Source organism: Leptosomus discolor, chromosome 1 (genome assembly GCF_034619465.1).
Source record: "Leptosomus discolor isolate bLepDis1 chromosome 1, bLepDis1.hap2, whole genome shotgun sequence".
Lineage (NCBI taxonomy): Eukaryota > Metazoa > Chordata > Aves > Leptosomiformes > Leptosomidae > Leptosomus > Leptosomus discolor.
The window spans coordinates 102,184,140-102,255,834 of NC_141391.1; the positions used below are offsets into that span (position 1 = coordinate 102,184,140).

At 41.0% G+C, this 71,695-nt stretch overlaps 1 protein-coding gene across 3 annotated transcripts; it reads left to right on the forward strand.

The window, feature by feature from the left end:
* The first annotated feature begins 1,236 nt into the window (after positions 1-1,236).
* RCAN1 (regulator of calcineurin 1) lies at positions 1,237-40,231 on the forward strand. Of its 3 annotated transcripts, none has more exons than XM_086460365.1 (4): positions 1,237-1,473; positions 35,695-35,868; positions 36,867-37,026; positions 40,015-40,231. In XM_086460365.1, the coding sequence occupies exons 1-4, from the start codon at positions 1,237-1,239 to the stop codon at positions 40,176-40,178; spliced, it is 735 nt and encodes a 244-aa protein (XP_086316491.1). In that variant the 3' UTR covers positions 40,179-40,231. The 3 variants fall into 3 exon arrangements, with proteins under 3 accessions (XP_086316491.1, XP_009955628.1, XP_009955629.1); XM_009957326.2 differs by lacking the exon at positions 1,237-1,473 and adding an exon at positions 33,512-33,598; XM_009957327.2 differs by lacking the exon at positions 1,237-1,473 and adding an exon at positions 34,863-34,871.
* The last annotated feature ends 31,464 nt before the right edge of the window (positions 40,232-71,695 follow it).

The window sequence follows — 71,695 nt, forward strand, 5'->3', positions numbered from 1 at the left end:
TTGATCCTTCCCCTGGATGGTGATGTTAGACATACCTATGTAAGAAAAGTGTCCATCTCAGTTAGGTCGGACTAACCAGCTAGGCACATTAGGTAAACTTTATTCTTCTGTGCAAGAATGTCTGGCATAAGCAGCTCCTTGAGTGTAGCCAGGGAAGGTACAGTTGTCCTTCATGGCCTTATTGACACAGGTAAAAAAGAAAGATTGTAAGAAAACGTCTCCTTCACATCTACAGTAAGGAGGAAAGGACACAGACATGGCTTTCTGTATCATCCTTCACAATTTTTTTAGTCAAAACACTTTTAGTCTTGGCCTAGCAATAAGATATTTTTGAAAAAAGTGCAAACAAAGGGTGAAGACCAGCCACATCAATCACCAGCGAGAGAAGGTGCAACTGTGCAAAGAATGCTGACCTTTTTTTCTTTCTTCTAAGCTTCCTTTCTGTTGTCTGTTCAGTGAACAGCTTGCAAAACACCGTGGGTTGGTTGGCTTGTCCTTAAGGCAGATATGAGAATTAAGACGTACATGACAGCGACTTTTGGCCAATTTGTAAGTGTCTGAGTAAAGGGAATTTTTTTAATCCTTCTCCTTGTTGCATAACATTCCTTGTCCTTTAAATCAAGACGTGCTGTTCCGTGCTCCAGTCGTGCTGCAAAGCACAGCTGTGCACGGCCCCAGGCCTTGGCCCCTCACCTTGGCCCTGGGTTGCTCCGATGATCCCTGACCGGGCGGCCGCGCTCACAGGGCGTGTGCCCAACCCCAGCTGCTGGGTCACCTCGCTGCCTCCCCCACCCCACCCCACCCCGCCCCGCCCCGCCCTCACCGCCGCTCGCCGCTCCCGTCCGTGTGCCGCTGCCCGCCGGGCCGCCTCCCTGCAACCCACCAGCTCCCTCACACCCCGGCCCGCCACCCGCCGCCCTCACTCAAGATGGCGGAAGCACCGCCTAGCTCGGGCAGGCCACCTGTTGCTGCGGCAGCGGCGGCTTCCTATTGGCTCACACGGCGCCGTGCGCCCTGCGCGCGGGGCGGGCAGGAAAGCGCCGGCCGAACCGACGCGGGCGTTAGGGAAACCCAACGGGCGGGGGGGGTGGGCGGGGAGGGGAGGGGAGGACACGACGCTGTAAGTTTTGTGTGTGCGCGCGCCAAGGCGGGAGGAGGGCGGGGCAAAGCCGGCGCTCGGCGTTGCCTCAGCGGCCGCCGGGCCCCGCCCCGCGGGGGCTCCGCTCGCCCCCGGCCATGGAGAGCAGCGGCGGCGGCGGCGGCGGGAGGGGCCCGGTGGGGCAGGAGGAGTTGCCGCTCCAGCAGCCGCTGCCGCCCGAGGAAGCGGAGGAGGAGGAGGAGGCGCTGCTGCAGGCCGAGACGGACTGGAGCTTCGTTGACGGCGAGATGGAGGCGGTGGCGCTGCGGGACCTGCCCAGCGCCACCATCGCCTGCAACCTAGACCCGCGCGTCTTCCAGGACGGCCCGTGCCGGGTGAGCGCGGCGGGCGGGCCCGCCCCACGCCGGGGTGACCGCGGGCAGGGCCGCAGGCCGGCTCCCTCTGCCGGCAAGGAGCCGCCGCCGCTCGGCTCGGCCGGCTCCCGCCCGCCGGGGCCGCCGCCGCCTCGGGCGGCTCGCCTGGGGAGCGGCGGCAGGGGCGGGCGCCGTGTGGCGGCGGAGGGGGGCGGGGGAGGCAGGGGGCGGCCCGCCTCCGCCCGGGTCTCGGCGGACGGCTTGGTCTCCGTGGCCGCCGCCCCCTCCCTGAGGAGGTGGGGGGGGCGGGGGGCGAGGCTGTGGCTCCGCGTCCCCGCCCGCTCTCCTGACATGAAGCGAGTGTGGGGAGGCCCAGTGGCTCTGCCTGCCCCGGCTGGCCGGCCCCTCCGCGGCCGCGGTGCGTCAAGTCTTCTCTCGGGGTCCCCTGTCCCCCGGGGTCTGATCGGTCCGGTGGATCCACTGACGTGAACCCGTAGGTGAGGGCGGAGAGGTGCAGAGACCAGAAGGGAAAACGCACTGTCCCTCGCCCACTCTGCTCAGAGCGTTGCGGTTTAGCGAGGAACAGCAGTTTGTTGGTGCCCCCGGAGGCATTTGGTGGGACACGAGGCGGAGGGCGGCGTTTGGAGACCGGGGAGGGCGGCAGGCAGGCAGCTCTGGTAGGCAGGGGTCCGAGCGGAGGCAGAAACTGCCTCCCTACAAGCAAGGGAGTTGTTGGGTAGCATACACAGCTCTGCAGCGCTTGTCTGAGTGGAGGACCACTTTGTTAAAAGAAATAATCAAAATTACCCGCCGTTGTTCCAGGGCACGGATAGGTAACCGCAGCTGTCCTGCAGCTGTCAGAACAATACTATAAACTGTCTGAACTAAACTGCAGCTCTAGGTGTAATAAGTGGATATAAATATTTCAGAATTGCTTCTCATGTTATCTGTGGCCTTCTTGATGAAGAAGGAATTCAAGTCGATCTTAATTTTTCATCTTTCTTTTACTTGTCTCAACCCTGGCCAGAATTAAAGATTGAGTGTAGGTAATTTTTCTTATCGTTTTTATAGTTGGTTTTGATGTCGAGCCCTTGTTTTTTAGTGACTTGGTACTGAAGGAGATGTTTAGTATTTAAAAAGATTGAAATTAAATGAAACGGACTTGAAAAACTAGCCAATAATGGTACCGGTTTAAAACCCCATTAAAATAATTGGCTGTCTCTTTGTGAAAAACAGCTTAGAGTCGTTGTAGTAGTAGTCCAACAACTCTACCCTGCTAACAGTTATAACACGTTAAAAATGAGCTGGAAATAGGAGATGCAGCTACGCTGTATTCCAGTTACTTTCAAGGTTATGTAACTTAATGGCGAGATACTTTTGTATGCCTCAGGCAGCTGCAGGTGTGATGGGAATGGCACCTTTATTGGGATTTACCCTGTTAGTTTAATTCAAGTTCACTTCAAGTATACTTAGGGAAACATATATCATCAGTTCTATGTAGTATCATCAGTTCTATGTAGTATCATCAGTTGCATGTAGTAATAGTATTTTCTTAGGTGGGTTCTTGTGACCTCGAAGTGCATATTTTGAAACAGTGGTTAGATAGATGATGATGTAGATGCATAATCCCGTGCAAGAGGGAAGTATCTGATCACTTAAACCATTTTTCTTTCTGTTTTGATTCCAAAGAATCTCTGTCTCCAGATCCTTAATTTAGATTGGACAAAGTCTTATGTATCCTTAACATTACAATAAACAGTTGTTTTAACTAGTTATTTTTTTTCTTGCCGAGAGCTGCAGCAAAGGAACGTGGATTACTTAAAATAGTGACAAATTAATTTGAGGTGAATTATCTCAGCATAAACTGTATTGTCTTAACCATGGATGACAGCGTGTACAGTGACTGCAGCATAGCTGTTGTTTTAAAAATCTAAATTCCTAAGGCAAAGAATGCTAGAATTGTCTTGAACTTGAATTAATATGTGTATCCAAGAGGGAAGAAAAGTCTTTCTCAAAGTTTTATAATTAACGCAAAATAATAAAAAACCCCAACAAAACAACAGACCACTGAGGTGATCAGGACCTGATGCTTTATAAATGTGATAGGTGTACACAGACTTTTAACAGATTGAAAAAACAGCTTAGGTTTTTGCTAACTGAATCTCTGCCATTGAAATAGATAATTTAGCTTCAGTTAATACAGTTATAGAGATGGCTAGAACTAATTCTTTAAAGCTGGAAATGTACGGCAGCTGTGTAGGAAAACAGCAGATTCATGGACTGTATACATATTTAATGTGTTCTGCTGGCCAAAAGTCAGGCAGTTGCAAAGAGAGAAAAGGTGGGATGAGGCACTAAGACTGGATCTCGAACTGTTTGGGTGTGTGAAAGGTGGCTTCAGCGTACTGCTGCTGGATGGTATGAAAAGAACAAGGTTGTATTAAAAGTGGGGAAATGATTACAGAGTCTTCCATGCATGCATCTGGTTTTACCTTAGCATTTACTGGTTCTGGTATCCAAGAAAATGAAGGTGTTTCGGTCTAGAGTGACACCTCAGCATCTGAAAATGACTCTAAGACAATGATTTTTAAAGGCTACATTTTGTTAGGGAGTTAGTTTTAAGAAAATTCACTTTGCTTACTGTAGAGTGTATACAGCAAAATCAAACTTGCTCTTATCAGTGTAGCAAACAGTTGTGTGGAACTTTGTGATAATAAAGGAATGAGTAAAGGTATTGCAAAATATAACATCACCAGACATAGTCTTTTTATAAATATTCTATGAATTTTGGTGTGTGCAATGTGTTTTCTTCTATTTTGTCAACTTCCTGCTATCTCTAGTGTATGTAACACTCCTAAAATACCTTGTCTATGTAGTGTTTTTTTTTTTTTTTTCTCTCTTCAGTAGGCCCCTTAATAATCCTGGATTGCCCTATTTGAGGAGGGTTGATCCAATCAAAGGTGAGATAGGACAGCTAGGCGATGGCTGACAACGACTATTTCTATTTTGTCCTCCCCTTCCCAAACAGTGATTTGCACTTGAAATGCTGGTTGTATGTTCTTGCTCGTCCTCTTATTTTTTAAAATTTTTTTATTGAGGTGTTGATGTCACAGTTGAGAAATCTGAAGTTTGCGAGCAATCTCTTAAAAATAGACCATCCTGTCAAGTAAGGTAATAGTTCTAGTAAAAGACAGTTTGTTCTCTGCTTTATTCTCTTAAGAATCTGACTTGCTTAAATACCTTGTGGCTAGTTTTTCAATGTCAGTTCCAAAATCTTCCAGAGAACACTTAAATACTTACTGTCAAGTTTTTCTAAAGCACCTTTGGAGCAATACCTATAGATTCTGCGTCCTCTTTTGTTTTTGCTGAAGTACAAGAAATTATTTTAAGTGAAAACCCTTTATCTGATCTTCAAGTTGGCTAATTACCTTGGAAAAACGCTGTTCTGATTTCCCGAAATGTCTTCTACCCCAGCTTTCTGATAGTTTTAATATTGACTTTATGCTTGAGGAATTCTAATATTTTTAGAGAAAACCAGTATTTCTTAGTACAACATGCAGATGGGTTTGATCTATTGTAACTGTATTCCTGTGTACTCATTTAAAAAAAAAAAAAAAAAAAAAGGGAGAAAAAGGTGTCAGTAGCTAATTACCAGAGCCAGCAATTACACTTTTGCGTATTTCCATCCTCCTCAGCTGGTATTCAGTTTTTAAGAGCCTTTTTATGTCAGTAGAGGACACTCGGGTTTTTTTATAGAGCTTGTACTGTCAAATGGCAAGTCCAGCAGGTAATACGCTTGCTTGTGCCTTGTAATCCTGAAGGGATGTGGCATACTTCACTGATGACTTTAAAGTTCTGAGTACAGCCACAGGGGGGCTAAAGAACTTCATTTATGCCCTGGTAGTTTCTTGCTAAGTAGGTTACCTAGGTCTGTGCTAACTGTCGGGTTTCCATTTCAGCTTAATTATAGACAAGTATCACTCATTTAATTTGTGAAGAGTAGAAGAGGAACATAAAGAGTATCTAGAAAGAATTTAACTTTGGGCTACTGTGGGAAGAATTGTTTTTAGGGCTAAGGGATGAAAGATTTTTGATGCAGCTAATTTTCTTTAGAATGTAAAATATCTATAATGGCCTTAATCTGCTAAATCTTGTAAGTTACTGCAAACTGATGAATGTAGCAGGTTTCCCATAATTAATGAGAACTTACATTCTTAGGTAACTCTTGAAAACAGGCTGTTTTATCACGATAGTAGTTTTTCTGTGGAGCTTGCCAGAGAAAATTTACGGAAAGCTGGATTTTTAAAGAAACTTATCTTGATTGCTTTTAAGTGCACAAGAAGTAGGACCAGTCTCCTACAGTAGTCTGTGTCCTTGCATAACCTCCAGTGGCAAGAAAAAAATAGAACTGGCTGTGACAGTGTCTGTGATTATTTTTTTAAAAACAAAATAAAAATTATAATTGTGTTTGAAGATAAGGCCTAAATAAGGTCAGAAGTCTCTGCAGTACTATAACCAAGGAAAAAAGCAGTAATGGCAGGTGTGTTGGATCTTGTTAATGATTATCATAGCTTTAAAATTGTACTCTTCCTTTAGCTTTATATAGTTTCAGTACGGAAAAACTTGTTTGTGAACTGATCTGAAAATAAAGCCGTTGTTAAATGAGCCATGCTTTTAGAAATCTTTAATTGACTAACAGCCTACTGGAATAATCATGAGATGTTGAATGTATTTCGTGGGGTTTTTTAAATCCTTAGAGAATTACTTCTACTTTACAGGAACTGACAAATTCTCAGTAGTATTTACAAAACTTTCTTTACAAAATAGTACTTGGGTTTTTTGGTAATCTCTTCCTATCTCAGTCGCATGCCTCAGTAATCCTTTTACTTAAAGTTTGTTAATCCTCTTAAGTCACATTAAAAAAATATTTTAAAAGTAAATTTCAAAAAGGTGAGTGTTTTTACATTTTTATATTTTTGTGACCACAGCTCTGGTTTTGCCTAAATGTTTCCTAATGGGAATGTAAAAATTACTTAATGGCATCTGTACTTTTCTGCTTATATTTTGAAGGTTTTCATTCTTTCTCTGATAGTGTTTTTCTCAAATAATTTTTTTGCGACGATGTTTGTAGTTCTTTCCTATGCTATTGCTTTACAGAAAAGCCCAAGGTTAAGTCTGTTCAAAATCATATCCCAATAACTTGTTTTTACACTGAACAGTAAAATGATTGAGGATGATTTAAAAAAAAAAAAAATCTTCCATTATGAAAATTTTTGCAGTAAAACTTCTGGAAGTATTTAGCTCCTGTACTTTCAGATGATGCAGATTTATTCTGCAGCTATTAACAGGTTAAGGCAGACTTTTTGAGTGACTTGAGGTCTGGAAGCCATATAAATACAATGCTATGGCTGACGTAATAATCTTTGACATTGCAGTAGAGCGTAATACCATGGTAATGCAGTTTTATGGCTCCTGGGATGCATCCATTCTGCCAAGTGCACAAGCAGAACTTGTTCGTATCTCTACATCTGAGGACAAACAGGAACTCCTGAGGGTGGCTGGTATGCCTAACCTCCTCAGCTTCTGAGGGTCTTTGGAAAAAAACTTTTTTGTCTAAAAAGGTGGCATGCTTCATGAGTAATATGAAGAGTTCTAACTCTTTATACTGTATACTCATTCTGTATGGAAACCTTAGCAATAGTCATGAAGACGTGGGGTTTTTTTGTCCATTCTTTCTATCCTATGCTTTAATAAGAAAATGGAATTAAAATATGAATACTATTCTACACATTATCAACTATTAAAGTTATGTTCAATCTTAGTGTGTCTGTTTAGTTTAAGGATGGTGTCTTCGGTCTTCTCACTTGAGTAGCTTTTTTTGGCCTGCAAGCCCCGAGTAGGTTTTCTGGTTACTGCTTTTCAGTTCTCATGTGGGATGCTGAGAGGTGATTTGAATAAATTTCAAATAAATAATTCAATAAAATCCAAATCACAAAGGTGATTTGAGTAAGTTTTGAGCTGAATACTCTGTTTTCAGCTGGAGTAGAAGGATTTGAAGGGACTGTACAGTATACATTTTTTTGGTCAAGCAGTGATTGGCTGCTTCTTTTCATGTACTTGGAGACATTGAATAGTGATTTAGGTGGCTTCCTTTAACTGTTGTCCACATGTTAGTTCTACTTCTTTTGAAAGTACAGGTAATACCATGAAAGTAGTAGAAAGACTGATTCCACAAAGGCAGGAAGAATTATTTTAATTTCTGTAGCTCTTTGTTGTGCTCAAGGCATTTCGGAGTGCATCTTAACCAGTTGAAGCCTTGATAAAATAAGGTGCAAACAGAGAACTCTCGTGCAGCAGCTTTGAGTATATTGGTCTTGTTAAGAGGAGGTATTTGAGAGCAGGTGCAGGTGTGTATCCCACCTGCATCCTCTGTAGGTCTCCTAGGTCAGGTGGTAATGGCAAAATACTTATTTGTATGTCAAAAATCCACCACTAGTTAAGTCCTTGAAGTGTGCTGTTCATTCCACTCTTCGAGCAAATACCTTTATCAGTAGAAATAAAATGAAAGTATATAATATTTATATAATATGCTAAGGTAAGTCATACATATGGGGTGAAAATAAGAGTAAGCAACGATAAAATTTATCATTGTGTAGGAACAAATTCAGTAATGCTGTACAAGATGCTGTTGGGTAGCTTAAAAATACCTAAAAATAAAAACAAATATTGTGAAATTGTCATTAATAGAATAGGTGTTTGTGATAGTAGCAAAAAATATTTCCGTATGATCCAGTGCTCTAATCATTAGCTCAAATCATGAGAAAAGATCATAGGCAAGATTTGTGCTACAAGAGGATTAAGAGCTTTAATCTTCCTGGAGAATCAAATGGAAACTTGGAAGAACTTTGTCTGGTTTAGATCACTGTGCTCTGGTCACACCAGCAAGCCTAGTATACATCAGAACACTATGGAGTGCGTTTCTTTATATTCTTTGCTATCTGTATTTTTTTTAGGAATAAATTTAGCTTCGTTGTCCAGGAGTACTAGCACATACATACCCATGTAAAAAGAAAAATATGAAAATAACTACAGAATGTTAGACGTGATACTAACTTGAATCTTATCCCAAACACCTCTCAGTAACATAGGCACTAATACTATCCTGTGTGGAGTAGGTTTAAAATTATAAAAAGACAGTCTTCTCTGCAGCAGTTGTGCAGAAAGCTTAATTCTACAGCAGTTTGTTACTGAAAGTGCTTGTTCAGTTGGGCAAGTTTTAATAAGCAGTGTTTATAAGCTTATAAGTAATATTGGTCATTAATAAAGAACATATTTTTTTAGTGTCATAACTGAAAGTTAGAAGAACTGAAAATGGAAAATGAGGAAAATAATTTAAAAATGGTTACACAAAGTTCATATATGATACATTAAATAGAAATTACATTGTGGTTTGGGTTTTGTTCTTATATGTGTGTGAACATGCTGGAGATGTGGATGTGTGGTTTTGGTTTTGTTGGGTGTTTTTTCATGGTATTCTAACAAATATGCACTACCTAATTGGGATTGGTTTGGGTTTTTTCCTATTGCTCTAAGTATGGCCAGGTTCAAAGCATGATTATGTACTTCAGACTTTTCATGGAGATGCTTCTCAAGTTAGTGAGGAAAAATTAAGATTTTGTTGTTACTGTATTTTCTGATAAGTAATTCAAGAGCTGTTTTGACACCAACGTGGCAGGTAGAACTGAATGCGAAAGAAGAGTTGGTGAAGCTAGTTAATGTTTTTTATGTACTAATTTATAAAAAATGTGAGATAATTCAGAAGCCCTGCTTTTTTCAACTTGGTGAACAAAAAGTTCACAACCATGACATGGAGACTCTGAGTAGGTTTCTGAGGTTGGTTCCCCCCCGCCCAAGACTTGATACAATGGATTGTAAAAGTGTCTGAGGGATGGATCCAAGTGAGACTTTTGTCACTAACATAATAAGGACTTCACTTTGTCTGTGATGAGGGGCTTCTAGACACCTCTGGCCTAAAAGCAACTAGGAATGACTTTATAATTAGTTACAGTTTTTTCCGTTCAGATAGCCAGAACCTCCCCCTCCTCCCCAAGGCAGACTTTTTTAAGTCTGAAGAGATCATTCATGCAGTATGAATTACTATAACCTGGCACTTATGAAGGATTTTTAGGCTGCTTTTTTTTTTTTCTGGGGAAAAAAACCCCTCAAATCCATCAAATTCTACAAAAAAGGTTTGAAGTGTAAAGGATTGTTATTTCCATGAGAGAGGGGAGGTGTGGGAGTGAGCCGGTGTGGGAATGAGCCAGTGTGCGGAATGTTTATATTCTTATTTTTCCCATCGAACATGAGAATATGTCGGAAATGCATTAGTGAAGCTGAAATATTCACTGTCTTCAGTGAACCCAAAGTTGAGACTGAGGTCTAAAATACAATAATTTTTTGTGTGTGTAATGTGTAATTTAACTGTGGAAGTAATTGTCCTAGAATGTTTGGGAGTCCAGGAGCCTAATATTAAAAAAGGGGTGGGACTGATTCGTTAAGTCCTATCTGTCTCATCTGTCATTAGGGTATAACTTAATCCTCAGAGTTTGTGAAGTGCTATTGCCAGGTTTAGGTGGGAGAAGAGTAGTCTGTACATACCTGGCTTTATACCTTTTGTCTCTTTCTCCCAGCATTTGTTACTGCCAGAGATAACTAGAATGGCTTTCTTCCTTTCATTAACTATTTGAGCCATTATTTATTACTGGCCCCACTCATAAAATCAGAGCTATCAATGCTTATAGTGTGTGCAGTGGATTTAATTGATTAAAATGTAACCTCATTGTCCAAGATTAAACTTTCTTCTTCACTTTGCAGGTTTTCAGATAGTTCAGAAGCGAAGAGTTGGGTTTGAATTGTTTTTCCTTTTTGAGGTTTTCTTTTTTGGAGTTATTTTGATGTTGGCTAACTTCCTGGAAGGAAAACACACACTTAGCTATTGAGCTGAGACTACATTTCAGACTTAATAGTTGGATATTAGTTACTTGTTGTTCCCGAAGCACAAAAGGTGTTATGAAAATGCAACACACACCCCACAAGCCCCGTAAGCTGTGAGACAGTGTTATCTATTTGATGCAACAGTGGTTTTAGGAGTTGTAAACATGACCAAACTGCCCTATTACGGGAGTGAAGTAGGAGTAAGTTGAAAGTATTGCGATTCGTTTTTCCTGTCTGTATTCAGCCTGGCTGAAGGATGTTTCTGGCAGGATAAACTTGAGTCCTTTGGCAGACAGTTGCCGAGGAAAAGATTAAGGTGCTTCTGTCACTTCTCTCCTGGAAGCTACATTGTAGTTGCCCTGTTGAGAACCTGCAGAGAGCTTTCCTAAGGCAGATGTAGAAACTGCCATAAAAGCTTAGTGCCGTAATAGGTGTATGTCCGGTCTTTTAGCTGTGAATGTGCTGCATGTTGGCTTTGGAGATTATGGTCAGATGAAGTTTGTTTGGTAAATGGATTGATATATATGTGTGTTTGAATCATACTGCTTAAAAAAAAAAAATCTTGGTATCCTTAAAAAAAAGTCATATTTTGACTTTTAGATCCTGTATAGATGAGTAAACCAAAATCACTTTATTTTTTTTTCATTGGCGGAATACCATTCTGGAAGGTTCCATGAAGGTTTGGGTCTACTTTCAAAACAAGGGACTATCTGGATGAAAAGACCTCTTAAAAATCAGGATGCTTTCCAAATAAAAACTGGCAGAAAGGCATGCAAATTTTTGTAGAGGTACTGTTTCCTTTCTCTGTAGAGATAGGAAGCCAGGGTAGCTGAGCTGGTGAAATGCCAGAAGATGCAAGCTGTATTGTTACAATAAATTGATTTTTCTCCTCTTTCCGTAGGTGAGGGGTTTTTTTCCTCTTTTCTGTAGGTGAAGAAGCCATTCATAATCCATATAGTTAAATAAAGCACATCTGTGGGCTTCTAGTGAAAATATGAAAGAGAAGGTGTAACCCAACAAATGTAGATAATATATCTTATAAAACGTGTTAAGAACAACTCCCACCCCTGGTATTTCTTTACAGAATTGTGACAATTATTCAGGGCTGGTGGCTTTGCTAGGAAGCTGCAGTACTAATACATCCATTACTACAAAAATACTGCGGCTACTTTTAGTCCTGCTTTTTGTCTAAAAGTGGGAATATGTATGTTGCAGACTGGTTTGCCTAGTTCAGGGAAGGGGTGAAATTATATATGAGCAAAAGAAGAAAAAATGAGAACTAAAATGTATATTTTTTTCAGGTTGTGATGTTAAATAATAAGGGATATTTTCTTGTGTCAAGCAGAACATGCATACTTGTGAAGTATTGTGAAGCAACCTTGTATACATGGCTTGTGTAAGCGAGAGGGAACTGGTGGGAACTCCTGAGTGGTATTTGTCCAACTTCTGAGGCATGTGGATGCTTCTTTGCAGGATGGATTTTTTTTTTTTATCAGTTTCCTGTAGTTGACTACTTGGCACTTTGGCCATATCGCATCAAGCTGATAGCAAAGATCGGTTGGCTAATGGAAACAGTGATTAAGGGCTTGAATTTTCCTGAGGCTCCAGGGTGATAGTGAAACAGCTGCTGTTGCAGGCAGTGGAAAGTATGAATAACTCTTGCCTGGGGTTGTATAACCAAAAGAATAATCGGATCAGAGAGGAGGTTAAATCATTGTGACTTCTATTAAAAACGCCGTTAGCCCATGTATTCACGCCTCATTACAGCATATAATTTAAGGACACTAAGTAGAGCCCACCTATTAGGTGTGATTGAATAGATAAAGCCTTCACATCAAGAGTGAGATATTTTTCTCTTGAGAAAGGAGTGGAGGAGAAGGTTATTTGCCTGAGAGGTGTATAATAACTTTGAATGCATTTTAGAAGTCTTTTTCTTTGGTATATGCCAAACAAACTTTAAAAGCAATTTTAGTAACTTAGCCCATAGCAGATTAAGTGCGGTAATTCTTCACAGAAGATGATTTCAGGAAAGATTATTCCTTAATTGACTACTTGAGTTGCAGCTATGTGTTTTGTTTCTTCCTTAGTAAGCCAACAAAATACAACTCTGGCCTTACCGATATCACGCTGCAATGATGAAGTTTTCATCTCCCCTGCTGAAAAAAGTGAAACCCAAAAATTTCTATAGGAAGGGTGGGGGAAGCAGAAGATAGAATGGAAGTGTAAATTCACAAACAAAAAACATTGCCTTGAATATTCAGGAAGTTATAATGATTTCAGGACTTATTTTCTAATACCGATCTTTTTTTTTCCCCCCTTCAATCAAAACAGATGTGTTCTTGCCATATAAACAAAGACATTAAATGCATCCTGAAAGCTCTACTGTTAAGTACCTCAAAAGCTTTTAATGCCAGTGGTTTTTGTTACCAGTAGTGTTTCAACAGCAAAATTACCCTGAGGCATCTCTGATTAGGTCGGATGGTCATATGTCTGTTTTGCTGGCCTTTTTTTAATGCAAAGATATTGCCACTAGCAGTTGAAATGATTCAGCCCTTGTTGCTGTTGTGTGGCTGCTGCAACAGAAGGGTTGGTTACCTAGAAAGTGCACAAGCTTTGCAGGCAGTTAGGCCATTTGACTGTTAAAAAGCTGTAACTGATTATATTGTAGCAAGTTTGCAAGTTATATAATTTATCATGGTATGTCAGTAACTTAACATGCCTGAGAAAATTACAATATATTGAACATTGACCTTACCTAAACGCATGTGACTGAGGACAAAATCCGGACTCTTCTGTGGCTCCTTTTATTATCTTTGTTAGTATATTTTTAAAATGCTTTTGAAATTTCTAGGTGCACTTAGTGTGTTCCTAGAAGTACAATCACTAATTATATTGTTCTTCTGTTACCTACCAAGAACATTCTTAAAAAATATTTTTAAACTATCTTCCATTCTTCCTTCCCTGACTCCAGTGGAAAATTTCATTCTTCGAAGTCCACAAAAATATCAGCCTGCTTCAGAACAACTATTGTGGTTTTCTAAAGACTCCTGTGTTACAGTATAACTTTTTTTTAACTTGAGTTTTGTTTTTCCTTTAGTCACAGAGAATGTATTAGAAGAGTGGTCAGAAGATGAACACTGTAACTTTTACTTGCCTGTGATAGTATCTTTCATAATTGTGTTTGACAAATACTGTTGTCACACTATAAAGAACTAGTCATTAAAAAAGCCCCAAAACGCACGCCGTTTTCATACAGTTTAGTTCTTATGTTCCTTCTAACTTTGCACTCCCTCAAGTAGTAGTTTTGGCGTAATACAGTTGCATTTTTTTAATGATAGTAAATAGTTAATTGCAGAAGTATTTTTCATTAAATTTTGTCAGGATTATGGCCATATCTTCACTCAGTATGACAGTTCCTGTACCCCTCATAGCTGAAAAAGCACCATAACAATTTAGAAAAATGTTTTGGCATCAACTTCTGCTTTAGTTTTCAGAAATGACAGCTGAAGATCAAAAGAAAAAAAAAATCGTTAAAATACACACTCGTGCTGCAACTTTAAAAAAGAAAAGAAAGAAGTGAAGGTAATGCCCCAAGTTCCCACTTTGCTTTTAGCAAACAGAAGCAGCAGAACTGAAAGTGAGAAGAGGAGGTTACTCCTGTCATGTGAGGGGGGAAGTGTTGATGAGTTAGGCTACTGTGGAAGCATCCTGGCAACACCAGCCTTGCAATCTTGGAAGAGGCCTTTCTTTCCAAGCAGCTGCCTGGCACTCTAGTGCCCTTATCGCTAAGGCAGGGACTTGCAGGGCTTTTGAAAGCTCTGAAGTGGGCCTAGTAGATAACAAGGCTGTGGCTGAATAGCTGATGCGGGTTGTGGGTTGCTTCTAATATCACAGTTCACAGTTTCTAAGAAATGCACCTCAGAATTGTCATCAGATTTTGCAGCATTCCTGGCATTACGTTACGTGTATGCATGAGCTATCATTGCATTCTGGCGTGAATGAACTGGGTTTGTGTGAGACCATTGCCCTTTTGTCTTTTACGTTTGTCCTTCCCTTCTGAAAATGCCAAGCATACTCTTAAAGCTGATGACAATTCTGAGATCTGTGCATGTTCAATGGAAACAATGGAATTTGTCAGCTTCTTTCTTGGAAACCTCTGAAGAGCTGCCTTCTAGATACTGTAAATGACAGATTTTAATTTGCCAACTGAAAATAATAATACTTGCTATAGTAAACCTCTGAACCCATAGATGATGCAGCCCTGAAGGCGTGTTTGAAGCCTAAAAGATATACAAAATGTTTGCTAGTCAAAATTAATTAACTGGTATAAAACTGTGCAGCTGCTTAATTCTTACGCACTGCTGTGAGTCTGTTTTCCCCCTCCATAATGCACAGAAGTTCAAGTGTTGTGGAACACCACACTGATTTTGAAGCTTCTGTCTCTGAAAATGTTCTGAACTAGCTTTTTATTTAATAGTGGACTTTCATTAAATCAAGAATATTTTAGTGACTGCCTTGTGGTAGATTCCTGTAGAAGAAGCCGGTGCAGGAAGTAAGCAGAAATACTGAACCGTCAAGCGCCGTTGTAATCTGCAATACAGGGATGATGAAGAGGAGTCTTGTGTGACATAGCTGGGACCTGAATTGATGCTATTTAGAGAGCCCTTTGGTCTGGGAAACAGATGATTACAGTGGTGTCTATTTTTTGAGGGATGTTTTTTTCCCACAGTTAATCAGCTATTAAAGTTATTCATAGTAGATCCATTCTTTTAGATGCTGTGTTGAGTAATGAAACAGAAGGCATGTGATGCTTTAAAAAGTAAAGTCTAATACGACTTCTAAATAGCTAAATTTAAAAAATCCTAGATTATAGGAGAACCAGATGGAACGATAAGAATTAACTTCTAATCACTTAGTGGTTGGTCGTAAATTGGAAAGTAGAAGCTACTTCAATCTGTGCTGTCTTTGCTTCTGTGTCTCACTTTCCTAGACTAAACCTGGGTTAAACTCCTGCAGCTCAGTGTTTGGGACCTATAGTTTAACCATAAGTATTAGGAAGGCAGTTGCCTCATCATCTTATCCTTAAAAATTGCCCAAATATAAGCTCTAAATACGAGTTAAAGGATCCTATGAAAGCCAAGTAACAGGAGAACAAAAGCCAGCTGCAACACTTTAGTGCTTCAAAACTGCAGTGCGATCCAGCTGCTTACAAGTAAGGTACCGGCGGTTTGCACTGCTGTAGTCCAAAGCTGAGGTAGTGTCAGCAGAGGAGCCCAGGTCCCTTTGAGGCCCGTGCGCACCAGGGCAGCTCTCCGGCAGAAGAACCTGCTCCTTGTGGCACTGGAGAATTGGCACAGGGCTGGGAGCAGTTACGCTGAGCGGTGTGCGATGTTAGCTCAGAAGTTCAGCCACGTTCTTTCTGAACAGTTGGACATACCTAATAGGAGTAAAGGCTGGGAAGACTGAGAAGTTAGCTGTGTGACAGACCATGAGGTTTTGGGGGGAAATAGAAGTTGGTTCTGTAAGTCTAAAACCAGTACCATAAGCAAGGAAGTGTTGAAAAGTCTTAATGTGTTAACCCAGCCAGGTTACCTTAAATCTTGAAGTGAATAATCATTTTTTTTAATAGATTGGAGCGGGACACCAAAATTTACTACTGAACAGGCAGATCTGGTTGTATTTATTTTGTAGTATATTGGAGCCATATCTATATCAGACAGAAAAGGTCTGAAACAAATACAAATTTCAAATACAGAAACTGTAATTGGTACATCCTGCAGTTGTGTTTAATTACAGAGAAAACAGTGAGCCGTAGTGCTGTTTAAGAGAATTGTTACTAGTTTAGCAGTGTGGGGTGGTTTGGTTGAGGTCTTTTTCATCTCCCCTATAAGGAAGAACATACCCTGGAAAGTTCGTTTGGTTGTGTGAGGTTTTTTGTTTTGTTTTTTGTTTGTTTTATTGCAAGCTGATTTATCTTTAACGTAACTGGTATTTTCTGACCCTTGAAACAACTGACTCTTTCTGGTAGTTGACAGTGCAGCTTCTCTTGGAAATTCTCAAGACCGTGGTTTCTTAAGAGAACTGCTGGTAAAGTGTTTTTATTCTATTTTTTTTCTCCCCACTTTTTGCCAGCACACTTAATTTTTTCATGTATTTGCACATCATTGTTTTATTTCCTTTCCCCTCCTTTTCCACCGGTCACCCCACTCGCCCGCTTAAGTATCACTTTTTTGCTGACTGTTCTGGTTAGTACTTTGCATTGCATATTGTCTTATTTGAAGACTGTGTAATTTTTTTTGCATTTAAATCTGCAAAAGCCTTGTTGTAACATTTAGGTTGCATAATGCAGAACTGGAAATGCTTGTTGTAAGCTCTTTTTTGCTCTGCTTGACAGGTTTGAAATGTCAGCTAAAATTTCCTGACTTGGCTTTAGAAACAACCGAGGTAGTGCTTTCCTTAGAGGCTGTCAGAATCAAGTGACTTTGAGAAGTGACCAGTCTGTGGTGGTTAAAAATACAGTATTTATCAAACTCTGTTTCCTAAAAGAGTATCTGTTAATCGTGCACAAACTGGTTTTTATGAAGAACACCTGAGCATGTTAGTGTGTTTTCCTCGTAGGAAAACTTGTGAAATAAAACACTTTATCTCCAAGATTTTTACAGAATTAGTTCAATCAAAACCCAATTAATCTGGAAAAAATGATAAGCCTTAACTGTTCACATAGGAAAGATGTCTGTATTTCTACATTTACTTAAAGGCTAAGTATACCGTAGTAGTCTTTCCTTTGACTAGGATGTTATTGTTGCAGTAACTTAATGAAGTTCCTCAGAAATACCTTGGAGAGTGGCATTAATAGCAAACAGACTAAAAATAGCTCAGAGCAGCGCCCTGAAGGGAGCTGTCTGCCTTTCTTCCTTGGTTGGAGAAAAGGCTTCATAGTCGTGTTTTCCAGAACAGGGTTTGGGGGACTATGAGAACGAGTAAACAAGAAATTTGAAAGCACTAGAGGAACCTCAGAAATTACATCCATATTTAATATCGCACTGACTTGTCTTTATTATTTAACCTTCACCAGGAAAGAGGAACAATTTTATAACACTGAAAACCTATTTTGATAGTACTGTTTTACTTAGATGTGTGCTAACGTGTTTCTTAACATGATTAAAATGAATAAAAGCATAGAGCGTAAACACTTGAAGTAATTTCAAATGGGGGCTTAATGGAAGTCCAGCAGAAGCAAGGACTGTAAAGCTCTCATCATAATGAAGTCTGGAAGTCCTATTCAAGCTGTGAGAAATGTGAGCAGTGCATGTCAGACTGCCTGGGAGGGAAGGAATTGGGTAACCATTGCTCTTTTAAGTAGGAAAGAATGTCTGGTGAGAGAAATCAACCTGTTACCCTTTCAATTGCACAAAGGCAACAACTCAGATACAAATAATGTGAAACGATGTTACATGTAGTTTCACTATACCCAGAGCTTATCTGCATACTAAACAACAAATTAAGTACCCTTAAATTTCTTAGTGAAAATGGGAGGAGATGAGGGGCTTGGGAACTACTTTGATTTGTTTAAGTAGTACCTTCCTGACTTGGGCTTGATCAGACAGAGGGAACCAGAACTTTGATCAGGTACTGAAGTCAGCCTCACTGAGCTGACAGCACAAGGGGTTCTACAAACCAGTTGGGCAAGTAGTTTCAGGGAACTTGTAATTATTTCACAGTCCCTCTATGTAAACAAGCTCTTTGTAGTGTTGTGACTTCCAAGAAAAGAACAAACTCTTGATAGAAGATGCAAGTATTCAGAGGCTCTTTCTAAATTTCTTAAAAACAAAACAAACAAAAAAAACCCCACAAAAAAAAACCCAAACCCAAACCATGTTTCCTAGGGCATCTGATGGTGGAGTTCTAGTAAATGGGGATATATAGTAAATGGAGTGAAAAATATGCATATGTTTTAGTTTTTTAATAATATTTTTTGGGGAAAATAAGCATTGAAAAATAAGCATTTAGATTTCTTTTCAAATTTTTAAACAAAATCAAGTTAACCCCCCCATCCCCAACCTACCCTCTTTCCCAGGTTGTCAAGACTTCTGTCTCACGGGATTTGGCAGATAAGGTTTCCTCAGAGATGTTCCTCTTAAGAGGCTGAGTAAATTTCTTGCAATGTGGAATGTATTTTCACCTAAATCCTGAAGCAGGCAAGTGTTCATAATTAACACCTTTCTATAAGGAAGCAAGCAGAATTGTTTGGGAAACTCCAATTCTGTTCATGAGTGTGTCTATAGATTTGGGATACAAATGTATATACTTGACTGCTCCTTTTCTATTCCCACATACACACTGATAGAAGATAAGTATCCTGCTATTTAAACAAAGTAGCCCTTTCTGGGTTAATGAAAAGGGCATTAGATCTGCTGACAGCTCTGCTGCTTGAGGCTTCTTTTTTGCAGGAACTGAAACCAGTTTTTCACTGGAGCCTGACAGCCTCTGGCTTTCCAGGTTGACATACAGTCAAATTGTTGTAACCTGTCCCCGTGGTCTTACCTTCAGTGTTATTAAACAAGGAACTTTGTATTTATTGATAGTTTTGGGGTTTTTGTGGTATCATTTTGGCTGCAACATCTAAACAGTGATAAATCCCTTCTAAGAGGAGCTTACAGATAAGGACTTGATCCTGCTTTCATTTAGGAAAGTGGCAATGTTATGGCATTAACTTTAACTGGAAATGGAATCAAGACATAGAATAGTGATGTCAGGATCAGGACAAGCAAAAGAGGATACAATGTACCATTAAAGGATATACTGAGTCTAGTTATATGTTGGAGTAGAACTATGTGTAAGCCTGGAGTAACTCCTTTAGGAAAACAAGTGTGTGCGTGTTTGCAATGATGGCAGTTATTCCGGGTACAGGTGTGCTTGAATTAACAAAATCATATTTGATAAAATGAAGTCACAAAAACATGCTGTTTGCCTTTAAAAAGAGAGTCTCGAAAGATTCACAATTAGAAACTAGACAACGAGAATATACTACTTTACATACTGTGCAGACTTTGTGAAATGTTTTCCAGGAAAGTTGAGTACAGCCATGAATCACTTATGGAAAATCCAGTGGAATGAATTAGTCAAAGAAATATTTGAGTGACCACCCTTTGCCTTCTGCTATCAGGAAATAGTGCACCTTTCCATGATTTTCTACAAATCATGTGGCATAAATAAGAAAAGCTATAGCTAAGAATAGCAAGCAGTTATGGTTGCTGGTCTTTGACTTTCTGATAGCTTTCTAAAAATGCTTATTTTGAAATAAATATGAAATTTAATATCAGAAAAAGGTGTGGGTACATTGTGGGAAATCTTCAAGTTTTTAAGATGCCCAGGGAATTTCTCTACTTTCTTCCCTGAACTTGCCTCTTCTACCTGTGTTTTCCTACTGGCATAGTTTAAAAGGGGGAGCCGTTTTTGCTCTCTCTCTTCTGTTACTTGTCTTCTCTCCTTTGACTGTCAGGCTTTTGCTTTCAGGGTAACAACTAAGTAAAGTCAAAGACTGACATCCTTTCATAGATATGAAGCTGTGAGTGTTGAATGACTGTCAAGTCCCACTTTTTGCTTCCTTTTCCTTGGCGAGAGCTGGTTCTGCCAAAGACAATTGCATCCAAGTTCTTTTAGGGTGTTGTGTAGGAAGTTGGTTTCTGTTTTGTTTTTTTGTTTGTTCGGTGAGTTTGAGTTTTTTGCTTTGTTTGGTTTGGGTTTTTAATGGGCAACAGCTTGTGCCATGGATATATTCTTCATTAGACCAGTTACGTCTAGTGGAATCAGTTGAATATTTTGTTATTTAGTAAGTGAAAGCTGCTGCATTCATTTTTCTTGTTCAGCTGTACTGGAGTGTGTCTTGCTAACTTACAGGCAATTTCTGAGAGAGGGCAATGTAAAGGAACGGCATTTAGGCAACTTTAACTTTGAATTTATATGAAAAGTGGGTGGGTGCCTCATTTTCAGTTAAATACATCTGAAGACATTTAATGACAAGAAGGGGCTTTTAAAAGTTAATTCTTAGCCATATAAGATACCATTGAGCTGAACACTGTCCTCCCTGCTCTGTATACAGAACCAGGCTTAGACCTATCACTGCACTTCTCCGTCCATTTGGATTCTTTTTTCCCCTCAATTTTTGTCTGCTTTACCATGCCCCAGATAGCAACTCATAATTCTTTCTGTCATTTCTGGCCTTTGCACCCTCGTTCTTAAAACCAAAATCATGCATACTATGCCAAATACACTTTGCAGATTCACATTGCTTGCTCAGTATGCATTTCAGCACTTATGTGCAAGTTAAGAGGTAGTCCTTCTAAATTATCCTTAACCTTTGCTCATTCTTAACTTTCATTTTGAGCTCTGAAACTCCTGGAGAACCAAGACTTTTTTTTTTTTTTCTTTTTTTTTTCTGAAGGTAACTTCAGTGATTTTTATTTTTAGAATTTCATTATAGCGTTTTTTTTTTTGATTAAGTGAGCCCCTAAAGCCTGCAAATTCCTTTGTACACTAAGCATATTTGCATTTGTGTCCTTGGCCATCACCTTCTACAAAGTTCTGAATTCTCCCTTCTTTACATCCTGCAGCATATGGTGATACTTGTTCTAGCTTGTCTGGAGGCCCACATAAGCTGCCTGTCTGGCTTCTGCCAAGCAGAATAGCTGACAACAGAGTTCTGCCTGCTTCTTCCTTGGTCTTGCTACTCTGCCCAGTCCCTGATATTTTCGTACAACTCTTTATCACAAATGCCGTCCTTTAACCCTTTATCCTGGAATCATACTTGACTGAAACTCGCTAAGAGGCTCCAAACAGTCCTATTTTTTGCCTGCTGTCTGATGACTTTGAGAAAACTCTCCCTATTTAAGGGACATTTTTCTTCTGTGGATTTATACTTGGATGAAGGAGCTCTTTCAAAGTAAAACACAGTAAACAATGCTCTTTTTTCTGGATCATTCTTTAAAGGATTAAGTAATGTCCTGAGGAGATTATCCCTGAATGATGTCTGAATATAGGGTTATAGGCTCTTAGTAATCCTCTGAGTGAACAGAGTGCTCCTCAGAAATTCCTAGCCTTTTAAGATGCTATTTACTAATGACTGTTTTCTGCATTCCAGGTGAGAACAAACTTTATGGGCTTTTTAACATACTTCCTAGGTATACGGCAGTCATAAATATTCTTTGCTTTGTTCTTGTGTTTTCCAAAAAGACACCAGGTACTCTGGACTGAATGGTTTGTAGCTCCCAAGTGCAGGATGGCTTTGAGGTATAGATGAGTGGGAAGAACTCTAGTGCTGATTGGACTTTCAGGTTGGCATTAGGTGAATTGTTGATAACTGAGTATCATGGCTGCTCAGTTCAGGTTAACAACTGTGTTTCAAAATGTCATCTCTTGAACAAAGTAGAGAGGGGTTTTTTGAGATTTTTTTTCTGTAGAGGGCTCTGTTCTTTCCTCAGCAGGTTTATTCATGATCAGTTTAAGATGCTGGTTTGCACAGGTGTCACAGTATCTGAATAGCCCTGTGTTTGAATAATCTGTCCATAAGGACTAACAGAATGCTATGCAGGTTTTATTTACTTGTTCTGGTTTTGCCTCTTACTAAAAACATTTTTCTCAATGAAACAAATTTAATTAAACAGAGCTTGTTTGTCTCTTCTAAAATGCTGTCAGCATGTAAAATCCTAAGATACCTTTTTTTTTTAGTCCATTGTTCTATTTAGTCACTACAATTTTACAAACTTTTGGATGCTAGTTTTTAGCACTTAAAAGTAATTTTTCCAGGTGGAATGGTGTTCTTAATATGAATAGGAAAATAGTTGCCAGTAAATATACTGTATGAAAATGTTTTCTTCTAGAATGCTTGAATGAGGGCAAAATTATAATCCATTTACTATGGATCATTTGAGCAAATCCCTTGCAGGAGTGGAAACGTTGAAAAAAGACTTTACATTTTGGAATATACTTGCCATATTAAAAAGTTTTCTAAACGAGACTAGTTGGTTATTCAAATATTCTGTAGTGGAATTTCCAAATTACCACTTTTATGTTACCAGTCAGTGAACAGGAATTTAGTGTTTAATGCTTGGAAATGGAAGTGTAAGTCATGGATTTTTCCGAGGAAGGAATAAGCACACTGTAGGTATTTATTTTTCAGATGGTTGGCTGGAAAACTGTCACACACTGAATCTGTAAATAGCCCTTCTGTGACAGAGCACAGCTCTTTATATTCTGTTTGAACATATGTAGGCTAGATAATGCAAGCATGACAACATACATTTTAAGCTCCTATTAAAAAAAGAAAATCTTGTAAGAGCCTATTCAGTAAAAACAGCTACTTTCCTTCTTGGCAGTGCTTTTGGAATCTGTGTTTAAAAAAAAAATCATCAGTGGGTTATTTGAATCTTTTTTTTTTTTAATCCCTCAGTGGAGTAATTGTGGAGTGGATAGATTCTGCGTGCAGAGAAATGGCTGAATTCAGCACTTGGCTTCGTAGAAACCTCTCTGACGTCCAAGGGTGATGCATACTTCTGTGATCAAAACTCCGGCATTGTGGCTTTCTGCTGAAAGGACATACAGCTTCAGGGTGCAGTCTGTCATTTCAGACTTCAAATAAATGTTTGTAATTGCATTAAGAACTAATTTGAGTAGGATTTCTTCTTTATTCTCGTTTTGAAATAATAGCAGTAAATGCAGGTAACCGTCTGGAAGATTTTTTTCTTCTGTCCTGTGAAAAGCTGTTGAATTAAGATCAAGAAAATTAGCAAGTTAACTGGCATTCATTGGAGCAAGCCTGGGTTGCAATTCACATCTCTTTAATAGGTGAAATTTTTAAGTCAAGGGAGGAGAAATAAGGCTGGAACTTTGAAGAATTATTGATTGAATGTTAAACAAAACTGTCTCACAGGTTTTGGAGATCCCTTGAGGAAAGAGTGACTGTTCCAAACCATTCTCCACATTTCTTTTATTCAAAAGAAAACGCTCTAATGTTGCTGTAAAGTAATTGGCAAGCCAGTGTGCTACTTCAGCAAATGTCATCAGAGAGTAATAATAGGTCTTGAAGGTTTTGAATCAGCTGTACTCCATCTGTGAGGGGGAGTAGTCCACAGAATGACACCTGTGTATTGTCTTTGGGTGTAAGACTACACCCAAATTCTCAAAAGTCTACCAGAGTAATGTTGAGCTTCTGGGAGGAGGGACCACCAAGACCACTGGTTTGAATAAAGGTAGCACCTTACTGTTATGTTGGGGGAGTAAATTAAGTGTTTATTGCAGTGATGGCCCAAACTGCCTTTTTTACTTAGCTTTGAGGAGCATGAATCCATTCTGGAGAAACTCCAGATTGCAGAATTTCAAGACCAATAGGAAAATACAGGTGGAACTGAGGAGTGAATACTGCTGTATCCTTCCCTGTTTACTACTGTTTTGTTTAACTAGCCAAGGTGAACTGATTTGATTTCCCAAATGCAACTGTGGAAGATTCATTGCAGCTCAAAAGCTGTGGTTCTGTTGAGTACAGTCAGACAGGAATGACTGGGGTTTGGTTTCCACCATCAGCTGTCACTTGTTTTGAAATTCTCACTTAATGTATTGTAGACAGAATCGTGGAATCACAGAGTGTTGGGGGTTGGAAAGGACCTCTGGAGATCTAGTCCAACCCCCTGCGAGAGCAGGACCTCCTAGAGTAGATCACACAGGCATCCAGGCAGGTTTTGAATGTCTCCAGGGAAGGAGACTTCTCAGCCTCCCTGGGCAGCCTGTTCCAGTGCTTTGTCACCCTCAGAGTAAAGAAGTTTATCTTCCTGTTCAGGTGGAACATGTCATATTGCAATGTTCTCTCTGGAATTGAGAAGTAGAGGTGATGGTGCAAGTCATACCAAAAGACAGGTTGGTGGTGTGCTCCTAGCAGCCTCCAAAATCATGAGTAGAAATGACAGCTGGTTTCAGAGTTTTCTTGCATTAAAGAACTTTGGAGCTCCTTATCTAACCAGTTGTTCCAAAATACCCATCAGAGATCTTTGGTCATAAGTCTGGAAACCACTAAAATACAATCTGACTGTTTCAGAAGAGATTTGAAAACAAATCCTTTGTTGCTCAAAGAAAAAGTAATTTGGCTTCTTAAATTGGTTTATCTGAAGCTTTAATATGCAATGATTCATGCTTTATAATGGTAACTCTTGATTTAGATGATTTAGGGAATAAAGATAAGCTGACACACATTCGTTCCTTCTGCTTTTTCTCCTCTGTACTGACCTTTTATCATTATCTCCTTCATTATCTAGAATGTACAAAGTAAGATAAAAATATCTTGACTTTTTTTTGTGGTTTTTTTTTTTTCTGAAAGTTTCGATGGATATGGAACCATAGTGAACAAAAAATGCCACCTGCCTTTTAATCCTGCTGTGATGATCAGCGTGTGTTTTATAAAGCCAGTGAGCTGGATGAATTTTTTTTCCTCCAGCAATATTTGAAAGACTAGGATGTTGACATCAAGCTTTTACTCTAACATATTATAAAATATGTATATTTAGAAGACATAGTCTTTAGTATTTGAATCTGGATCATAACCCTGTACAATCATCTCAATTTAAAAACTATTTTGTAAAATATGTTGTGTCTTTGTCACTGTACTTATATGTGTATATATTTAAACAGATCACAGTTTATTGGCTTGGGTTTTTTAAATCATAAACCAAATTTAGGTTCAATGCATTAGCATTTTCATTTATGCTGTGGATGCTAGCTCCAGGGTGGAAGGCAATGATTTTCAAAGTGTGTGCTTGCTACTAGAACATCTGGATATTGGGGAGCTTTGACCACTCTGGCTTCAATTTGATGGGGTTTGAATAAAATGGTCTCAGGTGTGCGACTGGATTGTGACACACTGCTGAATCACTTACTGGGGTCTTTTTCCCTCTTACCAAGAGAGATATTTGGGGAACTTGGTTTCTGTGTCTTTCACTCTACGTCTTTCTTGTAAGCTGTCGTGAAGCAATTGCCTTCATGCAAGAACTTCCATTCCTCATCACTTGTTTTGGCTGATGAAGATAGTTCTACTGATGTCACTGTCAACATTTAAGTATATCTAGGTTAACACTAATGTCTCATTCCTCTGAGATTTGGTCCCTGTTCAGTCTTCAAACATGGTATCTTATAGATGCCAGTGTACAAGCCCAGCACCAGCATTTTCTCAGTGCCCCATGTCTCACCCTAATGCATGGACAATGTGCAGAGGCAGCATCGGAGTGCAGCACTCCAGCTGTGTAAGGGTCAGAATATGTATGACGTGCTTAAAGAATGCATGAATCCAACTCTAAGCATGTGCCCTATCCCCTGGACCTCTCCCTCTGCCGAATCTAACTTATAAATAACTTTACAGCTGTTCCCTCTTTACAAAACAGTGTTCTTCATCTTCAGAAGGTGCCCCCTCACTCAAGAAATAATTATCTGAAGGGCCGTTTTTGTTTTAGTAGCTGATGGGTATAGCATGTCCCTTCTTTCTTAAAGTGTTTCATCTTGCAAGTCCACCCATCTGTTAATTACTGTCTAGATTTTTTCCCCATGCTGGTATTCAAATAAATAACCTTGAAGAGGTCAGACTGATGATGTTTTTTTCCTAGTTAGAGTGGTAGGAAGAATACCTCATGCTTCCTTTATTTCATAGTTATGCAGTGCTTATGAGATACTACTTTGTTTCGGGGCGGGGGTGCAGGAACAATTCTTTTAAAAAAATACCTTCCTTCTACTCTGCTGTAAATAGTTTACAGACACTTTTTTTTTCTATTGTATGCAAAAATGACCTATTAACATATTTTGGTTTAAAAGCCCTTGTTCTATTTTAGTTTGTAATAAACATAGATGATCTTTGAAGAATTTTACTCTTTCCCCTTTTTTTAATCTGTGCTCTAAGGAAAGGATTTATATAGATATCTATATTTATAGAAGCCTTCAACATGTTTAAGTTAGAAGAGTTGTTTAAGGATTTCCTGCCCTTCCCTTTCTATAGTTAGCCTTTTCTAGTGTGGCATGTGCACCGCTTCCGTGATGATTTACAGACTGTACTATTGTCTCTGTCACCTTTCCTTTCCCCTTTCTGCCTTAAATAGAAATAAATAATCAACACTGCAGCTGCATCTGGCCATGGGAATGAGCTTGTTTACATTTGTCTTGGTTAAAGATTATCATCTTGGTCTTTGGCTTTTTATTTTGTTGATTTATTTTTTTTCTTGCAGCCTCCACCCCCAACATGTAATGGATTGAACTGTAATATTGCTGGAGTCTTTTTCAGGTGTTTTCATACACTTTTAGGAAGCATCTTATCTTCTTGAAGGTTTTTTGATTATTTGAAATCAAATTCTCTCTGTGATGAGGATGGGTGGAACATTTATGATTGACCTTGCAAGAGCTTTCTCCTTCCCTTTTTCAGTCGTCCTACCCAATTACTGCAAAAAGACTGGGTGTTTTGTGATATGCTTTCTACTATATGTGTATTAGCTGTAGATAATTTTGTAACTAAAGTGAATCAGTTAATGAATTTAAAGAGACATAAGTACAGGAGAAATAGAGTTTTGAAAAACCTGGTTTGATTGGCATTTATCCTTCTATAATGTTAGGTGCATATAAAGGTATTTGAGTCTTGCATCTTAAGCCTATGTACCGTCTTAGTAAAGGTGAAGAATCTTCATAGCTTTTCTGCTTACTTTTACATGTTTTGCCTGACACTTTAGAAAGCGGTCACTCATCCCTCTGCTCTGTTTTCTGTTTGGAAGAGGAAAAGTTTTCCTGGAAGAGCTAAAAGTCTAAAATGGAGGTGCACCCCAGATACGTGTTCTTTAATTTTTATTGTCGGCTGAGTCTGGCTATGGTTATCTGTAACAAGTATCCGTGCTAACACACCAAGTATGCTAGTGATAATTGTGGTGAACTAGTGCTCTGATAAATGTTGCTGACAAGTATTCAGGCTTTATTTCTGAGAAGTTGCTTTTTAGATATGAAAATACTGTCCAATAGTTCAGAGGTTTACAACCATTGAATACTTTTTTCAAATGGCACTCCTCTATAGTACTTGATATAACATGATATAGTACAGACAGGCTTTTCTTTTGTGTACCCTATTGTGTGGAATCAAGTGCTTACATTTTGTTAAAACTGCACAAATTTTTGTCTCTATTTTTATGACTGGAAATTCAGTGACTAAAATACTTGTAAGCATATGAAATAGTGAATGGTCATGTGTTTGCTGTTCCACATCATAAACAAAGTTAATGAGAGGAGCTGATGATGACAGTCTTAACTCTGTGCTTCATGCCCCTTTTTCCATTTTGTCATTGTGTGGGCGTTACCTTGACTTAACACACTGCACGTAGCTCTGTGTAATTTGGAAAACCAGTTTGTGTACTCGTATTGCTGTGCTGTGTGATTTTTTTTTTTTTTTTTTAGTGTAAATAAATTTGCAGATTTGATTTGTGCAGTTTATTCTGTGATACCGAAGACACTGGTTTTTGTTTGTTGAAAAGGCGTTTTGTTGCAGATTATTTCTCTGCTGATGTATTAACTCAGTGTATATACTTATTTCACTTGTAATATCTTTCTGATGATCTGATGAATGCGTAGAATATGAAATCAACAAGTACACAACTTTGAAAACCCTAAGGTTTTTCATAACAACAAAGCAGAAGAAACTGTATGTTTACAGTCTTGTGTTTCTGATCTGGATTTGCCTGTCCTGGGAGAAATCTGTACGGCTGAGTTACGGGCTGTGTTACTGCCTGACTGCATGAGTAGGTGTATAGCCATTCCAGTGCTCTGGATTAGACATCAAGGTCACCAGCCTCCCAATGCTTAGGCTATTCTAAGGATTTTGAGGAGAAAAGTATACTTAAGTATGATTGGTCTGCCAGTTAATTTTACTTTATAACAAATCCTGTCAGACTTGCAAAAAGAAATCATGTCCAGGTTTCTTTTGTCATCTTTGTTTTGGGGGGAATTTTTGTGGGGTGTGGTGTGTGTTGATCTATTTTTGGCTAGTAAAATGAGACTAAGAACTGTGCAGACATTTTAAGGCAATTGACTTCTCACTGCCCTCACTCCTGGCTCTTTGGTTGAGCCAGCAGGCATTGGTGTGACTTCTCTTGCTCATCAAGTAAGTTTCAAAACAAAGCAAACCCCACAACACAAACCTCCCTATAAAAACAACCTACTTCTTGAATCCCAAGGGCAGGGAAACAAAGGTTTTCCAATGGTGGAGACTGTTACTATTTCCTGATGGCAGTGTTAGTTTGCCAAGTGCTGTTAAAGGCAGTAGAGAAAAATACACTGTCAAGGACATGTGCTCATTAGCCCTTCATATGTTAAACTTCCTTACTTTTTCAGTGGGCCTGAGTGCTGGGGATTTTTTGTTTTTACCTGAAAGCATGCTGAAGACACACTCTAGATGAGTGCCAAGTCCTAGAAAGGTACATTTATTAGCTTTTTCCATTCTCTGCTTCAGCATGCCTGTCCCATGCAGACATAGCAGCCCTGCTCCTGTGGTGACAGAACACTGCAGGTTAGAAGGTTCCCTGAATGCTAGTGCACACAGCAGAGCTTACTGACCCTAGACATGCATGGATAGCTCTGGAAGCTGTTTCTCTTTTACTATTTGCCCTTCCCTCTCCCAACCGCTAGGAAAATGAAACCAGTAAGTATGATTATTCATTCTAGATAACTTCAAGATGTTTATCGCTGTTGTAAGTAAGGGCTAAGGCAAGATAATTAACATGAAGACAGGAATAGAAACTATATGTTGATAGCAAAAGATCAGCAAGTACACATAGTGGGAGTACAGGGACTACATAAAGAGCACCCTCCAAGGGCAAGTGTATAAGTTCACCAAGTATGAGAGAAAAGAATGGACTGTATTATTCTGACTTACAGCTTGTAGGTGATCATTTTGTGAGCTTACAGTATTACCAACACATTTATTTTCCTTTTAATTTTCTTCCTCAGCTTGTTAGCTTTGCTATTAATGTGGTTATCAGCAATGAACAGTGATTTTTGTGACTTGCCTTTTTTTTTTCCTACTTCTGGGGTCTAATTTTCTCTTCTGTACCTTACCTGTTTTACTACATATGGAGATTAAATTATAAAACTATTGATGCCACTCAATCATATTGTGTTCCCACTATTCCATATGCTCATTTGACTCTTTCTTTTTCCTTTCACCTCCAAAAGTAATCAAAAAGTGGTCTCTTAAATTTCTCTGCCTAGGGTGTGCTACTAGTGGAGGTTGTCAGGTGCTATTAATGTTAAGGAGTACTTTAGGTCTTCATTGAGCATCTTGTCTGCAGTTTTTAAACTCAACTTAAAACTTGGGCCCTAGAATCTGTACCTTTCAAGGGAAAGGTGAAAGCTGAGAAAGCAGGGCTGATTGTGTTATCATGTCATACTGTTCTTACCCATTTGGTTTTCCCTGATTCTTATTGCCCAAAGTACCGCAGCATCCTGTTGGACTGACGAAGTTTGTGTTCTTTAGTATCAGACATTATTTGGTATCTGGATGACAGCATATATCTTTAAGCAGGTGATCTTCTTGCCCTTGTTCTCTTTCTGGAGGTCACTAGGGAGTCTCAAAGAGAAGACAGAAAGCAGCAAACTCTGAAGGCAAGGGAGAGGAAAAATGGCACTCTGATAGTATCAGAACATCAAATCCAGAAGTTGTGATAGTCTTGCTGTGTTCTTGTTCCAGACAGTTCCTTAGCGTGTGGTTAACAAATGTTACAGGACCCGAACACCACAGAACAAACATTGCAACACTGTCAGGATTTTGTAATGATGGTTTTGTAACTTTGACTCTTGGTTTCTACAGCAGAGCTCAGGGATCTCAACATAATGGTGCTGCCTTAAATAACACTTCATTAAATGAAGCAGGGGTAGTGAGAATTTTTTTTTTCTTTGAGGAAGTATTTCTGTTTGTTTTTAATAATTCAAGGTAGTTTATTTGATCCACTAATTGACACACTGTAGACTGCATAGCAGTAAGGATATTAGACCACTTCAAAGTGATCCCCCCCCCCCGAATACTAGTTCTCAGTTTATTCTGTGTTGTGATGGCATGTTAGTATGCAACCATCTTTCTTTTTTTTTTTTTTTCCCCAAGTTGTTTCTTTAAGAGTGACTAGTGACACAACCTTACCAAAAAATTATGATGATAGTGGTAAAATGGAACAGACTAGGACTGGTTTCCTTTCTTTGTCTTTTTAAACAGGCAAAGGAAAAACCTAGTGTGTATCCATAGAAGACTCAACATTTGTTTTAAATCTGGAGAACACAGTGTAAAAACAGTTGTTTTGTGAGGTGTTAAATGTTCTTAAAAGTCGTTGGTTTGTTTACAGCTAACACACTAATACAGCAGGCTATAGTCCTGTTTTAGATGGCAAAGTTATATTTGAAAGATGGCTGTAGTAAGACTTGTAAAGTCATTTTCCTTGGGTCTCAGTAATGTGTAGGTGGCCTTGAGGATAGCAGTCAGAGGTATTTTTATTGTCTTAACTTTTCATGGGATCTGGTCATAAAAATGTAAGCCTAGAGTTAAAAAGGGATGCCTGTCCTACTTAAAGCTGTGGAGTCCAAAATAGGGCTTTTCAAGACTTTTACAGTCACTGGACTGCTAGGAAGCTTTGACATGCTTAGCTGTATAAAGGTCTGCAGCTAGGTTGCCAAAGGCCTCATTCTGTTGAGCAGCTCAAACTGCCTCCTGTGTAGGCCCTATGAGGCTCTACAAAGTAAATATTCTTTCCACCTGTCACCCACAGAGATGCTGCAGACACCTCGGTAGCCTCAGAGTATGCCGAAGGACTCTGACTCAGTAGCTAGTTAAAGGGAGGACCTTCTTTACTTTCTTATCAGTAGCTATAGCATTCACCTAAGATGTGGAAAGCCTGTTTTCCTTTTATGCTCAGGTGATTCATGACCATATTTTCCAGGTGAGCATCCTGACTGCTGGTCTATGGAGTCATGCTTGGTGCTTCCACTTCCGAAGTCTTTGAGACACTTGACGACCTAATTCCAGGGCAAGGGTAGGATTCAAGACATACTCGGCGTGATTTTCTGTGTGAGCTCAGGTGGTTCGCTGCTTGGCGTGATGGCTGTTTATGAATCCTCTTCTTAAGTATCTGTGTTTCTGGGTACAGGTCATGAGCTTGGGAACTGAGACGTGTTCTCACTGTATGTGTGCCCAGCCCAGATCTCAGCAGTGTTGAGTGGCTGGATAGCCACTGCATCCCATCTTCCTGGGAGCTCTGGGAGAGGAAAGGAGCTGCTGTTTCTTCCTGTCTTTCTGTCCTTCAGGCACCCAGTATGTTAGGTGCTCCTGGAGCACTGGAGGCTTGTTATTTTTTTTCTATTACTTTCTTTTGGAGTTAAGTTTAATCTCACTGACAGTGTCTACATCAATTGTTCAGTTGTACTTCAGAGCACCTTCTCTTTTCCTGAGCTGAGCTTATTTTTAGGTGAGGGCTTCTAAGGAAAGGTACTAGGGGGTTGGTCTGAGTAGTCTTTCATGCTAAGGTAACTTTACAATAGCAGAGTTTGACTACTGAATGGGGATTTTAGCCTGTGGCGCAAAAAGCATCCTTAACTTTAAGCAAGAAGGTAGATTCCATGGAAGTAGTGAAGACTATTCATTTGAATAGTTATATGTGATGAAATATTTATGAAATGAGGTTTTAAACTTACGACTGTCTATTGTTTGCAAGTATTTCGAAAACTTGGTGCTTCTGTCGTAGCCGCATGTTATAGTAAAGTGAGCTAAATGCACTTACGATTTTGACTTCATTGTAAATTTTGATCTGAAGCTGCATAGGAGAGTTTCAAACAGCTTATAAAACTTAAGTTTAAACTTAATGAATTACTTTAAATGTTAATGATTTTTTTTTAAAATGATTCTGGATTTAAAAAAACAAACAAAACCCTGCATAAAGGCAAACCTAAAAAACCTCACCCCAAAACCCAATAAAACCCAAAAAAATCCCACCATCCAAAGCCCCATGTCCTGTGCTACTTTTTTTGGAAATGTTCTGAACCTGGGATACAAATAAACCAGAAAGTGTCAGAACGTAGGTTTTGTATCTCATCACTGCTGTTGGTAGTTCAGGTTGTCTCTTAAAACCCTGCCAGCGGATTCTGATGAAGCTCCTGTTAAAATAAAATAAACAAAACAAAACAAACCCACCCCTCAAAAAAACCCAAACAAAAACACCCTCAAAAAAATTCTCACAACACCCAAAAAACCCCCTAAACCAACAAAAAAATCCCCCAACCTTCCCAGAACAAAAGTCCTCAACAGTTCATAGGGCTCTGAAAGACTTTTTAGATGAAGTGAGAATGGTGATTAGTCCATGTAGTTGCTTTGAAGAAGGCTTCAAAATGAATTCTCACTGTAATGGGGGGGAAGTATTTTCCCAAATCAATTCCTCCTAATCTCTGAATTTCAGTCCATGTATTTTTTCCACAAAATTTCCAAAAGCTATTGACCCTGAGGGATTTGTTTTCTGTTCCGAAGTCTTGAAATTTTCCTTCTGGCTAATTACAGCCTATTACTCCAGACTTTGGTCCTTTAGCAGTAACATTTTCCATCTTAAGATGGGTTGTCCCATTCCAGTGAAGAGCATGTTGTCTGAGCACTGAATGGAATTACTACCAGTGGAAACTATGCTGCAAGAGGCTTGATAAAGCAGCTGCTGTGCAAACCTCAGCTGTTTTTTCCATCCTCCGGAGCGCTGGTAATTAGCATAGGGAAGCTGACTAATGTGCTGACGTCACCTCTTTCCAGTCGCAGCTTACATTTTGTTCCTGACTGCCTGAAAGCATGCAGGACTTTGTTCAGGAATTCGCTGTCACATACAGGATGCTCTAAAACCTTTCTTTTTTTTTTTTTTTTTCTTTTTTTTTTCTCTCTGAGGGGCTGGACTTGTTTCCCTTATAAACGCTGCCTGCAGGACCGACGGCTTCTTTAAAAGTCATTGGTTTCTGCGGAACAGCAAGTGTCGCTTTGGCGAAGCACAAAATGCATTTTAGAAATTTTAACTACAGTTTTAGTTCTCTGATTGCCTGTGTGGCAGATAGCGATGTCTTCAATCAAGCAGAAACAAGGGTATGCTTTATCTTGTGTGTTTTATTTCTGTGAACTACTGGAATAGTAAAGTATGTAAGTGCTGTTTCAGGTTATTTAACATAAGCCTTGATAGCTTTTTTGACTTGTAAGAAAATTTCAGTTTGATGCAGGGGTCTTGGGTCTTCCAAGCCTGCAACAGTATGCTCTGATAGGAATGACTCTAACTCTGGAAATTACTAGATCTTAAGCTATGTGTTTTTGAAAATGATCAGAAGTTTACCTCCGTACTTCCTTGACTGTATAGTGTATTTGTCACTTGCATATGTGTTTTCAGCAAATGTTTCAGATCTAATTTTGATAGTAAGATTCACATAACTTACAGTATGCTTTATACTTTTCATGGGCATTTTTGGCTGGCATTGTAGTTAAGAGCATAATGTTGAAACTGTAAGAAGTCCTCTCAGATTTATATTTAACTGATTAGAATTAATATAATGTAGGTAATCCAGTCCTGATACAGTGAATTGTAGACTGCTAAGATACCTTAAGGACAAAAATAGCATTTTGTTTAGTGTTGTATTGCTAGCATGACATTTATGACCTCTATAATCACATACATTTAAGAAAACCTGTATATATCTTGCACAAATCTTGCAGGTACTCTCTGAGTTTAAATGTTGAATGTGAACTTTGAAATGTGATTTAGCATGGGTTTGGCTTACTTTTCATGGTTGCATCCAGCTCTCTCTGGAGTACAGGAGGCTAACAAATCCAGGCTTTGCGTGCGGAGGGTCCTGGTCTTGTTTCAGAGCTCATTTTGAAAAAGCTTAAGTGTGGCTCGGCAAGAAGCAGGACAGCTCTGATTTTAAAATACCTTTGAGATATAGTGGTTCTGTACACAGCTGTGGCGAGTGTGTAAAGCAGAGCTTTTCAGGAAGGAAGATGAAATTTTGAAGTAATCACTGTTGTCTTATGTAACCTTTGTTGCTTTTTTGTACAAATTCAAAATGTAACAGTAAAAAAAGAGGCAATGTGATTTTACATATTTGTTTATTTTGGCTTTGTATTAAACTTCTAGTAAGCTTTTATGAAGAGAAAATACTTGAAATCTGAATGCTTGATCTATTACTATCACTGAAAGGTTATATTGTGTTCTTAATCTGAGCCTGAAACACTTTGCAAGAGTGTGGCAGCTTCAAAACCTCCTGCTTCTTTCTCCTCCTTTGGTCTGATGTCCTGAAGTAAGAGTGGAAGCACTCTTCATATAAATGATATGAAAAATAGTCAAGTCAGGTTTGCATAGATGCTCTATGTGCAAAATGGAGACAGCCAGCTGTTGGTAAAGGTGCTTCAGCCTTTTCACACAGATAGGACGACAGAGTAACTCAGCTCCAGATCTATGAAGGTGTGAGGGTTTGGTCCAGTTCCTACTGTTACCACATGATCGAAACAGAAAGTGTGTCAAAGGCCCTTCAGGAGCTGTATGGTTAGTACATAAGATTTTTTAGGAAAGATAGTGGGAGTCTTTTTAGAATTAGGTTCCAGAAATAGAAGAGGCTATTAAACTAGAGGTCAGTAATGAGATGTTCATTTTCCTAAATGAAAGTAGCAGCTATTAAAATAGGAGATGTTCATGAACTTTATTATGTATGCTGAGTCACTGAAGAAAATTACATTTAGCTTGCAAATATGCTTTTTCCAGTTTTCTCTGTTAAAACTATTGTGTTGGTTTCCCTGAAAATTGCTCACTTGCACAAAGGCATGCTCAGCAGACTTTTTTCAAGGCCTTTGGATATTAATTTTTTAAGACAAGCATTTATTTTCGATATCTTACCAGTACTACTATTTATATGATGTCACTAAATCAGAGTATCATGCCCAACAGTTATTAATGATAATAATCTATTTTTTTAATAAGGAAGAAAAAAGCTGCTATAAAGAAAACAAGTGATAGGTTAGAAAAAAATCATTTTTCTAACAGAGAGAAGAGGAATACTAAATCTAGGCTGTCCTAAATACATCAATATTTGAGTTGTAGTATGCCCCTACTAGTAACTGCAATTTATTTCTGTATTTATTTAGAGAAAATGTTGAGTGTTGCATATTCACTTTCTTCTCTGGTCCTTTCTTTTCAGGCCAAATTTGAATCGCTGTTTAGAACATACGACAGAGATATCACCTTTCAGTATTTTAAGAGCTTCAAAAGAGTACGAATAAACTTCAGTAACCCTTTATCTGCAGCAGATGCTAGAATCCAGTTGCACAAGACAGAGTTCCTTGGAAAGGAAATAAAACTGTATTTTGCTCAGGTAAGGTTTTTTTGTGGTTATCCTTACAATGTACTAGAGCATAACTTAACTCATGATAAGCTTCTGTAGGTCTTCAATCATGCTAATGAACATGGTTATTTTTTTCAGTTTGATTAGGGAATCACAGGTTGTTCCAAAGCTACAGGTATTTGGAGTCTGTTGCATGTTTTGCCGATGTCTCCCTTTGTATTGTTTTGATAACCTTGGGGAAAGGGAGTAGATGATAGTAATCAGCACAGTCAAAGATAGAGTTTAATGGGCTGGGGGAAGCCAAGTGTGCTCTGCCAACAGTACGCACGCACATGCTCGCTCAAGTACTATCGGAGGGAACCCAAAGTGTAAAGCTGCACGTTCAGGACTACCTGTTGATCCTGCTCTCACTACTGCAAATGGTTTCTTTAGCACACGTTTGCACTTGGAGATCACCATCAGTGCAGCTCTGTAGCTGGCTAGTGTCTGCTGCTAAAGATGTGAAACTCTCAGGTTCTAGTAATCTGGGTGCTTTTTGGTAGCTGCTGTGTATTTTCCTCCGTAAATTTAATGGGAAAATTAATCTATGTGTGTCTGTTTCAGATGTCCCTAGGGACAGTCCTGAAGGAGCCAGTTTATTTATATACCTTCTAGAATTCTCACCACTCTCACTCGTGGTAATGAGTTTCAACACCATTTGTCATTAGGCCTTAAAGCCCATATCCAGCTTTCTCCTACTTCAGTATTTTAAGGACAGATATGTTCTGGTGGAATTTTTGTAAAACTCCATAATGAGAAGATGCAGATGTGCATACTTCATTGCATGTTTCATCAGAGTTAATGAATGTGGTGGCTTGTCTGTATCCTGTATACTGGGTCTTTCATATAGCTCCCTTCAATAATATAGTTACATGCTGCCACCTTGAGTGCCTGTTACAGCATAACATCTATCCAAACCTTAAAATTCCTCATGAATGATGGATTCATTGATAACAGTGAAACAGCTTTGGCTTTTATGCTTTTTTCAGACTTTGCACATTGGAAGCTCACATTTGGCACCACCAAATCCAGACAAACAGTTTTTGATTTCACCTCCTGCCTCTCCACCTGTTGATTGGAAGCAAGTAGAAGATGCTACTCCAGTTATTAACTATGACCTTTTATATGCTATCTCCAAGTTAGGACCAGGTAAGGAGGAGTAGAAACTCTGGAATTTTGGTTGAGTAAAACACCTTTTAAACTTTCTGAATTTCTAGAACTTTTCAAATTAATTACTATCTAGTAATTAAATTTGTAATACCAGAGAAAGTGTTAGTAAACAGCAGTTTTCTTACACACATAGTAATTCCAAAGGGTCACTCGGAGGGCCCAGACCTCCACAATGTGGTCTTTTTTTGTGCTTTGTAGAGAGCATGAAAGTTGCTTCAATAAATTAACTTGTTCATCAGAATTTTCAAGAAGCAGCTTCCTAAAAATGAAGAGGCAATTGTGTAGTTAGATACCTTTTGAAGGGATGGGAAGGTCCTGTTTCAGACTAAGACAGTGAACCAGCTGACAGCTGTGTAGCTCTGTGCTAAAATTACCTCTACATCTGAGACAGTAGTATGTGTAGGTTGGAAACTGTCAGTATCAACCTAATTTTCCTTTGAAGTTAAGAGGGAGAAGTTTCTGCCACTCCTTGCTCTTTCTAGTTTTCATCTGCTGCAATGTATTCATTTACTGGAAACTTTGAGGTAGCTTCACCCTGGAAAGGAAAAAAGTTTATATTGGGTTCCTCTTTTTCCCCCACTGTGCAAACTAAAGACGATACTGAGAATGTACACTTACCTCTTATTTCCAGTGCTGTCCCTAAGTTGCTTGTCGCTTCAGCTAACCACGCTGTGTAAACTGGTTATAGATCTATTTATTAAAAAATAAATAGCACCACAGATAAGAGAAACAGCTCTACCTGCTATTTGTGTTTTAACGCGAATACTACTTTCAGAAATAGGTGTAAATTTCCACTAAACTGAATTCTCATTTTAAACGTGGCTCTGCTTTTCAGTGGTTAGTGATCACATCCCTCCGTGTCATTTTATACCTCAGTTAAGACAACGTTCTTAATGAGAATTGGTGCAAATTATATTTCCCAAAATCTACAACTATGATTTAACTTTTTTGCAACTGTTCTATTAAGTTTAGAGGAAAGAAAAAATGGCTGCACTTATTAGCACTATCAAAGACAATAAAAACTGTAGTCCGAATCATTTTACTGTAGTATTTTTATATACCTGTTCACCCACCAGATTAGGGAACATTTAGCTCCTCGTGCATCATCTTTCTATGTAGTAGTTTATGGTTGACTGGATGCCAGTGATACCCAAAGATTCTAGTGAAAATAACGTGCACTTCAGAAACCACTACAGAATTCTTGTTACCTATGAAAATTCAGCCCTTTGGAGTTTGTGGAGGGGCAAAAATCTATGCTTATGCTGTCATAAAAATTGGGGTTTATTGCCCATTTTTAATAAATACTGTCTTTTAAATGGTGTGTGAATTAACGGCAAGAACAATTTATAGGAAAGATATTATAGTTTGAAGTGGAGGTATAAAATTCTGACACAAATAATTTGTTTATCCCGAAATATGTAAACTAAATGTATGAGCCAGCATGTAGGTCTTTAAACCCATCCATCAAGAATACTGCTGAGGTACTAAATGTTTTTATCAAAGATTTTGTTTTCCTGAAATCAGTTTTCAAAAAGAAAAAAAAAGTCCCATAAAACTATGCTTGTCGGATACAAGTTGATTTTAATGAAACACATGAAATGGATAAATAAATTATGTTACAGCTTGCTGATTTTATGAAGGTTCAGAACTTGCTTCATGGGTGCTGCTTTCTTTACTACAAGCTTTCCTTTTAAGTTTTAGCAATACCGAAAAGAAACCTGTAGGTCTTAAAATAAATACTTGTGGGCTTAGTAAGCAGTAAAAGTTGGTCCTTTTTCTCCTGAAAGCTCTGTTGCTGAGATGCCTTGCTGTAAGCTCATTTTGCAGATCTGTAATCCTTTTTCCCTTGAGATTTTTCATATATATTGTGAATGTTGAGCCCTATAAAGCTCTGCCTCTTGACTGTGATGTTCATTGGAACACAGAGTTAATGACTTGGTACTAAGGAGCAAGCAGATGTTACTGTAGCACAGTGGCTTGTGTGTTTCTGAAGAACTGGAGGCAAGAGCCTTTTTCTCTATGGAACTGCTCTTTGTGGCAGTTCTCCTTCCTAAATTTCTTCGGGAAACAGAGCAGAGACCAATTCAGAGCCTTGGCCCACTAGTGTCCTTGCCACAGCTGTTAGTTCTTTTGAACAGCTGATGTGCAGATCACTGTAGTAGTCTTGATGGAGAGTGTTCTCTCCACTGAGGGGTAAGGAGTATGAAGTAACAAGAAAAAAAAATTAAGGGGAGCTGATCAGGGAAGTGATGAAAAGAAATAGTTTGCTCTTTCCCTGATCTAATGTAAGATTAGAATTCCTTAACACCTGGTTGGATTTCAAAGCATTTCTTTATATTATGGAAAAAACACATTTCAGATCAGTAGTCAACAAAATTTGTATCGTAGCACTTCTACACACTGTCTGTATTATATCTAAATGTTTCATGTTTTACATGCGTGAAGCCTGCTGTCAAGCTCTGCTGCTTCACAGAGTGCCAGGGCAGTGCTAGAGCACCTCTGTGTGAGGTGGGAAGGACTGCATCCAGCTTGCTTAACACTGACAGCTTTTAGGGGGAAGGAAGATCCTGTGGTTTTGCCGTCATTGAGAAAACCAAAGTCTTCCTGAATGTGGTACAGTGGATAGATAGTCTTGTACGCTTCAAAATGACAAAAACCCACCAAGAAGCCTTACAACTCCTTATGTAGAATGCTTTCTTGAATGCTTAGGGTAATTTATGTAAACTAGCTTTTAAGAGAGCAGCTCAGCTGTGTTGCACTGAAAACAGAACCTAAATACTTCTGGATGGTAAATGTGACTGTTGGCAGTGCACCTGCCTGCACCATCTAATGTGTTGTGGCATCAGGATTTGTCATCAGTGTATTACTTACTGGTTTTCATGTATTCCTTTCTTTCTAGTAATTTATTTCATACTTTTCTACAGAATGGATCCTTTTTAACCAGTTTTGTTAATATTTAACTTTCAGGAGAAAAGTATGAGCTACATGCTGCAACTGACACTACTCCTAGTGTTGTCGTCCACGTATGTGAGAGTGACCAGGAAAACGACGTGGAAGAAGAAACAAAGAAACCCAAACCAAAAATTATTCAGACGAGAAGGCCAGATTATACTCCTACCCACTTAAGTTGAACTGCTGTTGTTTTTCCAAGGGTTACAAGTAGACATATGCAAGGGAAACATTTACTGTGGAAACAGCGGTTCACAGATTTGGTGGCAACTGCAGCAGTTATAGTAGGAGAAATTCCAGTATAAGTTTGCTCAGAAAAAAACATGGGAAGTTTCGTCCTTATTTTTGATGCTGCAGGTTGATGTATGCCATGAGTGTGTTCCCAGATCACTGGGGACAAAAGATAGGCAGAAGATGACATTTTGAGACATAACAGGACAAACTAGGTTTCTTTTTTGGGGGGTACTGTAGGCTCTTCCATTATAAAGCAACTGGGGGAAGCTTTCTTTGTTCTGACTCACATAAATCCTCAAATAGGCTAGTCATTTTGTGAAGTACATAGCGATAACAGAGGTGGTTTTAAAGATTAAAGTATGGGAATTGTAAACCTTTTTCTTATAATAGATTTTGTGCATGTGTATTCTTGGTCTTCTAAAGTAACTTTGCATTATTTTCTATAGTTTCTCACATATTTCTGGAAATCTGGGAAATTGTTTAAAGTATTTATTATCTCAGCATCCTGGACTTAATACTAGATGTGTATATACATATATATTTATATTTGTTTTTATTGGCACTCATTTTCCAGCAGGCATACAATTTCTTCAGCATCTTATTTTGGTGCTATGTAACTTGTGCTTTTAAAATTTTAACCTTTTAAATGCCTATATAGGGTTTTATCTGGCAAAGAAATGGAAAAATGTGCAATAGGAAAGTTGTTTAAATAAGTTGATTTTAAATTATTTAAGTTTAAATAATTTATATCTTCAATAACATTTGTTCGGTAGCTTTGACTTTCTCATTTGGAAAAAAAAAATATAAATAAAGCTAATGTTGCATATTCACAGCAATGTAATTTTTCAGTAAAAAAAAGGTAACGGAGAGACATGAACTCTACTCAGTACTGAATCTAAATTGTGAGCAAAGTTTTAACTGATTGAAAAATTGGACACAGTGTGTAGAACAGCAGAGAGATGGAGTGCCTTTTCCTCGTTCATTCCTGATGTGAACTGTTCTATAAGCTGCACACTTGTATCTTTTTCTACTGGCTTTGTATGTCCGTAAATATAAACTTTCTTAGCTTTGCTTCAAAAATAAGCTGGTATTTAGAAATGCTTAATGCCAAGTAATGATGCATACTTAAGTAATGGATATATGTGGGAGAAGCTTTAGGGTTTTATATATGTTAGTGTTTAAAGACAGTAGCTCATGAGATACAAGTTTAGAGGAAGAAAGATGACAGAAATGTATTTTATTACTTGTTTTTTAAAATTGAGATCCTCACTTTGAAATAGGTTTCAGTATTTTTTTTAAGAGATAGTAACTGATATCTGTGGGAAAACATCACTTACAGTTTTAGAAACGGGATGTTTGAAGCTCGTCAGCGTGTTTTTAGAAATAAAAGCATGGTTCTCTGTTGATTTGCTTTTGCCACAGTTGGTCTGAGAATGAGTTTTGTAGCTGGAGTTAATATAAAGAAATCTTTTCTGTGCCATTTGAAGCAAACATTGACTTAAATGCCCAAGTTCACACCTTGTTTTTTAAATAAATATATATTTTAAAAAATAAGATGTAAGCAGAGCCATTCCAAGCTGTGGTGCAGTGTAAATGCAGTGTTATTGAAGGCCTGCCATTACACTAAGCAAAACAGAAATTGACATCCTGTGACTACAGAGAGCAGGAATATATTTAACTTCAGTAATAGCTGCGATTATGATCTTGTTTTGATCAGTATGCCCTGTAAACCAAAACAAGCACTGGTTCTTGGTGTCTGTCTTGGACCTAACTCAAGTGGCACTCTTTCCATGTTAACAGTGTTAAGAAGAGATAATGCCATGTATTGCTGGAGCCATGTTTCATGGACATGGGGGTGCATGAGGTTATTTTGTGTTACTAAGGTGTAACAATCAGCTGGATACATGTACTGCTTATTAGCACACAAAATAAAGTGGAGGGAAACGTAGGTTTGCCACAACTGCCTTTAAGCCTTTCCAAGATTATCTTCCATGTTTCTCACATTGCGGCTGGACTTAGTGTTGCAGTTCATTCAATTTAAAGTTGTTGGAATAATTCCTGTTCTGTCCTTTTTCTGTCTTTCCATGATTACCAATCAAAACATTAGTTTTGCCTTAGAAATCCAGGTAGTTGCTGTTCTGTTTCCTGGCAATCTGAAGAAAGCAGTGCTACCTTTAAGTTAAAAAACCCACAATGTTAAATACTAATATGGTTTTTGTCATTTTAGTACACTGACATCTGCCTAATAAGGTGGGCACTAGAAAGCATGGAAGGCTTGGGATGGATACAGTGTGTTTCCCATTCTGATGGCAGTTGTAAACAAAGGTTGTGAGACAGTAACTCGCCTGTGTTTCTGGTTGTATATCCTGGCTTGTGCCACCTTCTGTTATTTTTACTACAGTGTGCTGCTTGCTTCTTCTGTTTGTTTTTTGTTTGGTTGTTTGGGTTTTTTTAATGTTCAAATGAATGCTTAGTTGGTATTTTATACAGTTGTATAGTATGGGGCATATTTAAATTAAAATATTTTGTTGTCTTCTTGTAAATGTCGTGGTGTTTATGCATGCAACTAGTTGAAGATTTTGTGCCAAGATCTGAACTTTAAGCTTCCAAACACTTCTGATTTGAAAAAGGTAAGAATATTGTCCCAGGTCACATCCTTACCAACCAAATTAATTTATTCAGAGAAAAGCTTTACAGCCTTCTGCTTAAGAGATTTGCATGATCTCAATCCAAGTATGAGAATCTACCAATGAATAAAGTCCAGAATATTCCTGTTAAAAATTGATTCTTCTGTGCCTGAAGTTGATGTGCTTCCTGATAAAGGTATCAACATCTTGCTATTCTATAATAATCTCTGTGCATTCATAATATCCCTACCAGTTTTCTTCAACATGAATAATTCCATTTTTAAAGCTCTTGGAATATGAAAATATATCAGCATTTAAATGGCTTTACCTAGTAACTGTAAGTCTTTGTGTTGCAAAACATGTTGTGCAAAAATGCATTGAAGGTTTTGCTCTCAATATAGATAGAAATCCTTTCACAGCAGAAAGGAGTTATTGATATTAATGCTCATCATTCTTCTTTATGTATGACTGGGAAGTACTGATGTTTGTAAGAAATCATTCTGTACACAGAAGTGGCTTGAAATAGCGAAGTGCCACTGCTCACCAATAGCAGGCCCATCCAGGAGAGTTCCTGCATAGGGTAACTGAAATAACTTGGTCCTTAAGTGATCTAACAAAAGATAGAAGGTGGAACAGCAATTCCAACTGAGCCATCCTGCTTTACTTAGAAGACCTCATTTGTTTTTCTTTTTGGAAGTGTAGCTCATGTTTTATTACTTGTCCTCCGCCTAAGGGTAGCATGCAGAATCTCCACAAATCTGTAAGTCATCACTAGCATTTGTCATTTTTCAAGACTCGTTGCCAGCTTAGTGGTACGCATTCCTATTGTTGGATGTGCATTTGTGCCTGTGTGACTACAGTAAGGACCTTGTTACCAAGGTGAATTCAACAGCATGGACGACTAAAGTTTGTTTCTAGGTTTTGTTTTTCAGAGCAGCAACAAGTGTAGTAACTTTGATATTTGAAATACTGGACAATTGTTTTAGTTGTTGTTCTTGTGTTGTCCAGACTTGTCAAGGGCGGGGAAGGAATGAACTCCAGCAGCACGCTCTCATAACATTTTAACAGTTACAGCACAGATTTTGCCCTGGGCGTAATCACCTGCCTAGTCAAGTTTGTTGTCGCACTAGAAAGAATGTCTTGGGGAAGACAAGTCATTTAACTTGAAATTGTGATTTGTATCTACAAAGCTTGGTTGTTCTGGTATGTCCCGAACCCTCTCGCAGTTCCAGACTTACAGAATGGCGGCAACGGGTAGACCTTTACTCTAGGCATAGACAAAGTTCAGAATTTCACTTGCTAGGTCTTGGGTTCAGTTGTTGCAGTTCTATCATCTTTGCTTTTATCCTGGCTTGCCCAACACACTTTAGAAACATTTAGCAGAAAATTTTACCTGCTTAGTGCTTTTAGTAATTCATATTTGGATGTCTAAAAAGAAGAAAACAAGACAACCAATAATAACAAAGACAAGACATCTCTTGAGATACCGTGCAGTGAATAAAGCAAGACCACAAAGGTGACTCAATTGAGTAGGTGACAGGATGCGTCTGGCAGGACTGGATTTATCTTCTCTGACAAAATTTCCATTGACAAAGCAGTGACTATCACACTTTTTGTCAGTTACCTGGTCTGTTTTTATGTATCTAAAATCATGGCATCTCTGTCATCTTGCCTTTTTTCTTCCTGCCTTTTTTTTTTTTTTTAGTAACTGGCAGTTGTTTTTTTTTACTGTGGTATACAAAATCTACAGTATGAAAAGAAATAAAATTGAGAGTTTAAGTATGAAAGGTTGAACAGGTGGAGGAAGGGACAGAGGCTCCAAGTGGCACTTTGTCACTTCTGACAATCTTATCACCCCTTCTGTTTTGGACTTTTCTGTCTCCCAAAGGAGCTCCACTTCTTCCTAATGTAGTTTCTTGCTCCCACCCCTGCCCTTCTTCTGCAAGATGTTATTCCGTATTTCCAAAAGACCAAGAGTCTCTGAGGTTTACAAGCATTTCCTAGGTGGTCTTTCTGAAATGACCTTTTCTCTTGTCCAAGGACAGGCACAGCTCAGTGTCTGTGGCTTCAGACCTTTGTTACAGGCCTTAGAAAGGTTTTGCAAAGGTCTTGCATGCTGTAGCACAGCACGAGGGGAGCACCAACAGGAAATTTTTCGTTAGTCTTCTATCTGGTCCTGCTGTTGCTCCTAGATTTGGAGTCTGTCAATAATGACTTTCCTATTTGGGGTGATTATGTATTTATACCTTGCACTTTGTAGTCTCAATCCTTTTCATAGAGTGTGAATTTGTTGGGGCGAGGTTTTTTTGGGGTTTGGAACTTTGTCCTATCTTGAAATCTTTCTTCCACTTTACTTTTTTTTTTGACCTACTTCCTATATGTTGGAGTTCATTGTGTACCATCTACCAAGCAGGTCCTTTATCTATCTCCTTAACTTTTGCTTTTAACTTTGTGTGGACCTGCCTACACTTTGAGTGTGTGCATGTTTTCGTGCCACTGAAGTTATGCCAGGAATTTGTTTTGTTTGCAGTTTCATTACTACCACATCCCGCTTGAATGAAACCTCTGAAGTGCAACTAAGAACTTTTCCTATATTCACCTGATGACCAAGGTGTCGTGTCCTTTATTAATCCTAATGAAATGCTATTGATTTTCTGTTTGCTCTGTGTTGTGTGTCTCCTGCTGTCATTTATACATGCCTACCCTTTATGTATTTTTCTGGAGCAGATTGTTGTACTGTGTCCTGATGCCGTGCATCTGTACCTCTGGCCAAGCCATAATCAATTCCTTATTTCATAGGGTGTGATGTGATAACTTCAATACTTCTGTAGGCCTGGGAACAAGTCAGACTCATGAGTGCAATGCTGGCTGCTATCTACCATTGTCCAAATCTCTGGAAATTTTCCTGATGTCTGTCCTACTCTACCACTTCCCAAGTCCAGCGAGGAGAAGCTCATTCAAGGATAAACAAATCTGCAAAAAGCCTTAGAGTATTGGCAGGAGTTTGACTTGTATCTCTTTTTTTTTTTTTCCTAATGTATATTACCTATTAATTATTTTTCAACTTTTTTGGCTTGTTAGTTAGGTTAGACTCCTTATATCTCAGAGTACTTGCATTTGATACTGAGGGTTTCAGTGGGTAGCCAGTGTTTTGCTCACAGCTTTATTGTTTCCAAATCAGTTTTGGTCAGTTTTGTATCTGGATGCTCACTATTTGAGTTAAAAGGTTTTGCAAAACAGGGTTTACTGAGGTATTGCAGAAATCTGTAGGAAGAGGTAGAAAATATATCTGTCTTTGAGTCTTTTTGTGCCACTGAGCATTATGTCTCTTGACTGATTGAATATTTGGAGTTACTCCAATATTAAGCCTATTAAGAGCGCTAAAGAGGAAAAGCTAAAGTGGTCATTTAAGTATCATTCAGGTAGACATTACCATTGTGTGATTTGTATTTCCTTTGTGGGAATGTGTTGTGCTTTTTGGCGTGCCTAGGGAAGCTGCTAGATTTAGACATGTTCTGAGAGCTCCCCTTCCAGCTCTCTTCCTCTGTGCATTTCAGTGGTTGACAGTTCATACTGCCAGGTCTCTGCCAAAATCCCATCATTACTTTCCCCTCTCCCTTACGTCATAAACTTATCTCCCCTGGTTCTAAAGATCTTTTCAACTTTTTCTGTAATAATTCTTCTAAAGCTTTAAAATGCATCTTTCAAAACCTGACAGGCTTTTAAATGGATTTTGGTGAAGTCATCTTAGTGTTGTTTCCTTACAGTGTGTGTCTCATCAGGAAAATTAAATAAAATAGTCTGACTTTCTCATGACTTTAAAAAGAGTCAGTGAATAGGAATGCCTTGGAAAATAAGGGAGTAATCTTGTATATTCTCTAAAAAAAGATCCTGAATCGTTTGTTTGTTTGTTTCATTTCTAAAATGCAGTTGCCTGGGTTGCTTTTTGCCCCCTTTCCTCTCATTCCTCTCCATTAACCAATTTGTGTGCTGTAAGATTTGAGCAATAACTTACACCCTAAGTTCAGTGCAGTTCTCAACAGAATTGTGCATCTACTTTTTTTCTTTGGGGGTGGGGGCAGGGGAGACTTGTGTGATTAGAGCCTTAAAGCATAACTAAACTATTGTTTAATTTCAATTAATTGAAAGAGGTACGTGGAGGTGCCCATAGGTGGAGCTAAATATCAAGCAATGTCAATGCATGCTACCGAATAAAACTCAAAATTCAATCTCTAGCTAAGGCTCCCATCGCAATAGCAGATGCAGAAAAGAAATAATTTCACTACTAGGTTAAAAAAGTACAGTATTCCTTGTCTCTGATCCCTTTGAATATGGTTGATTTGAAACCTATCTGTGGTGTATAGGAAATCCTGTAGCAAAATACTTTTTAAAGGTAATCATAAGCCGTTTTAGCAGTAAGTTGCAATGTGGCACACTGTGCTCTACTTAATTTTGTTGATATCACTCATGAGAAAAAGTTCACCTATGCAAAGTGTTTGAAGCAGCCTGCTAAGAAATCTTCATTTTCAGAGGAGGTTAACTGCTGGAGGATAGCTTGCAGGTAGTTTCACATCTCAACTTGTGAGAAGGCCACAAGGATGCAGTACAGGTTTTGAAGGCTTTTGTTTCTGTTTGTATAGTTTGTGTTTTATAACCTCTGAAAAGGACATCGAATGCATGTCCAGTATTCCACAGTAAGGTTGCTTCTGATACTTGAGTAACTTTGTGCATCTCTGGGTATCCCTGTACACAAGTAAGCATGCATACTGTAACACGGGGTTAATCCAAACGATAAGGCATTTTGTACATGGGCTGTTTATGCTGAGGTGTAGCGGTTCAGTGGAGAGAAGTTTTTCATCACTGAAAAAAGTCATCACTGCAATGCTCACATAACAGAAAGAGCAAATTATAAAAGGATGGCATGTGTGCAGGCTTGCAGTGATGATTAATGCTTGTAATTTTTGCAGATTTCTGATATCATAGTTTTTCAAACTAGTGTTAATCTAACTCATATTTAAGTGCGCCAGCTCAAAGGAAGTGTAACCAGCAGTGAAGCTACCTGTTAGAAGTGGGGTATGATTTTATGCCAGAGAGTAGAAACTATCTGGGATATAGTTCTGTTTGTATCACATTAAAATGTGATATGATGTGATATGACATGTGCAATGAAGACGAGAGTAAAAATTGCTAGTGTTACATAGTCACAGATGTGTTTAAAGTATTATGAGAAAAATTTCAAACTATTTTGTCAACTTTTCTTTTTAAAACTTTGCTTTAATGGGGCATATAGGACACACGGTGAAAACTGGCTGGCTACAAATGTGAAAGGTGAAGTTCAGATGCCCAGCTCTTTGTGGCCACTATATAAAGTGATGCTAATTCACAGGGTATATTTGACTTAAACAGGTGAGTTCATCCAAAAGCATTTCTTAGTATGAGTTACTGTCAGGCTAATACAAAAAGGAGCAGCTATGTAAAGTGCCTTTAACAGCAGCAGGGAATTTTTTTGGCCTTTTCCAGGGTGGGACCTGAACTGTGTTGGGTTGAGCCTTTATGATAAGTAAAGTAATAATCAATTTCTTGATGTTATTTGAGCTGGGGAAATACACGACTTGGCATAAAAAGCAGTTGCACATCCCTTTGTACCTCTCATTTTCCACTCTTAAGATTTTGCTCATGTGAAACAGGGTTTAGTCACGCTGGCCTGGTGTGGCTTGAAGCAGCAAGGTGCTGAGGCGCTTGTTACATGCAGCGGTGACTGAAATGGTTTGGGTGCTGTGTAGTAGGCCAGGGGCCTCACCCCTGTTTTGGTCGATCCCCTGCTCAGTAAGGACAAGCAAACCAGCAGTCAGCTGGCACTTTACCAGAGCAAATATGTGGAGATTTTGTGTGCATTTACTTCTCTAGAAAGTGACAGATTTTTTCAATGTTTGTATCTTCTCAGTGTCCCTCTGGTATCTTATGTCCTGTTCAAATGTTTCTAAAAGTGCTGTTTCTGGTCTCTTGAGAATTGCAGCAGCAGTCAGCCAGTGAACTCTAAAGGCTGCAAGGAAGTTTTTGTTCAGCCAAGTAATTAATTCTAAACCGTATCTTTTAGACGCTTTGTGTGTACTCCATACCTTGTTCAAAGGAGGGAGAGTATGCAGAGAGAATGTACATGCTAATATAGCTCTTGTGAGAGGGAATTACAGTATCTTCCTTGTTCTGATACTGAAGGTCAAAACTATTGCATATCATAATGTGCAGTATTCTGGCTGAAGGCAAATGAGTTTGTCTGTGATGAAGGACACCTGGAAGGAGTTTTACTTCTTGGAAAAAAAAAATAAAATGCTGCAGGGTAAAGTCTTACCTGTAATTGCTTTTCTAGTCTGTGTAAGGTGGCACTGTCTGAAACAAGGTAGCTGCCCAAGCTGTCTTAAGATGCACTTCTTAGATGTACTGGAGTTATTCTAGAGACCGAAAAACTTAGACTTGTATTTCCTCAGCCATGCACAGGATTCCATTCAAAGAGATGGAAAAGGCTTTTGAGAAGAGATTTTTGCACGCTGAAGTCCATTGCTCCAGATATTTTTGATTTTTTAAATGAAATTTCCTATGTTGACATTTTAAGGAAGAGCAAGTGGTAGTCAAAGTGAGACAGAGGGAAGAGAGGGAGCATGCTGTGATGGAAAAGGTGGTAAGAGGCAGAGGGAGGACAGAAGGAAATCCTAGGAGCAGGTGAACTGATTTGGAATTAGAAAACCTGGGAGGAAATGTGAACACAGAGCAGCTGTCACTAGTGTCTTTTGCTGTTTTCCTGCTGTATTTGAGATGGTTGGGTGATCTGTGACCTGATCCATGACTAGATCCAAGCCACTTTAAGAACTGCAAGGCAGGTGTGTGGGGAAAGGGGTGAGCACAGCAGGTGCACTGTCCCTCTGTCTAGTCTGTAGTTCCTGGATGAGAAGATGGCCTCACCAGACCGCACCTGGGACTGCCACCATCGTTTCCGCTGTCTTGGGCTAGTCAGTAGGGTGGCCGAGTGTCACACATCTCAGGTCATGCACTGGCATCTGTCACGCTCTCACTTCTCACTAACTGGGGTGCCATGCAGCAACCGGAGTTATTCTTGGTCATGAGAGAGTCACCTCGCAGCTTGGAGTGTGAGACAGCCGGATGCCTACCATGGATCCTTGGCTTATGCCAGGCCTGCATGAATTCATTAGGAAAAAGACAGGCAATAGAAATTCCTGAGAGGAAGATGAGGAGTCTGTGTATAGGGAAAAACCGAAACAGGGAGAATTTGACATGGACATCAGAGCAAGCTTGGCTCAAACTTCCTCTCCCACTACTCCTCAGTGCCCTCACGACTGCCTCCTCACGGTGGATCCTCTAGGTTCTTCATATCCACTGGCAATACTACACACTGACCATCTTTGTAATAATAGGTCTGATCCAGCAGCTGGAGCTGTGCCCCTGGCACTTCACCTTCCTCTCCCAAAACGCATGCTCACAGCACCAGGTTGCTCACACAGTACCAGGTACCTCTCAACTCCCTACTCTCCTAATTTCTGAGGTTCACTGAGAGTAAGCCTCTATTTCTTATGCTCCAGTTGCACATCTGTATTTCATTGATCTTCCTTCACCGCTTGAGCTTTAACCAGGTGGATAGGTCTGATGGCCTTACCAGTCCTGGTGCTGCTGATCAGGATCAATGTGTTTCAAAGTTCAGCCAAGAACAACCATGGTATTATTTTTAAAAGTACGAGCAAATAGAATTTCTTAGATTAATTTTAAAGCTAAGGACTTAGGCATTTTCTGGGAGGTTTTTTTTATGCTTTAAGGAGAATACACAGTTGAGTCTGATAGCAGGTACACATACATGCATGTTCTGTACTATATAGCTGAGCTCACCATCTGAAGGACCGGTGTTGCTGCACCATAAGGAAGTCAGATGCGGTGGGCTCACAATAAACAGGGAAAAGCGAACCTAATTGTGCTGGAGGACTGGTAGTGTGAGTGAAGACTTCTACTGCCTTAGATCTCTTGAGGAAAGGTGAAATGAAAAACTTCAGGCTTGTGAAAATAATGCAGTTTATGCTGCGGGAAATCTTCAAGAAGGGACATAGGACTGTACCTACCAGTAAGGTCTTGAATTCATTTGGGGGAGTCAAAGCTAGGTATTCAGTTTGAAGTCTCAGACATACTAAACAATTTATATTATTTTTTAAAAATATTTTAAAAAAAAAAAAAAACACAACCCCTAAACAAAAGCCCCAAGTAATTTGATGAATAGCCATGAGTTTTCCGGATACCTTCAGCTCTGGATACTCTCTCCTTTCAGGGCAGCATTATAGAATGGAAACTTTGACATGACCTTAATTATAGGCTAGTGCTGCAATAATATAGCTCCTGTAGGTAGGTCAAGAAGATTGCTGAGCACAGTACAGTGTTTCAGCACGTACCTGCTGAGGAGCGGTTCTAATGGCTTGCTGCTGATTAAGGAGAGTGGTTTAGCAGTCAAAATTTTTACATGAGATTAGAAAGAAGGTACAGTACATTATGCTGTTAATCTCTCTGCCAAATTGTGTTGTGTGGGAGAGACATTTAGCAAGAACTTTCCATGCTTTGTCAGCCTGTGGAACCATCCAGGGAAGGAACTGGCACTGTTTTGGGGGTGTGTTGTGCTGGTTAGTAGTAAATACCCAATCTTTCCTCCCCATAGAGCATGGCAATGAATTAACTCATTCACATGTCCTGCAGCTTCCTTCTGTTCCCAAAGGTTTCCAAAATGCATTTGGGTAACAGTACCACTCAGTACTTGATCTTTCTGCCCTTGCCTCCCTTATGCATCCAATGGCCAGAGCCGTTTTGGGACTCTTTTTATGCATAGCATAGTTTCCATGTCCGAGAACATCAGTAGGGAAGCAAGGTGTTGCTGTGTACGTTGCTCATCAGATATTAAGTTTGCTGAGGGCTGTGGTAGATGTGCGGGCTGTGAGAAGGAGGGAAGAACCGCTCAGATTGAAAGCTATGATTAATTGTCATTCACTGAAGTTCACAATGGTGCGTGTGCTTTGCAAACACCAGGCTCCAGAGGGTCTCTGTCTGAAGCAACTTTGAGCTACAGTGTGAGCAGAGGACAAGACACCCAGGCATGTGAGGCAAGACACAGAGGAGGCCAGAAAGAATAAGTCACTGAGCACAAGTGAGGTGTTGATAGAAACAGTCTATGGCTTGGCTCTGAGCTCCGCTGCATGGAGGAAGCTCTCGGGGCTATTTAACAGAACACTTTGAAAATTAAGTCCTACTGAAAATTAATTTCTTATACCCTAGAGCAGATGAGAATTGATCTAAATTCTGAGAAGTGTCACTTCTGCAGGCTGGACTGTCTGAGGTGGTGGTGAACAATAAGAGGGATGGTGTAGGCAGCGGATGCCAGCACTGTTCGTTTCCTCAGCAGTAGATGCCTTCATTTGGCCAGCTGAGTCGTGCAGAACTGTTTGTGCATCTAAATAGATGCTGGCTGCTGGCAGAAAAGGAAACGCGCTGAAGAGACGCATTTGCTCTGTTACCCACAGGATAACTCATAGCCCGAGGACACACTAGTGGAGCTGTCACCTATTGCCTAGGGTGAGTGGGAAGTGAGAAGGCTGCCATTTTGCTACTGTTAGTCAAACAGAACAGTAGCGCGGTCCCCAGTCATTGTAAAAACAAGTGCTTCCTCAGCTGACGTTGCAAAATCACCGAGCCTGGATCTGGAAATGGCAGTCTTCTGCCGATGACACCACAGCTTGGCTGGCTACACGGCTGCTTGCTATCTGCAGATGCTAGCTACTTTGCTTCCAAACGTCTCAATTTCCCTGTGCTCCACTTGATTACACACTGCCAGATGGCGCAGCAAATTCTGCTCCAACTCCACAAAGAGGGCTTCAGACAGAGACCACGTGGAGAGCTTATACTGCAGGTAATCTTGCCATCTGGCCGGATGCAGGAGAGGTGCTTGCTAGTGCCTCTAATGAGGGCAAAGGTGTAAAGAGACCAGAAAGTTGACATGCAGCTGGGAAGCAATAAGAGGGAGGGAAATGTACGCAAGTGTCTTGCCTTCCTGGAACACTTCTACCATTTTCCGAGTTTTTTTGGAGCACAGAATAAATCCAACTGTAGAGTGGGCAGTCCATAGGAAAGCAAGTTTCCTTCATCCTGCTGCTTGTGGAACAATTGGTTTAAAAATATCTGTTACAGGTTAAAATGATATTTTGCAGTCACGAAGCTTTTAAAGTGCTTTTAAAGCATTTGGTAGAAAACGTAGGATGACTTTTCGATGCATATACAAGGTCTGTTCAGAGGTCTTAATTCTTTTCAAGCTCTGTGTCCATTCTGTCCAACATGGCAGCAATATTTCCAGGGTACTACTAGAGGCACGTAAACACGTCAGAAAACCAACTGCATGAAACACCTGTGCTCATCTACTGTTGAATCATGTCTGCGCTAGCTGTCTCGGTGACACAATGAGCTGACTCCAACTTAGGTCAACCTTTTCATTTGGGTGAAGTCCAAACCTGCAAGTGTGTGAGCATCCAGCCTCTTATGATAATTTCCTTTATCAGCAAATCAGACACCCATGTTGTGTGTCTTAAAACGGGCATCAAATATCTACTTGGTGCAGCAGATGGATCCTCAAGCACAAACAGCTACTCGCAAATTTTCTTGTTCCATTATCTCCTGAGCAAGCACATAGCTTTCCCCTTGGGGAAGTGGGAGGGAGAGAGTCTGTACGCTTTGCTGGGCCCCTGGCAGGTTCAGATCCCTCAGCTAGCACTTTTAACCCAGCAGGCATCAAGTTCTTACAACTACAAGTCATGCTTACAGCTGCCAACAAGAGTTTTCCTGTGAAAGCTGAACTCGACTGCTTGAAAGCCTTTTAATTGTGACTTGCAGATTTGTAGCTCTAAAGTGCTACCCTGTCTCTTTCCCACCAGTGCAGTTCCATTCTATGACTATGAAAAATGGTATTTGGATAGTTTCACCCCAACATTTTTCTAACCAGGGAAAATCCATTTCCTTTGTTTCTTAGCACTTCAAAGGGCCAGGGCTAGAACCACAAAACTTATCCCCTCCTTTTCATCTTTGGCTGCAATTTCCTGACTGCCAGGTGGAGTGTACTGGGATCATCTTAAAGGGAATTACCCCATATCTTTCTTTCTTTTTGTGTTTCTTTGTAATTATTCATTGGTATGGAAAATGGAGCAGAAGAGATGTCCCTGTGCATGTGCAACAACAGAAATGGTCATAGATGCATGCTTGGAGTCCTTGTCTTCCAAATCAATGTATTTCCACAGTTTTAACCTCAGTTAACAACAAATAAACTCAAATGCTAGGGGATTTTTACTTCGAAGACTGAACAGAAGGCTTTTGTATTTGGTTTGCTTTGGGTGGAGTTAGGAGGAGTAGGGGGGGAAACACTCTTTCCCTCTTTAGCTGAAAAAATCCCCATTTATTTGCACTCACCTTGCCCTCAATCCAGCTTGCTTTGTTGGCTGATTGCTGTTTGGGCAAGTAGGTAAATTTTGCCCCACCTTGAAAGAAAAAAAAAAAAAGCTTTGGTTTGACACATCTGGCTGGCATTAGGTGTTCTACAAAGAACAGTGTTGGGGTGTTAGCCTGTGAGCTGCCTAATACCTAGAGGCTGGCCAGTGGGTGCTTGCTGAGAGAGGCATGCCTTGTGGCAGGTGGTGCAGGCACCTGGCTCAGGGTTTTGGAAAAAAACCCATCAGTTTTGAATTTTGCAGGCTACAGTTTGTGCAAGTGTGGTGTGGAAGGCTGTTGCTGTCATGTCTGGGGTTCCTCTTGTGCATCAAGAGCTAAAGGATTGTCTCTGTTCAGAAAGTTTGGTCATGCCATCTTTCCTTGCTTGACAGTTGCTCTTGCCTTGCCATGACCTTTATTTCAGTGGGAGTCATGCCTACTGGCAGCAAGGTAGCTCTTGCTGACCCTGTGCTGAATGCATCAACTCCAAAATTAAATCCATGTAAATACCTGCTCTTTAAATGTATTTTTATAATCTGTAAAATCTGGCTATGGTCATGCAGCAGAAAGGAAACCTCTAAACAGGAGGACTAATGTGAAAGTGTTTGGGCAGGATTGCAGCAGCTCGTAGGACTGTATTGCCTCAGCACAGGGATGAACATACATCAGCTTGACCCAATCTGCAATGGAAGATGTTAAAGGATGAGGTTCTCTCACCATCACCAGCCATCTCAGATAGGGAATTCTTACTGAGAAGAGAGCATCTGCATCCTCATCAGTGCGTGCATTTGGTCTTGGTGTTAATATCATTACCCTAAGCAGGTGATCTAAGATCTATATATTCCTTCCAGATACCCAGCGGCTCAGATTTAAAAACAAAGCATACAGAAAGGTGACCTTAGAAGTAGACTAAAAGATTAATTTTGTACTATTACATCATCTAAATAGTGACTTTTGTTGCTACCTGTCCTGGCATGTAGTTTCTTCTGTTTGTTTAGTTGTGAGGGTTTTTTCAACTTTTCTCTGGCAATATTTTTTCCTACAAGTGTCAATGCTTGCAAGGTAATTTGACATTGATCTTAGTGTAAAAACAAACAAACAAAACCAACTCAAGAAACAACTTTATGAAGGTAAAGTACAAAAATAACAAAAGCTGCCTTTGACCAAATGTATAAAATGTCATAGTCATCGGAGTTTCCCTCTAAGTATAGATGCTCCACTTGTCAGTGAGGATGCTACTGCGAGTTACAGCAGTGCTGTCTGGTGCTGCCTGGGAGCAGCGATAGCAGAAGCAGTGGCACAGGGATCTCTGGATCTGGCAGAAGCAGGCAGGCGGGGGGCTCCCCTAAGTATAAGGGACTGGAAGTCCTGGCAGTGCCTCTCCACCCCTTCCCATCTGAAGTCCTGCGTGCGCTGGAGAGGAGGTGGAGAAGAAACAGGTTTCCCCAGCCATGAATCTGCCCTTCAACAGCTGTCAGGGTACCCTGTCAAGCAGAGGCGAGGCCACCTCTGCTGAGACCTGACTGTGCTGCTACTGCTGCGGGAAGGGGGAAGGTCTGGGCAGCCCTTGTTCACCAGGGGCATGTTTTGCAGAAGGGAAGGACTCATGTGCATGAGCAGAGTGTCTCATGGGGCATCAGATGATGGGGTGCAAAAGATGGGAAGCATCACTGATTTTGTTGGCTGGGTATTGGGGAAGGAGAGGTGGGGCTGCATTCACACGGCACCGGGCTGAAGGGGACCCTGGTCCCACTTGAGGGTTTGGATGTTGCAGCTTTAATCAAAAAAGAAAGGATTGATGTCTTGGTTATTTTTCCACATGCCAGATAGGTACTTGCTGTGTCGTTTTTATCAGAGGACCTGGGTCAATTTGAATTTTGTTTCTTGTTACTTTTAAGCAATTTTGATGTCCTGGTTTATTCACTAGTGTGATACAGCAGCATTCAGATCACAAACACCTATTGATATAATTGTGTGCATGACTCTTTGGATGACATTCAAAAGAAGATGAAACATGGGAACATTTTTCTCTTTTGTGGAAACGTTAAGTGCTTAATTTTGAACTTGAGATGGAGTGATGAGATGAAATTAGGTGTGATAGAGTAAGCAGAAATATTGTTTTCATGCTACTGCTTTGTCCTAGAAAGCTTTACTTTAAGGTATGTTTTTCTTTTTAACTTTTTTCAAGAGGTTGTCTCATCTCCAACAATTAAATCATGGCTGTCAATGCGTCTAATTAATTTGCCATCAGAAGCATTATTAAGTTTTGTGAAGGATGAGATATGCTAAGGATATTAAAGATCAGCTTTGCTAGAGCTGGGTGGAGGAGAGTTACAAACAAGCAGCAGCATCTATGCAAAAGATTCAAGTATTCATCCACCTCACAGCCGTTGTCATGGCAAGCCCCTTGTTATTCCTGACACCGCAGCGTGGGTACCTGGTTAAGGACAGAAAGCCGAGGGGCAATGCACAGCAAATACCTGATTTCTCCTCCTCAGCGTTACAGGGTGAGACCTGCTGCTTCTGGTGCTGGGCCAGGAGGGGCAAGGGCAATCACAGGGTCACCGGCCTCTGGTTGTGGATGATGGCAATGGTACTAAGTCTTTGAAAGGAACCATGGTGCCTGAGCTGGTAAGAGCTGCCTACAGACAGATCTGGAAGCATGGTGGCCACAGGCACCCCATGATGCATGGCCTCAGGGGCACCCTGGTCTGCCCCACACATCAGGGTGTGCATGGTGATTCCCAAACACTCATCAGGGTAGATCTCAGATCGCTTCATTTTTTCCCATCAGCGTACCATGGAGGAAAACATCCCAGAGAAGTTGAGCTGCTGTTGGGGTGGTGTAGGACAGGGATGGGCAGCTGGGAACTCAGCCTGCAATACTCTCTAATATTTGAACCAAATACTTTTGGTTCAGATAAAATACCCTAGACTAAGGTGCTAAAACACGAGTAGTTTCCAGTGGTCCTCGCTGTCTAGACTGTTCCTGTGATGTTCACAGGTAGCGAATCGCTGGCAGTTAAAGCTCTTGAACAGGCAAGAATCCCATTTATTTTTTAAAAAAGCATTTGGGTTAAAAGGTGATGCCAAGTGGAGCTTTTTGACATGAGCGTAGCTCGTCATAACACTAGAAAAAACGTCCTGTTGGTGAGATCTGCTGGAAACTATTTGGATGGTAAACGTGTTGCATTAATACGTTTTGAGTAATGGATGGTGTTTGGAAATGAAACTTTCCAAACAAAAGGAATAATGTACTATATCTGGCACAAGAGTTGAACAACAGGAATTCACATTTTCCATTTCCTAGTGTGGAACAAACAAAGTAGGCTTAAAATTAGGAAATCTGTTAGTCATTGCATTATGAATGGCATGGTCAAATGAATGCCACTGCTTGGTGAAAGTATTTGTTATAACTATATACAGTTTTCTAAATAAAACCTGCTGCTTGACACATGGATCTCACCTTAGCAAGATGGAGCATTTGACATCTGGCATCTTTATTTGTGTGTGACAGAGGATTTGGGCTTGGATGACCAACAGGAGTCAGCAACAAGGAATCCCTGGACTTTGCTGGGTTGAGACATATCTGCAAAAGGCATTGCTGGCTGAGCCTGGGGTGGCGTGCTGCTGCCTGGGATGGCTTGCCGGGAAGCTAACAGAGCTCAACTGTGTTGACAGTGCTAGTGCTTCTGCCATGACGACATTTTCAAAACCCATGGGTTTTGTAGAAATTTGGGGGTTCACTGCTCTCCCATAGTAAGTTTGGGTCTTCTAAAGTATTTTTGTCTGGATCTGAGACTGAATTTTTTTAGCTATCAGCTTTTCATTCATTGGCAACCCATTTTCTGAGGACATTTGCTTTTCAATAATGAGAAGGTATAGGCTCAGCCAGGAATTTTAAAAAGCAGGAAAACAGATTAGTTTGTTAAAACATCTCAGTAATTAAGTCCAACCCTTCTACAGACATTGTGATTGAGGTCATATCACCATTTGTTTGTGGTGGTGGTGTTATTCTTTGACTGCAACTGTGTATGCCTTATTGCAGGCAAGAAGAAATGTATGGGCAACAGAAGTTGCTTTTTCAGCCCTGACTGAGAACCAGCATGGGCTTCAGCCTTGCTTATTGACCGAGAAAGAATGGAAATTATTAGTTTAGCAATAGCCCCTTATTTAAAGCAAGAGGGATGCGTGGCATTCTGATTTAAGGAGGGACAGTTTCACTCCGTGTCTAGCCTATTGTTTTGAGTGGGAGGGAATTAAAAAAACTGGGAAGGCTTGTTTGCCTAGGAGGAAAAGAAATGCCTAAAGTAACAAAAATATGCAGTGTGTGGAGAAAATGTCCACGTGTGCATATTTAAAGCATGTGTGTATAAATACACATATAAAAAAACCCAGGGGAAGAGGAGAAGCGCAGAGCGAGGGAGCTGCAGAGAAGGGCTGGTGAGTGCAGTGGGAAGCACGCTGGGGGCAGCGCTGATCCACAGCATCCACACACGGCCGGTGGGTGCAGTTCCCTTCACGTGCGTTTTTGACTTGGGGTTTACGAGAATTTCTTACAGATGAAAATTTTATGGATGGTGAAAGCAGGATAGAGCTTTTATTGTCCAACAGTTCCCCTCTTCAGAGATGGTAACACAAGAAGATTCTTGCTTTCTTGCCAGTCTAGGAGCTGATGGTGTAGAGTGAAAATGTTTCATGGCTCTCGGAAAGCCATTAGATTATGTGGGTGTACCTTTCACGATCACAACCGTCAGCCGGTCTTCTGAACTTCAAAGAGCTGATTCCTTCTCCTGAGCTTTCTTCTGAACTTGCATGACTGATAAATCTCTGTCTCCCTTTCCTTTATGACTGCACACAAAAAAAATAGGACAATATGCTGAGAGGCTGGGTTTTAAGGCTGGTAGTATAGATATTGTGAATCCTCAAGGCATTTATTTCAGTGGACTGGTGTGAAACTCTTGGACTATGCTTCAATATTACTCTCCCCATCACTGTCTTTGACTACTAGTCCCATGAGCCATTGGCTGATATATTTTCCAACTCTGCCTTTTTCAGTAGCTTTGGGCTCATGCCTCCATGACAATAAAAGTTTGACTGGCATGCTGACAGCCTATCTACCACAATTAATCTCTTCCAGGCTGCGTTTGAGGTTCACTTTTAGCGATGTCATTAGGTGGAGCTACAGCCTCTGGCACTTCTGGGAGGCTCTGTCTCTATCATTCATTAAGTGCACTGAAGATGGATGATAACTTCAAAATCAATTTATCATCATCATTGCCGCTAATTACATCACGCCTAAACTCTGTGAGAGATTTTCTAGGTAAGCGAGAGATGAGGTCTCTGCTGCAAAGAAGTTACAGTTAACACAGGATGCTGATATAGATAAGGAAGAGAAGGACTTGCCTAGAAGAACGGAGCAGCCCAGCAGGAGACCCTGTGTGTTAAGCTTTGTTTTGCTGCTCTCCTCCTCACCTCTGTGTTGCAGGCCCTGCTCTCTGAGGTAAGTATTTAAGTGTTGATTAATTGAATTTCCATAACCTCAGCCCAAGACAAGTCTAGTCAAGGCTCATGCTTGCAGGCAGGCTGCTTCCCCCCAGGCTGGCACAGTCAGCTCCTAAGCCCATGCATCAATCGCATGCACTCGTGCAGTCTGCAGACAGCTTGGGGGCATTAAGTCCAAGTAGGTATTAAACAAGAGCCGATTTTTTTTGAAAGGGAGGAGGATTAGTTATTGATTTTTGGTAAAAATGGGATTTCTTGTCCGCCAGTTGAGCAGAGATTTGCTGCTTAAGCCTCTGCAGCCTGTGTTTCTCCTCTAGACTGGAGAACAAACTGGGTAGCAGCTGTGTTAGCGCAGCAGACAGTGCTCAGGTGCAGCAGGGACAAGCATGGTGTGAGATGCTATATGGGATGGAGCTGAACTCAGCGCCAGCTGCAATAGTGGTGCTGCCATATAAAAATCTGTGGCCATGGTCTTCTCATCTCCCACTTAGTGACAGAGCTCCTGGAGGAGGTGACTTGGTTGAGGAGTATCAGAGAGTACAAGAGAGAGAGACTGCTGGAATCACCCCCTACCTTCTCTGGGACAGGCCCAACAGGCAGACAGGACACATGATATAAAGGATTCTCTATCCTGTCTCCACCTGGCTGAACACAGTGACCTAAGGGACAGGGGGCAATGGCAACAAGTTCCTGCCCGGTGCAGCGTGTATGTCTCCTTCGTGACAACCCCACCTTCCCAGGTGCCCTTTCACAACAGGTATGAGACTCTGCCAGTGGAACTGAACAGTAACGAGGGATGATGGTTCATCTAGCTTGGAAGTGTTGCCAAGGTTAAGCCAGCCTATGCCCTGCGTCAAAACTGTTTCTATAAAATAAAAAAGATGGGTCCTTGCCATAGGAGACTCCCTTCTGAAGGGAACAGAAGGCCTGATATGCAGACTGGACCCACTTCTTGGGAAAGTCTGCTGCCTCCCTGGGGCCTGGGTTAAAGATGTGAAGAGAGAGCTTCTTGCCTTGGTACAGCCATCAGATTATTATCCGTTATTGATTTTTTCAGGTAGGCAGCGACAAGAAGTCTGAGGGCAATCAAGAGAGACTTCAGGGCCTTGGGATGACTGGTTAAGGGATCAGGAGTACAAGTAGTATTCTCCTCTGTCCTTCCATTTGCAGGGAATAGGGAGGGAAGAAATAAGAAGGACCAGCAGTTCAATACCTGGCTCCGAGCCTGGTGTCACTGGCAGAGTTTTGAGGTTTTTGATCATGGGTCAGTTTACAGGTCTACTGGCAACAGATGGGGTATGCCTGTCGCAAAGGGGGAAAAGGAGCTTTGCACAGGAGTTAGCAGGGCCCATTGAAAAAGCTTTAAACTAGATTTGAATGGGGAAAGGGATAAAACCAGGCTCACTAGCGACAAACTGTGGGCCAGCACACCAATGTTTGAGGGACTGTGTGCTAGCGAGATCCTTTGGTTTGACATCTCAGTGGAGGTAGGGGATGGAGATACACGCAGCAGCAAAGACACAAGGGTTATTGATGTGTTAGAAACTACAGAAGCACCTGAGAATGGTCATGTAGGCATTAGGGCTTCTTCCACCAAAAAGGTGGCAGGATCAATAGCCCAACTGAAGTGCATCTACACCAATGCACACAGCATGGGCAACAACCAGGAGAAGCTGGAAGCCATTGTGCAGCAGGAAAACTATAATATAGTTGCCATCATAGAAATATGGTGGGATGACTCTCACAACTGGAGTGCTGCAGTGCATGGCTATATAAAATCTTCGGGATGGATAGGCAAGGAAGGAGAAGCGGTGGGGTAGCCCTGTATGTTAGAAAGTGTTTTAACTGTCTAGAGCTTAATGATGGTGACAATAGGGTTGAATGTTTATGGGTAAGAATTAGGGGGGAAGGCCAATAAGCAGATATGATGGTGGGAGTCTGTTATAGACCATCCAACCAGGATGAAGAGGCAGACAAAATATTCTATAAGCAGCTGGGAAGAGTCCCATATTTGCCTTTGTTCTTGTGGGAGACTTCAACTTACTAGATGTCTGCTGGAAATACAGTATGGCAGAGAGGAAACAGTCCAAGAGGTTCCTGGAGCATGTGGAAGATAACTTTCTGACATAGCTGGTGAGTGAGCCAACTAGGGAAAGCACCCCACTGGACCTGTTGTTTGCGAACAGAGAAGGACTTGTGGGTGATGTGATGGTTGGAGGCCATCTTGGGCATAGGAACCACAAAATGATAAAGCTTGTGATTCTTGGAGAAGGGTGGGGGGGGGGGGGTCAGCAGAACTGCCACCTTGGACTTCTGGAGGGCAGACTTTGGCGTGTTTAGGAACCTGGTTGACAGATTCTCTTGGGAGGCAGTCCTGAAGGGCAAAGGGGTCCAGGAAGGCTGAACGTTCTTTGAGAAGGAAATCTTAAAGGCACAGGAGCAGCCCATCCCCATGCACCAAAAGACGAGCCAGTGGGGAAGAAGATTGTCCTGGCTGAACAGAGAGCTTTGGCTGGAACTCAGGAAAAAAAAAAAAAAAAAGAAAGTTTATGACCTTTGGAAGAAGGTGCAGGCAACTCAGGCAAATTACAAGGATGTTGTGAGGTTATGCAGGGAGAAAATTAGAAGGCCCAAAGTCCAACAGTCTGGCTACTGCTGTAAAAGAAGATATAAAATGTTTCTATAAATACATTAGCAATAAAAGGAGTGGTAAGTTGAATCTCCATCCTTTATTGGATGCTGGGGGAAACATAGTGACAAAGTGTGAGGAAAATTTCGGGGTACTTAATGCCTTCTTTGCCTCAGTCCTTAATAGTAAGACCAGTTGTTCTCTGGGTATCCAGCCCCCTGAGCTGGAAGACAGGGAGCAGAATGAAGTCCCTATAATCCAAGGGGAAATGGTTAGTGACCTGCTACACCACTTAGACACACTTAGATATTGAGGTGCTGGAGCGTGTCCAGAGAAGGGCAGCGAAGCTGGCAAAGGGCCTGGGGAACAGGTCTAATGAGGAGCAACTGAGGGAACTGGGGTTGTTTAGCCTGGAGAAAAGGAGGCTGAGGGGAGACCTTATTGCTCTCTACAACTACCTGAAAGCAGGTCAGTCTCTTCGCTCAAGGAATAAGTGATAGGACAAGAGGAAATGGCCTCAAGTTGTGCCAGGGGAGGTTTAGACTGGACTTTAGGAAAAATTTCTTTAGCGAAAGGGTTGTCAAGCATTGGAACAGGCTGCCCGGGGAAGTGGTACTATCACTATCCCTGGAGGTATTTAAAAGACGTGTAGACATGGTGCTTACGGACATGGTTTAGTGGTGGACTTAGCAGTATTAGGTTAACAATTGGACTCAATCTTAAAGGCCTTTCCAGCCTAAAAGTTTCTATGATTCTATGCCTTTATGGTCCTGAGGTACTGGATGATACTGAATGAGTTGTCTCAGCACCAACCAGAGTTATGCTTGTCCAATGCTACCTCTGTGTTTGTTTTTCTACGCATATTTTTGGTTAGGGAAATGCCTTGATCATTTTAATTTGTTCTTAATTTATATAGATCACTATTGTCTCTGATTGCAGCAATACATAGGGAATTGTCGAAAAACATGTGGTGCTGCACAAGAAGTGCCCACTGCAGCAGTGGCTGCTGGTAGCTTAGAAGCTGTGGCAAAGGCTGCTTAGTTTGGCACTGTTTTCTTACTGATGTTCCCTAAACATGTGCTCTGGTCACTCAAAATACTGGGTTAAATGGACCAGTTATGGCTGTTTGCGTGTAGCAGCTGATCAGTGTTTCCTGGAAGAAACAAATCACAGCTTGTACCTTTGCTTCAAGGCGTTTCAGATGCTGAGTGCCCTTTCTGATAGTCACGTCCTCTGTCAGCTCACGCCCTTCTGCTTTTTCTCCCATGAAATGTGTGTGTCAAAGCAAAGAGGAACCTGGCAGAAAACGCTGGCTCCAGGTGGAGTAAAACAACTCTTAGGCTGACTTTTCTGTACTTTCTGTTCCTAAGCTTCAAGATTTCATTTCCTTCTTCTTGGTTCTGATCGGAGAAGAAGGATACCCTATGTGTACTAACCTCTTGTACTAACCGAGGAATGAGCCTCATGTACTAACAAAAGAATGACCTTGCCCTTCAGTTTATAAAGCTACAAGCAAGTTGTCACATAGCTCGAGCAGCTGCCTAATATACAGGGCCCTGTGGCATCACTTCTCTTGAAGAAAATGAGTGATGTGGTTCGTGTTTGCCTTTGACATCTGGTTTAGTTTATAAATATGGAAAGACTTTCCTCCTTGACCCATAGAAGGATTGAGCAGCAGGCAGTTTTCTTGCTCACCAGTTCCAAATCACAGGTTTGAGGAAGGCAGAGCTGTGGCATGAGAGGTGTCAATGGGACGCAGCGTGCCAGGATGGTCAGAGGGTCCGACTGTGCCCAGCACTCACCTGAGGCAGAGGAGGGCAGGATAGATGCTAGAGAACAGGCGACGTGTTTCTGTTGTGCAGACCCTTGTTGGGACAATGGCAGCCAGATTTTGTGCTGGCTGAGCTGTTAGGGTACAGTGATGAAGAGACCTGCTTCACTGCCTTGTCCATGTTGGGCTGATCTGGTTCCTCTGCTGCTTGGGAAGGTATTTCAAGAGCAGCTGCAAAAGCTCTGGCTGTGCCCTCAAGGTGATACTTCAGGTCTGTCTTTCCTTACACTGAACTGGGAGAAAATTTACTTATGTTAACATGGCTAAATCCATGCAAAATTGGGGTAAGGAGAGATGAGATGCTCAGGACAGTGAAAATCCGTGCCAGTGCTTTGGCAAAGGCTGCAGGGGCATAGCTGCATGTCCAGAGAAAACGTGTCCCAGGGGCAGTCCTGGCTCTCTTGCTCCACCGTGGATCAGTGGACCAGAAACACAAAGGATCTCAGAGGTTTCTGAAGGGTGGCAATTTGCTCATATTGCTTGCATCTGGTGTTTGCTCAAGGGGAAAAACAACACAGCAGGAAGATACGTGTGGCTGCTTCTGGAGAAAAGCTTATCTGTGCCTCACTGTAAAACATGCAGCTTCTTTAGAAGAAGAAAAGAGAAAAAAATAATCAGGACTAGCGCTGCCTGTGAAAGACTTCCTTGATAACACAGGCAAGGCTGGACCATACGTGATGTGCAAGCACAGGAAGCTGTGGGTTGCACGGGTGAAAGAGTGAGCGTATAGTTTTCAATATTTTAGCTAAATTAATGGAAAAGTATTTTTCACTTTTGCTTCTTGGGATACAAGGTTTCCCTTCCCCCATGATCTGACTCTTCTTCTGAATGGGTGCATTTTTGAAAACGTCCTTCCTAGTGCATGGAGGGCCCTTCTCTCCCAACCTTACCTAGCAATTTAGTGCAAATTCCTGGGAGATTAGAGGGGATATTTGGACAGCTCGCTGTTTCTGCACCATTAGGGGATCTTTGATCTTTCTTTCTTCTGGCAATGCTGCCAGCAAAATTGGTTACTGAGCATAAAGCATCTCTGCTTCTTGATGTACTTGGAGATCTGCTGATAAAAATGCAGGTATAAAATGCTCTCTGAGGTGACTGGATTCAGTGGAGAAAAGCCAAAGGTTCAATATTATTTTTGTTTAAGCAAAATACTGCCAAAGGAGAACAATGCAAACCTGTCAAGTTTTCAATACTTTAAACACTGGGAGGATAAATAAACCTCCAACAATGTGGTGATGCTGCGGTGGCTGATGCTGCAGCTTTTTGTGGGTCACTGCCAGTCCAAACCCTCTGCTGCCCACACAGGTTTGGGGGGGTTGGGGTGGGGTTTTTTTGGTTTTGGAGATCCTATCATTTAATTGGCTTCAGTACCGGAGATCTTGTTTAATTAGATGTGCTTTGTGAGAATAACCTTTGAATTTTGCCACGTGATTGAGTCAGGATTGTGGTTTCAGGCCCACATTTTCTTCCTCAAGGTGAGGGGAGAGGAACTGGGCACCACAAGGTAGTGAAGGGGAGCATTATCTGGGAATACCTTGCTCAAACAGGGGTGCTGCTGTGCTGTAGGGAGAGGGGACACAAACCACTGACTGCTCTCCTGTACCATGGATGTGCTGTGTCCTTTTGGGTGCTAAGCTTTTGTTGTGGTGGGCATTGCAGGATATCTGACCACCTCTGGCTTACTGCTGCAGCAGCAGCAGCAGAGGTTGCACAGTGAGTTGCAGATATAACCTTATATCTAGGCAGGGAGCAGGGCTTTTTTTGAACTATCTTGTCCTTACATGGCTGAGTGGAACAAGTGATAATGAAACCGGCTCAGTCATGTGCTCTCATTTTGTACCTGGTACATCCTGAAACCTAAATCTCTCTGTGAGCTCTCTTTGGAAAAATGCGTTTTTGATTTCTTAATGAAATCTGACGTGGATTTCAACTTCTGTGTACTACAAAGTAGGAGAAAATTTACAGTAATTTCCACTCACTTATTAGTATTAGCATGACCCCAGCATCAAAGTATGGAGGGGTCTGTGGTGTTTTTCCACTGCACTGTTTTCATAGGTTCTTTTCCCATAATGTTTTATTTTTATGAGTATATAGCTTTTGTAATTCCACCTGGTTTAAGTGAGATCTTCAAACAGCATCTTTAAATCCTCCCTGAACATATGTCTGAAATGCTATTTTAGCTGTACTTTGCTCAGGATAATCCTTTCTTTTAAAAAAATGCAGTTAACCCCAGCTTTTTGTAAACCCTGACAGCAAACAAGTATCTAATTCCCCTTAGCATCCTGTCGAAAAAGTGTGCACAGACTCTTAAGCAGATGGGTCCTTCTGGCTGTGCACAAGTGGTGCAGACCTGCGCGGCACGTCCTTCATAGCAGTAGAGAATAGAACCTTCTACTGCACTCAACCAAAACGGTGATATAAATGAGTGCTGCCCAGCTCCTGTGGAGCCCTGGAGGTGCCCAGCCTTGCTTAGTGGCTTCCCTAGGAGATCTGCTGAAGAGTGCACCAGAGTGGACCAGGAGACACGCTCCTGTGGATAATATGTTTGAGCTTGGCATCTAAAGTCTTACATTCCTCCCTCTGCCTAAATCCTGGAGGTATGTGTCCAGCTCCATTTTATTTGCAGGATACATGTGGCACAAGCTGGGTAAGATTGAACTTCTTGTTAAACATTTTTTTAGCTGCTTGTATTTAACTTGCTGCTGGTGGTGGCATTGAGGGGTCACAGCAATTATATAGGAAATGAAAGATAAGGATTTGGTTGTATCCTCAAAAAGCTGTCAAGTGTGTCATCTGCTTTCCAGGGCAACACCTTGCAAGCTGGTCTGAGTGTGCCTCAGTAGCTCCACGGCAGCTCACACTCACGTCACTCTGCTGAGTGCAAAAATGGAGGCAAATGCCAGAATTCAAGTCTATCCCCTCCTATGACAAGGTTCCTCATCCACAGTTTGCAGAGCAGATGACCCTGTTCACTCTTCTGTGGAGTAAGGGGGGTGATGTGACCCACCCTAGGGAGGAGAGAGAACCGTGCACGTGGTGAGAGCAGCAGCTGTGTCTAAGGAGGTCGGTGGCAAAGGTTTGAAATGCTTTGGGCCAAGGAGGCACTTGCCCTGGGGCCTCCTGCGTCCCTAAGGCTTTGAGTGATGGGGGTTGGGGCAGTGGCGTGGCTAACTCTCCCATGCGTCCTTGAGAGTGGTGGGCTAGTGGCCGCGTGGAGGACATGAGTTTGTTGCTCAGAGGTAAATGTGTCTCCAAAAGGTACTGCTGGCCAGGTGACCCTCACTGGGAAAATAGATGGGGGGCAGATGAGGGCTGGCAGCAGCAAAGCATAAAGCTACTGCGGGCCATTCTAGGTGCACATGTGCCCCTGCCAGGGCATGAACAAACCCAGCATCAACGAGCAGATTAGTCTGGGCACCTTAGCTGTTAGGTAGCAACTAACCTTTTTGGGTTTAAATTGCAATTTTGGGTCAGTTTGGGTAACATGCCAAGATCACTTATGAAACCTTTGAAGGGTTAAGGGGTTTTTAGTCCCAACCCAATGTTTTAAGGAGCAGAATATTCTGAATGAGGCAGAACCAAATTATCTCTGCAGAGGAATTACTTTTTTTTTTTTTTTTTTTTTTTTTTTTTTTTTTTTTGTCTCCTAAGTAAGTGCAGAGTGAAGCAAAGAAATCCCTGCCTGCATGCATGTGGTAGATGGTTCAGGGGTATCATCTTGGTGGAAGGACAGGGTCCCCCACCATCAGTGCTTGCAGGGTCAGAGACATGTTGCCTTTAACAGGGTGAGATCCTGAGCTGAACACGGGCATTCTGCAGAGCAGAGCCCCAAACACCTCGTCCGATGGATACGTGCAGAGGAGAGATGGGCAGGGAGGCAACACTCTCTCCCCTTGGCTGTTTCTGGTTTGTTGCCCTAACACTCCCAATGGGTGAGGAGCTGACAGAACCAGCAAAGGCTGCCCTGATCTCTGAATTGGCCATGGAGCTGCTCTTTTCAAGGCACTGCTGGGAAATGCTTGTCTCCCCCTCTGCGCCGAGTCTTCCCTCACCTTGGCACACGCGGACATCCTCCTCCTGAGGAACAAGTGGTTCTGTCAGAAGTGAATGGTCATGCCTTTGCAGACCATTTAGGCAGCGTTTATACCCTAAATGGAGAGGGGAATCAGCCCCTGGGCAGCAACCGCCTGCTGGCATAAGGTGCCCTGTGACTGGCACGTGGAGGACTTGTGATGGCACAGGATGTGTGCTGGGGCAGGGAAGCTGTTAGCCATGGAGATACCTCTGTTAGTTCACCCAGGGCAGCACGCCTCCCTGAGCTAGCTTCAGACTGGGGGGAGATGCTCCAGAGCAGACTTGGTGTCTGGTTTACCCCTGCATGGAACAAAGCTGGACGAAAGAGGAAAAAACAGTCCAAGCATCTCTTAGAGCAAAAAAGCTGCCTGTATCATTGCACCTTCTCAAGGAAACGCATGATAGCTATTCCCCCCCTTCCTTAATGAGGCTTTTTAATTTGTGGAAGCAGGAGCAGTGATGAATGCAGGCACACTCCTCCTAGGAGCAGGAAGGAAAAAATGTGACGGCTTGGTCATGACCTGGGCTCCTGTACCACTGCTTGGGGCAAAACTTGGCATCCTCTCTTTGAGCTGGCTTCAGGATGAGAGGAAGACTAGGGGATTGTTACCCATGTAGCCAGCATCTTTAAAAAAAAATCTTTTCACAGGACTGTAGGGGAGTGTGTTGGCTGAAGGAAAAAAAAAAAAAAAAATCCTGTTTTTTACTTACCAGACTCTACCCATTTGAGGAAAAAATTAACTACCATTTGTTAGAAAAGGGAATTGAATATTTTGTGAGCAATGTGCCCCACTGATGGGTGTCAAAAGCCAGCGCTGCTGGGGGCTATTAAGCTGTGGCCACCTGTGTACCCAGCACCGAGCCGAGACCATTTAATGTGATTACTGTGCCCCTGTCCTGGGAAGTGCTCATTCCGCAGCAAGACTGGGGCAATTGTGAAACAACATTGCGAGCCAGTAGGAACATGTCCAGGAGTTTTATGGCCGTCTCCATGTACCCATGGAGCGTGACTGTTATTTTTTTAACGAGTTTTTGCTTATTGTTAGGTAACTGTGCTGCTTTCCCTGTGTGTCTGCAGCAGTGCCCAGGGGACCAAGCAGTGGGGTCAGTAGAGCTGCGCTGCATGGTGGTGAGAAAAGGAGTCAATCCTTTCCCTGCAGGCACTGTGCCACAGATAACCTGAAATGCCGCTACTGGAAAGTGGCAGGAGGCACAACACAGGTACTGTGGGAGCAGATAGCCATGGCTTGCTCTCAGGAGACGTAGTCTGGAGTGGATGTGAATTTGTACCTAGTGGTATTGTCTTCCCACGACACCTGGTGAATGGTCAGAAGAATAAACTGCAGCATTGGTCACTGCTAAACCAAATTTCCACTGTCTGGTCATTAAAGCAATGAGAGGTTTCTGATTGGAGATGACTCAGCTGAATCATCATCATAAAAATATAACACTCCAGCCTTTGTGTCTCTGCCGGCATCTATGAATTACTCTTCAGTAAGGGAATTGTATTTAACCTTGTTATGGAGGTCAGAAGCATCTCCATCTAGTGTCTCTTCCAAACGCTGCAGGTGTCAGCACATTTTAAATTTAACATTGTGGGGTTTTTCAGTCTAAATTGTATTTCAATGGCAGGCTGCAAATTGCAAGCCAGTTTCCCCAGCTGGTCTAAATCCACACAGCTCTCTTTACTTTGCTGCAGCTCTGCCAACTTGTGCCAGCTGCATCTCTGACCTGTGGCCTCGCTCCCACTGTTGCAGCCAAGTGAACCTTTATTTTGTGGTTGCATAATAGCAGAGGTTGTGCAAACGTAGGGGAGCAGGTGGTCCATGTCCTCGCTTTTAGGAACTGGATGTGCTTGCATTAGTGCTGGGATATCAGCAAATGAATTAGTGTCACCCTCTTGGCTAGGTTCGCTAAATGTTATGTGAAATTCTAAGTACTTTAACTTTTGCCTATATGACTCAAGCTTCACTTGCAGAAAGCCAGTGCTGTGGTTTTCCTGAAAGCCCATCCTTTCTGAGATGACTTGGATAACCCCCAATCCAAAATCACTTGTACAGCACTTGCGCTGAATTAGACGTCATGTCCCAAAAGGACTGGCTGAGAGCTTTAGCAATAGAGCTGTTTGGTGAGAAGACATTCTTGGGACGGGACACGGAGCTGAAGAAGGGCTCTAAGCCCTGTTTGTCCTCCTGTCCCCTTGGCTCAGCATAAGAAAGCAGAGGTGAATGGGCAGCTGCAGCCTGGTGCCTGCCATGAGCTGAGCACAGCTTGGGTCACTGTGGGACCAGAGGAGACCAAAGGCACCTTCTGAGTTGTTCCTCTCTCCTCCTGGGTTGCCCTGAGTAGCTCTTTCATTTCTTGCTTGAAAGCTTAGCAAAACTCTGCAAGTAAGGGTTTGCATAACTTTCTGGTGATTTTCCCATGATATGTATGGGGAAGTGTCAAAGATAATGATCTGGACAAAACCATGTTAGACTTCATCTATTTATGCGCAAGAGCCGCAGCAGTAACCTTTCTAAGAAAGCAGAATGATTCATTGAAAGAGTAAACTATATTCTCTATCTACTCCAGTATTTCTTTCCTCAAAACAACAGTAAAGACCAATTTAAAAACAAAAGACTGCCACACCTCTGCCAGAAATACGGTTTCAAGAGATCTGCAAACTCTTGTGCTTGTGAAATGTCCCTTATCACCTTTGGAGAAAACCTGCATTTTCTTTCCGAGGGATCCCGTCACTCTACATGTTGTCATTGCACTGAAGGAAATTAAACCTTTAGCTGTTGACAGATCCAGGAGGGCAAATAAACTTCTTGCCCAGAGTGGTTTTGTGGTGTTAAACCTAGCCTTTGTATACTGCCATTGTTATATGAAAACAATAATCTCCCTGTCAAGACTCACTATCAGGTCCCACCAAAGGCAAATAGAAGTTAGACAGATGCTTCTAAAAAAAATTAATTTGCTCTTGCCTAATGAAGACATAATCCTTCTCTTAGCTGCAATGGAGCCATCATGGTGTGATGACAGGGGAAGTGAGGTCCTACAGAGACTCTGAGATCTCTTAAAAATAATCATTGCTTTGGTTTGCCCAGCCCCACAACTTGGCCCCCTCCAGAACTGCATCAACTTGGAGCAGTTTTGCCAGAGGTTAACCCAGCGCTAAACGGTGTGAGGAGCCTATGGTGTGAGGGAAAGCAGGGGTTGTTAGTCACTGTATTTGTATTTTTTCTTCTCCATCACAGGATGTTAGCCAGTGGGATCCTGTTCACTGATTTTAGGAATCTGACTGTG

Coding starts and splice junctions, on each gene's coding strand:
- RCAN1 (XM_086460365.1), top strand. CDS start 1,237: ATGGAGAGCAGCGGCGGCGGCGGCGGCGGGAGGGGCCCGGTGGGGCAG. Junction 1,474..35,694: donor TCCAGGACGGCCCGTGCCGG/GTGAGCGCGGCG, acceptor CTTTCTTTTCAG/GCCAAATTTGAATCGCTGTT. Junction 37,027..40,014: donor TATCTCCAAGTTAGGACCAG/GTAAGGAGGAGT, acceptor TTTAACTTTCAG/GAGAAAAGTATGAGCTACAT.